Raw genomic sequence first — 72,089 nt, forward strand, 5'->3', positions numbered from 1 at the left:
CGACGACACCCGGGTACTTGCCCAGATGTCCGCCTCCTCTGCAAGCTTCCGGGGGTTGGTCAGCTTGCTGTCCACCAGGTGTTGACGCAGCTCAGGAAAACATTTCTCGAGTAGGTGCTCTTTGAGAAAAAGGTCACATAACCCCTCATAGTCTTTCACCTCGCTGCCTTGTATCCAGCCCTCTAGTGCCTACCTAGCATAGTCCAGGAAATCCACCCAGTTTTGGGTGCTTAATTTGTGGCTCCCCCTGAACTTTTGGCGATACTTCTCTGGGGTTAGCCCAAACTTTTTAATTAACGCTACCTTCATGGTGGGGTAGTGGGTTTGCTCCTCCTGTTTCAGGGCTAACAAGGTGTCCCGTCCAGTAGGTGGCATGTACTTGTATAACCCACCCCCCCCCAGTGTTTATCCTGGATCCCATGGGCTCTTAGAGAGACCTCATAGGCAGCCAGCCACTTGGCTATGTCATCCCCTTGGCTGTAGCTGGCAACTATGTCTTTAGGTAGGTAGGTAGGGTCTGGATTCCCTGGTTAATTCTTTGATTTCGCTGCCACCATTTGGAGTGATGTTAAGGGCCTGGAGGTTGAGTTCTCGTAGCTTGAACTCGTGTTCCATCCTCCTCCCCTCCCTCCTTTCTTCCATCTCCATTTTTGCAATTTCCCACCTTAAATGTCTTTCCTCTCTCCTGTCGGCTATCTCGGTCTCTGACAACCCTCTCGATGACACACTGCTGCCCTCCCGTGAGGTTACCTCAGGGCTGATTGACATTTCACCCAACCTCGGGAGACATTCCGCAGACCCATCAATGACAGTACCTCTGTCTGACTCCTCCTCCTCTACCGTTCCCTCCATGTGCGCTTCCACCCAGGCTCACAGACTAGTACGGAGCTCTTCTCTTTTGGCCCCTCACCTAACGAACACTCCCCTTTCCTGACAGAAATCCTTGAGCTGTGCCACAGTATAGGTCTCCAGCTCTTCCAAAGCAAATTCCATCTTGCCAATGAGAGTCCGGGACAGCCTCTTGGAAGGAATTGGTTTTAAAGGAAAACTGGAAGCTACCTCCAACCACCACCAGGAGTAAATTTGGAAAAACAAAAAGATATAATTGGGGAGTCCACCAGGAGAAAACTCCAGGTGTAGGTCTATGGATTACACTTAGTTACTAAAAGAGTGGACGCAAACACAGTCTCGATCCCACCGCTAGACACCAAACATGTTGGACCTGGGGTCACCAAGTCACCTAGGGTAGCTTGACACTAAGCAGTAAGGCTCATCTCAGGGCATTTGTGTGAAGTTTGCGTTCCACCCATTCAGTAACTCAGTGCACATCCATCCCAAAAATGACACTACACCTTAATTTTTATAAATGTAGAAAAAGCTTTATATTTTCTCTTGTTGTCAGTTACTTATTTCTTAGGCTCATTTGCTGTTTCAGTATCACATTTACAAAGCAAATTAGGGAATACACTTCTTAATCTTGTAAACTTTTTCTCTCCTCCTTATCTAACTTATTACTGTACTTTTGACTTTACATTAGACATTCTCTGCAGTTGATTGGTTACCCTCTTTACTTTACACTCTGCGAACATTTAGGTTTCATACACTTAGGTTGGCACCTTGGCACCCAAAGGGTGACACTCTCTCCCCTCGAGCAGGTGAATATTCCAGGATTTCCTAAGTCAGGAACAGTGCTTAAACTCAGCTTATGTACCACAGCCTAATGCACTTAAACAAGCAGGCCCAGAGCTTCTCTCCCCCCTCCCGCCTCTGAAAGAGAATGCAGGACTATAATACAATCCCCACACTTGTCAGCCTCACAGGGGTTCAAGTAAAATTTACTGGGCGGTTGCCCCCTTTAGTCTCACGGTTTCCTCTCTTTGTTGGTTCACTTAGCCCTCAGTCACAGTCTCCTCTCCTCGTGCCTCTCAATTACCCAAGTACTGGCAGGCTAAAAGGAACCACCCCTACTCTGTGGCACACGGGTGTTCCCCAGTCAAATGTCAGCCCCCTTTTCCACCTTACTTGGGCTGGATGTCATTGCCACTGCAACCGGAGCTTCCTTCAGGATTGGTGCCTCCCACATGGGCTGGGTCACTTGCCCAGCAACCCCGCAACACAGGAGGATTTCCTGCTGTCACTCGGAGACTCGGTGACACCATCCGCCTCCACTCTCGCCTCACGAGTGGTCACGCTTACACACAGGCGCGATCGGGCAGTGTCCCCGCTGGGCACCGCCTCAACCGCTGCCTCCGGCGCCGCCTACCACACTTCTTGGGCAGCCACGTTACCGCACATGTGCAAAGGAGCAATGTCTCCGCCGGGCGCCGTCTCTTGCGTATACTCCAGCGCCGCCTACCTCACTCCTTAGGCGGCCGCGCTGAGAACCAGGCGCGAAGGAGCAGTGTCTCCACTCGGCACCGCCTCCACACTCCTCACGATCACCGCGCCTCTGGGCATGCGCGAGGGAGCGGTGACTCCCGCTTGTAAATGTAGTTGAGCTTATATAGCGCACAGCTACCCGCAGTGGGTTTCCCGGCGCTTGCTTAGGGAACCCGTCCTGGTATTCCCCTGTGAGATAGCAGGGTATCCACAAGGTGAAAGTCAGGCATCCCGCCGCGAGGGGCCGTTGAAATCTGATGCCATTTGTTGTCTGGAGGTGCATGTTGCAGCATCTCTATGTGATTGTCACCATATTTGTGCCTGTGAGCTTCAGTCGGCGCTATTCTCCACACCACTCTGGAGGGTGATGCACCTCCTCAGACCCACCCAGGATCCCAGTGCCTCCTTCACTATTATGCCTCCCCAGTGCCCTTCGTGGATTCGCGCTTCGCTTCCCACGAGGCTGGTAAGTGAGTCTTTTGGCAGCCTTGAAAAAGGGGGGGGGGATGATCAGGAGGGACCCGAGGGGGGGCCAGCAGGTACTTAAAGGCCCACTTCCCTCAGGGGTCATGTACCACACCAGGGCTCAGTCAAAGGGGCTCAGGGGGGGACGTCTCCAAGAGAAAGTTGTCAGCCTTAAAGGAAACTAACCACTACTTGTGCGCCACCCTCCCCGGGCCACAGCCTCACTCCTCAGGTTCTATGGTCATTACAAAATGGCCGGCCTCTCACCAGCCTTTATATAGGCTGACCTCATAAGGTCCAGAAGAGACCGGAAGGTTCTAGAAGGTTCCTATTGTGCCCTATGGGCCCAGTCCCAGTGTTGGCAGTTGTGGCAGTTAATAGCCACCATTTTGTGTGTCATGTAAATCCAGACAGAAAGGCGCCTATGCCTCTGAAGACTATGAGGGCAAAGAGCACCTAACCCCTGTCAACACCTCAAAAAAGAGTCAGTGAACATGAAAAAATAAAGAAAGGTTTGAGGGGCAAAAAGGGGACAAAATAAATAATTAATTAGGAGGGACTACCCAAAGGCAGACAGGTCTAACATACAGGTAACAACTTTAACGTCTTCCATCCTTCTAAGGTCAGTCAATGGAACACCCTTGATTTACAGCACTAAGAAATAGCATAAATACAGCATTAAGCACCATTTAAAGAACAAATAATATTATTACTAATCCACAAACCAAGGTGTGATCTTTTTGTTGCGAATATTTACAATTTCTGAGCTACAGGAAGATAAAAACTGAACATGGAGCTTAAACCTAAACTGAAATTAATACTCCTCATGATCGAGAGAACTTTGATGTAAAATAAACTGAAAATTAAAAATTCAGGCCTCAGGAGATTACTCCTGTAGACCACGTGGCTCCTCGTGATCATGTCATGCCAGAACAGGCATAGCCAATGAAAAAAAAAAAAAGGAGGGGTTCATACACTTAAGCATAGAGAAATACTATATTCATGAATCTGAAATCTACTCTATTGTGGCAATCTTAAATGTATCATGACTTTCCCTTAGGATACAATAAAACATAGCAATTATTTTCTGATGCTCAACAAAATCCTCTATTTTACGATCCACTCCACAGTTGTTGACTAGTAGCCAATCAGAAAGGCTTGTAAAGGTCAATTAAAAAGCTCAGCTGTTATGTTTATACCTAATTAATATAGGTCTAGAGTAAAATAATGTGGCCACAGTTTTTGAAATACGTTGCTCAGTAGAATATTACTCAAAAATTCTTTTGTTAGGGGCTTTTGAGATTAATTTACAAATCTAACAACAAACAAAATAATTTAATTTGCTCGATTTGTGACAAAATTCTTGGCACATGAAATGATTACTCAAAAGTAGCCATTCATTTTACACCACAGCAACCACTAAAAATGTTTTCCCTCCACTAAAAATAATGGGGTAGATGCCTGGTTTAGAGTTTGGCGGACAGCTTATTCCGTCACAAATATCATGTATATCCTGCACACCTTATCACAAGTGCATTAAATCGTATGGCACTTGTAATAAGGCAGACGGAATAACGATCATGTTTGTGATGGAGCTACTCATCTGCCAAACTCTTAATTAGGCCCTAGGTCAGTTCCCAAGTCGGCAATATATTCAACACATGTCACAAAAATTACAATAAACAAGGTTAAACATTTTTTTACAAAAAGGAATAGTAGAGAGAAACTTTTGTCAGAAAGCACTTACCAAAGAGAGTTGACTCATTTCTAAAACTGCCCTCGTTTTGAAGGGGAAGAAGGTCAGACTTATATAGAAGTACTTTGCCAAAGAACACACAATCTGATCAATTAAGCAAACAGGGCAATAACACATTTATCAAAGTAGTTCTATAGCAAATCACTTTATTACTCAATGACACCCAAATTCAAAGGCAATACTGAAATCATTACACGAGAAAAACATGGTACTAACCTCAAAGTGATCAAATTGAAAAGGGCCATATAAAATAATTGAATTTTAAGAGGTATATACTCACAACTTTTTTTTAAATTTTCATTCGTATGTGGTGTTCTTTCTACTTTAGTTTGATTTTGTACAGCTTCATTTGAAAACAATTTACTATTCTTGCTTATATTCCTAGAGTGATGACGGTAAGTAATATCCTAATCTGGATTAGCCTAGAAAGAGAGAGAAATTTAGGAATTGTTCAGAAGCCAGGTTCTCCCATGTGCAAGTCGGCAGAAATACAATTGCACATTTTGTATTTAAAGTTAATGCCTTGCAGTGAGCGACATTATATAATACAGGTTAATATACACTGCTATACAAATAAAAGGCAGGTCATAAGTAAACAACATGGTAAAATGGTTCTTTATAATGTCTTCTCTAGTGGAAGACTATCAATACACCCTATACTAAGGAATGCTACTACAAAGATCTTAATTCTAATGGAATTAAATGTAAAGGCCATGTTGTATGAGATAAATTACATTTTCTTCACCAAATACCACACAAACAGTAGAAAAAGCTCTTGTGAAAAGTCACAGGACAAACTGGTGCAAGGTAGAGGAAGACCTAAAAAGATCAATGTAGAGTTATTGTTATTTACAAGTAATGCCAAAGAAAGTAAACTCAAAGTATGAGTCAATTTGTTTGCAAAAAAAGGCCAACAGCGAGATCAAAAGTTCACCAGTCCCACCACAAAGGAGCATTCATGTTTCAGGTTTATGTAAACAAATGAGAGTACCCCACAAACCGGCACACCTTGAATTGTGGTAGCAGGATGCATATATAGCAGAGGTAGTTCACTGATCCATTCAACAGGCTAGGGTTGACGTTAAGGGATGCATGTGCAGTACAAGTATTTCACTATTATCCAGCAGCCTTCGATGCCATATGATGCAACTTCACCAGCACATTTGCTGGAGTTGTTGCATAGCCTTGAATTGAGGTTACTGACTTTGCGGTGTGTCGAAGCATGGATATATCGAAACAAAGATATTTAATTGGATTTCACCTGCAACCCAGGATCCGTGTTAGCAGGTGTTAGCAGGTATATCTCCAGGAGAGGAAATGTCCAGCCTACAAGTAAGACAGAGAGAAGGCCTTGTCAAAGAAAGCACCCTTGCATCCTCCCACAGCCTAGCACTGGCTTCAGGGACGATGCCCAGAGGTTTGTAGATGGTGTATCTGTCCTTCAGTCATGCCAGACCTACCTATGCCACATTCAGCCACTATGAAAGGGTTGTCTCTTTCAACAGCACAAGGATTCCTAGGCCTCATCAAAAAAAGTTTACCCATCATGAGAGGCCACAGGGCTCTCCTTTATTACCATTCCGTTAAAAAACACTAAGGACTCTGAAGTAGGGATCCAATGTTTTGACTTCTTTCAGTTTCAGAATACCGCTCTTGTAGTTGAAACTTCAAATCTCTTAAAAAGTTGGAACTCTGGATTAAACTAGATTTCCACATCTTCAAAGTCGAGCTTATTACATTTGGGGTTACGTTATGTGGAAGCCTCTCAGCAATACCCATCCTAGATAATCAGTTACTTTATCCAGCAAGGTTTAGGACCAAGGTGTTATTTTGATGGTGACATATCCTTTAAACCATACACTGGATCGGTTACTGGTAGATGCTTTCACAAGTTGAGAAAGCTGAAACTGCTGTCCTACCTTTACTGTGGCAGCAGTATATTACAAATACTGCAACGTACCCTTCGCTGGCCACTACTTCCCAGATCCATTGTTTCCACAGAACACAGCACAGATGTTAGGCTGACTGCAAGAGAACTCACAAAACACAAGCATGGCACAAATTACTTTGATAGTAGATCAAAGACTAAATTCTCTTTAAACTTGATCAAATCAAGTTAAAGAGCATTAACGATCATCACCCCGTTATCCAGGGGGAAAGGTCTCCACACACCAGCGAGTGAGTGCGCTTAGAAGCCAGAACCAGTAAATTAAGGCTATTTCCTCGGTCAGGCCCAAAAGCAGAAAAGGGCAGCATTCTCTGTACTGGGCACCTTCCTTCTGAAGTCCTGCTGTACAATGTGAGGCAGTTTGGTATCCTGTCCTCTTATAAAGAAGGCTTTAAGACAACCCTATTGTAGACGCTTAGAAGACTCATGCCACGGGGCCTACTGTGGCAGTGTGTGCGCGATACAAGTGTTATAATTCATTCAAAACTTGGCTATATGTGTAGAGTATATAGTGCCTTAGGATGAAACCAGCAAACCCTACACAGACAACATGCTAGCAGTGGTCTACAACACTGGGCTGGCAATGTGTAAGGTTGTTTTTACATCATATACAGGGCCTTGAACATTCTTTCCCAAATACAGTACAGCAGAAAAAACATCAAAAGAGAGGAACCCACCCCAGCATAGGAGCAATGTTAGTAAAGGGCTCGTACTAAGACATGAGACCTGCAAACCATTCCAGAGCTAGGATCGATGTTGAGGTGTCAGTACAGTCAACCTTGATGAAGTAAGCAGGATGTACCACACAATGTCATTGCTCCATTTCCTTTTGTATTTCACATCACCATTAATATATAATTGTATGATTGTCTTAGTCTTCCAAAAGTGCATCGCCTCTCGATCAAGAGCTTTATTAAAAATATATTTACAGTTCATATGCACTGGTCTATTTCTTCAAAAAACTACCACTTCTTTGAAATTCACAAAAGGTTTACACAACTGCATCTTCAGACAGAATGCTTAGTTACAACTGAAGTACAGAGAGATATAAATTAATTTTACTATTAACAACTTGGTGTGAAGGTCAGTCACAAGAGCCATCCTTCCATCCGTCTCGCCACCGCTCGTCAACTTTGGAACAGTCAAACTCAGACTTTCCCAACTTCCTGTTGACGTCATTATGGAGGAAGCACAGCCATTGGGATAAGTTGTGTCTGGTGCTGGTGTCAGGTTGCTTTGTGGCGAGTCTAAAACAAACAAAAAACAGAATTGTTTTTATAATGTTGTTATGCTACTACCTTTAAAGTGCAGGCGCCATAATTCTCACAGCTTTTTCCCGACAATATATGTCAGACGAGGTGACCTAAGAGAAGACAAAAGTAGTAGTAGTACTACTCTGGACACACATGAATGACACCAGAATGCTTCCAATACGCCACAGAGCAATTCTACACTTGTCCAACTAAGCATGCTACCTGCCTGCTAATGAGCCTCGGTGTCTCATCAGGGGCAGGAAGCGATATATATATATATATATATATTATATATGCAACTGAAGGACATTTAAGTGAAACATAGTCCCAAAGTGATTTAAACTTACTAAGGGCCCGATTAGGACTCTGGCGGTCCGATAGACCGCTGCAGCCACAGTGGCGGTGCGGGCAACGGCGGTCCGACTGCCCTATTACAAATTGGGTGGTCAGACCACCATGGGACAACCGCAACACCCAGGGATCAGAGATCCCTGGCGGTGTTGTGGCGGTCTTGAGGCTGCAATGGCCCAAGTGGCGGTGTTGTGGCGGTCTTGAGGCTGCAATGGCACCGCCAAGCATATTACGAGATTCCTCTCTGCCACCGTTTTCATGGCAGTTGAGCCCGCCATGAAAACTGTGGTAGGGAGGAAATAAAGGGGGCCCTACATCGCACCCCGTTGCCTGTTGTGCCCCTGTGTGGATGCCCAGTTCCTGCATGGCATGGACTGCAGAGTTCATGCCGTACAGGAAATGCCTTTGATGCTCCCACTGCGTTGCTCTTTTACAGAAGCACTGCTGTGGAACCACCAAAGATACACCCGCCAGACACGAGAAAACGTGTAGTCCGGCTGGCGGTGTGGGAGAGTGGCGGTGTCGTGGCGCCCCCTCTCCCACACCGCCAAAGTCGTAATCGGGCCCCAAGTGTCGAAAACATCCAAAGATGAACAGCCAGGATAGATTTGTGTATATTCCGACTACAGAACTAACTTGTGAAAGAATATCCTGCTAAAGAAACTAAGATACAGGACTCAAGGATTACAACATTAAGTAGCAGAGGAGCACTTCAAATCATTTGGGACTCGTGAAGTGTAGTTAGCAGGCATGAAAGTCGAAAATACAAAACATTATTACCACTTCTATTGAGCAGTTTGAGGAATACACACAAATAAATTCACTTTGGCACATTGAAGAAATGACCCAGTGGTTTGTTCTTGCATTTTTAGTTACGAAGTCCTTGGAATGAGTTAAGACGCATAATACTGAGTTGCCCTGGAAGAGCATTAGGCTTATTAATCCGGGGTACACCCATATAATAGAAGGGTGTGTAGATGAGTCTTTTTTTAATACACATTGTGCAGGTGCACATTTTGTGTCCACTCAATATCAATTTGTCATCCACATGTTGCATGGGGGCATAGCAGAAAGCAAATGAGGCAACACCTCCAGCTACAAGTGCATGGGGAAATAGGTCCCTCGTGCTTCCCATAGAATGTCTGAATTTATAATCTCAGAGCTTCAGAAGTTCAGTTCTGTCAATATTCACCACATCCAAGAGGATAAAGGTATTAGAGAAACATCTTCAACTTTCAGTCAGTACTGCTGTCAAAGGAATGCAAACATCTACCTTTCCAGAGCTGGGCAGGTTTGCCCATTGATTTGTTCACTGAGGAATTTTGGTTTGCCTTCAGACAGGAAATACTGTGCACCACAACTTCGTTCATACAGAGGTGTCAGAGTTCCACCACCAGAATTAGAAACATAGTTTATCAATTGTGATCGGTCCATAAAAGAGTCAGTGAAAGGGCCACTAACTGTGGTAGAGAAAAGAAAGGGTTTACAGTCACAAAGGCATTGATTCAGCTTTCAAAACCATGTCCTTAACCAGCTGTCTGGTCAATCACTGAGCTTTCTCTTAGGATGGCCTTTCCCACCCCTTGTCCTCACATGTGCACTTATCATGATAGGTGGCACCTCTCAAAGTCAAGGGTCCTGGCACATAACATTCATGAATGTGAATGCTGAAAAGAGCAAAAAATATCAAAAACAAGATTCTCACACTGAACTTCAATCCTTAATCTACAGGAAATAACTACAAAGGAAAGTCAACATGGAGCTTTCTTCCAAATGTAGGATTCTCCAGGGCAAGACTTTGCCCTCAAATTTGCATTTCTCATCTGGATCACAGTGGATACACTTAGTCATCACCTAAGTAGTTGCCACATGTACCTTACTGACAATTAGCAGTTACAATATCAGAAAGGTGAATGTCCGATCAAATGGCGTGGACATCCCCTTCCTTGGATGACAACAAGGTATGCATCACAGGACTCAACCCACACGCCTTATGAGAACATGCACAGTCGTGCTGCACTCAGATTGGTACCCACCCAAATCGAAACGAAGCACAGAAGCACTTTCTTGAACCTCTGAACTGTATAAATCTCCCACTCGTGCAGCAGCAAAGCACCTATTGTCTACAGCACTGTGGAGATCATCGACCTCAGGTGAAATATTTCCGGGTTTCAAGGCTCACTGGACAAAGGCCACTACAGACAACCAATTCTGATGAGGATCAGCGATCCATGCGCACTGACGTCATTAAATGTGAACCTGAAGGCAAACGGGACACAAACCTCCAGCTGCTTTCAATTCCATCGGTGTTCAGGTAAACAGTTCAGCCCCATTGAGTACTGATTCAGACCAGAGAAGTACTGGTGGCAAGGAGAGCCTCTACACTTATCCCTTTCTACTTACAATTTGTGAGATTTTTTAAACTGTACCTATGGCATTATAGTGATACAGTATTTTTTGTTTGTTTTGAGCCTATTCTTAGCCCTCCCCATAATGCTCATCCAAGTATTGGGTTCTCATAAAATCAATCCCATCACATTTATGGGGCGGTGTTGAAGGCTGCATCATGACATTCTGAAGGGAAGTCAAACTTGGAATGCATTCACATACCACATGAAATTATCGAACATTTTCATTCTTTGTCGTTCAGAAATGAGTGAGAATTGAATAATCTATAGTGTGCTCCAAAGCAGGGGGTTGAATATTTCAATGTATACATTATTTGCTTCCCTCTGTACCGCAATGATTAAATTCACTATGTGGTTACAGTTGAATCGGTGTCAAAAACCTTTTATCCTCCATCATTTTCCTGCTCTGCCTTCTACGGCTGGGTCTTTGAAGACAGGAGGACAACACAGTTGCTAGTTTGGACACCGGAAGGATTCATTCCTGATATGGTTCACACCGTTCCTTGGAATGTTCAATAAACATGAGCACTCTCGTTGTTCCTCTTCAATGGTTATACATGTTGCCCAACCATGAAGTAGGCTTCTATTTGGCAAAGGCAACTAGATCAGGATTCAAGCTGGAACGGCGTTTCAACATTAAGGGCCTAATTTAGATCTCGGCAGATGGGTTACTCGGTCACAATGGTGACGGATAGCCCATCCGCCTAAACAGAAATCCCATAGGATATAATGGGAATTTAAACTGCGGAGGACGGGAGATCCTTCACTGTCGTGACAGAGTAACCCGTCCGCCAAGATCTAAATCAGGCCCAGAGTCACTGAATGACGGGTACAGATCCAAAACAAGACGCACCATAACTGGGTGAGTCCTACTACTCCACTGAGCCTCACAGCATTACATTTTAGATAGTTATGGCTCACGAAAGCAGATTTTTCATATGATGAGCAACCGTAATTCAGAGATTCTGTTGGGCGTCTGAGCTGTCGTTCAACTCTACCCAATTAGCATCTGCTCAATATAATGCATTACTTTTAGCAGAGACAATACCCTTACTAGATTCTTACCATGCATGTGGCTCGGAGTCAAGACACTGAGCACATTTAAAAGGGCCTAGAAAAACGTGGCTTGCACCACTTTTGGTCTCAAATGGGCTTGCTATATTACTACGGTCATCAAGTTCCTAGATTGGTTTCTGGAAAAGTCACGGTTTGAAATATTGTGTATTATAAAACACATCTCTTCTCTACGACAGGTCAGATTATCACACTCTTCCACATTAATGACAAATCGGTTGTACGCTCAGCTTGTTTACTGATGTTCCATCTTCTCCTCAGGGTAGCGTGGAACGAAGGAACTGGGGACATTAGTCAGAGTAGGATACGGTTGAGATACTAGAAACAATTAAGGTGCCTTAACCAAGAAAGATAACACACAGAATCCTGTATCTAAGAAAAGGGCCAGACCACTCTGCTAATGCAAAAGCTCCGGTGAAACAGTCATAAGTCAGCCACCCCCTCTGAGAAACATCCTACATGGACAACCAAGAAACATACCAAATTCATGCAAGTTTGGACACTAGTTTGACTTCTTCACATCCTCACAGACCCAAAGCTGAATGGTTAAAGCTATACACTCATTCCTCACCACACTTACTCTTTGTGCTAAGGCATATTCATGGTGGCAGCTCCACAGATCCCCGATTTGTGAGTAAACCCACAAATCACGGACAAGCTCTGCACAAAACCTTTAATAAAACAAGTGATTACAGAGCATTCACTAACAAAACCAGGTTACATCACAACATAACATAGCGGGTTCATCGAGACCTACAGATGTAGCACTTCTGAGATGATGCAAGGGGCAGAGAGCAATCTTATGTTTTTTTTCTTTAAAAAAAAATCAATAAAAAAAACAATACAAGTATGCACCTTTCTCTTAAATCTTCTGCGCATTCATCACATGGAAAAAACTTGGAAAATAAAGTAAAAAAACTTTTCATGTCCTCCTGCTGATGACTCGTTGGCTGGTCTGGATAATAAGCAGCCATTGTGTGTAGGAACGACCATGTGCTTCGGCCAAGTTCTTCTCGGTCTAAAGGACAATCTGTGGGGCGGTCTCGCTCCTCCTCAACACTGGTCTGCTGTAGAAAAGAGGAGAAAGTGAATGAACAAACATTAATGAATTATTGAAGGGAAAACTTTCATAAGATGTCAAAATTCTCTTTGTATGCATCTTCAGAGCCACAATGGGTAACAGGATAAACAGAAACCTGGTGGTGTACATTGATGAGACTCGTTCAAAAAACACTGTAGAATACAAAGAACTATTGCTTATTTGCTCACCATGCCCCCTCAGATTAGATCCAGATATATGAAAATCAGAGCAATAGGTATGCCAAGGTGTGACCCATGCTCACTGTGCCACTGGAACCAAGCGGCACCTAATAGAAGATGCCAATCCTGTTCTTGGATTGCTAGTGGTACAGTTCAGAGATGACCTGATATAGTACTTCGAGCTAGACTTTTTCTATTGGAGCAACACCAAGGCTGATTGGAGTGTGGCCTGTCTTGTTGTGGGTGCTAGGCTCACCCAGAAGAGAACATTTCTACACAAAAATGTGTTGAAATTCTGTGACTTTCCCCAAAGTTTGACATTTGCAGGAATTCTGAGTAAGGAACAAATAATGGGATTCACATAAGCCAAAACACTCTGGGCTTGTCAGAGTGCCTAGTTTTCAGAAATGTCAGGGGTTCATATATTTTCCTGGATCCCAGGTCAAAATTCCAAAGCAATATAATTCCAAGAGTCAATAAATTTCAAAGCAAAAATCTTGATGTTTCCATGGTATGCTTTTGGTTCTTTCCTAGCCCAGCTGACGGTCCTGGCCACATATGTGAGGTATAGTTATATTGGGGGGAGGTGCGAAAATGCTAGGTGGTAAGATTCTTAGAGATTCCACAATGTTTCCCTCGCAGAAATATGTGAAAAAACTGTGATTTTGACCAGTGTTTGCCATTTGCAAGACAATATGGGCAATTGAAAATAGTAGTATCCATATAAACCACACTTTCATGGAATTCCACAAATGTCTAGTTTCCATGTGTACCAGCTGTGCCTGGACCCTAATGCTGCAGCTACCTTCATCGTAAGATTCAATATAATTAATAAATCCTGAAGTTTCAATGGTGCGTTTTGTGGCCTTTGTTTATCTAGCAATATTCCCACACACATGTGGGGCACCACTTTATTTTTGTGAGAAGTATGGGTATACTGGGTTGTGGAACTTTTATAATTCCACACAGATTTCATAACTTTCCTATCCAGAAATATGACAAAATTCTAGGATTTCACCCAAATTTGACCTTTGCAGGACTTATGGGTAAAAAGACGAGGTGGATCAATGTAAGCTACACCACACTGTACTCCCCTGGGTTTCTAGTTTTAGGAAGTTATTTGGATTCAGGTTGATACATTTCTATTGGCAGCAGCCAACAACTGACTTAAATACAGCCGACAACCAATACAAGAAAGGTCTATTTTATTCACACTTCACGCCCTCTGTTCATACAGATTCGCTTAAGGGCCTTTCGTGCCCCATGTAATTGGTATCCCACATTAGTGATTTGGCCATTGTCAACAGGAGTGCCAGAATACCAGGATATTTATCATTCTCTACTGAATTGCACTCGATTTTTGGTTTCCAACTGTAAGTCAACGTGGAAACACTATAAAAAATTAAAAAAAAGTACATGATGGAAAGAACACCCCAAAAATCACCGGAAATCAGTAATCCCGGTCCCAAAACTCAGATGCCTGAGCACATATCAAAAATGCACAGCATTGATTACTGGTTGCCAGAAGATCCACATTCAAGCTGCTTTGTATCACCCACAAGACGATACATGGAACAGGACTGCTCTTCATCAGGAATAAAATCACCAAACACATTCTACAAAGGAACCTCCGCTCTAGAGCGGCACCTAGCCTCAAAATCCCAACGTTCAAGAAAAAAAACCATGGGTGGCACATCCTTCTCTGCTCAAGCAGCCAAACTATGGAACTCTTTACCTTCCAACATAAGATCCACAGATAACCACTTTATTTTCAGAAAACTACTCTAGAATTGGCTCTACCCCACAGAACCACCACACACAAACAGAAATATACAGCATATCCTTCTATATATAAGCATTTATTTGGACTATAGTTAAGTACCTTCACTATTAAATTACTAAAAATGAAAAGAACCAAATAAATTAAAAGTACAACTCTCGAAAGCCAGAGTTTATTAAATGCATCTTTAATCTACATATTCACCTTTCATGTACTTAAGTACACACACACACACAGATATATTTTTATTACTTTTCTTCTAATTCTGCATATCCAATGCACTACCCTATTTCTCACCCCATCCTCTACCTTCACTCTCCCATTCAGCCCAAACTCCATGCCACTAATATGATCCCCAAAATAACAGTTTCTAGACTCTTCCCTTCTCTACCGCTCCCTGCATCATCCCATATCTTTTACTATTCAGATATCCAAAACAAGCCTTTCTGAACCCCTACCTCTGATTCTCCCCTTCCTTTTACTCCTCCCAAACCCCCTCCTACTATGATGAACTATTCCTTTTCAAACCAAAAACACAGAACATGTCTACCATTCAAATTCATTTAATATTTCCCTTTAATAACTCCGCTCCATCTCCCTATTATTCACTCCAAAGCCCCTCCTATGCATAGAACACCCCCCCCAAAAAAAGGTAGACCCTTCCCTCTTTTATCCCCTCCACTATTCCTTTTCAATCCAAATTAAAGACTAACATCTCCACCACTCAAATGAATTGCATATTCCACAATACTAATTACCACTAATCCTGCTTGGGTTCCGGAGTAGCGGTATACTCATTGAAAAGTCCTTCAACACCTCATCAGGGGTAGCAGGCAATATATAAGTGAAAACCTTTTCCCTCTTCTATCCCTCTCAATTCAAATATTTGATTGACATACCCACCACTTAAAATTACTTTAATTATTTCACTATACTAATTCAACACTAACCCTTAATGGGTTCTGGAGTAGCATGCTACTCACAGAAAAAGCGCTTTGATGCCTCGTCAAGGGTAGTAAGCGCTATATAAATGCAATTACAATACAATAATTCTGTTCATATAAAAAGTAGGAAATTCCTGCCAGCAATGTTCAACACACTCCAAAAATATGCTGCTACCTCAGCTATTCACTAAAACAAAGCCCTGAAATGATGGTACTAAATTAAACGGCACTCCTACATTGGCATAAAACTCGTCTGAAATGGCAAAACAAGTATGGTAAATATTTCTGTCTTTGTTTCACTAAAGGTTCAGAAGAAACAAGAATCGTGAAAGAGAAGGAAACCATCAGATGGGCACCAAAATATTTACCATGGTGGGACAGAGTGGAAGCAACTAAAACTATTCTTACCCCTATCATCAATTATTTCATACAAATGCTTCCCCTTCAACTTTCAAATAAATTCATTTACTCTATAGACACAGCATTATCTCAAAATGTCTAGGGAACACAATAATAACCCAGGAATAAGCAGAATAAAAAAAATACAAATCAAAGGGGAGGAAGATTCCCAAACTTTAGATCATATCAAAAAGTGTTCATTGGGAAACAAGGTATACATTAGTTTAAAGAAGATCATATAAAAAAGAACCAAATACTCCAGGTGTCGGCTGAAGAGGAACTATCAAAACCAGATGTAAAATACTCAGTTATAAATAAATCAAAATAAACCGATTGGCATAAGCTTACAGATCTTTTTTATTGAAATCTGAATGGATGCCACTATGGAAGGATAAAAACAAAAAATAAAAGCATCTTTTGGACCTTATGAGAACATGCAGTATTGTTAATAGTTGCACAGATATTCAGGAATGGATACTCTGCCATTCTCCCAACTTCACTCTGAATATAAAATCCTTACCTCAGAGTTCTGCACCTTCCTTAAAATTATGTCCTCTATTAGGAAAAGAGGTCACTGATTGACCAACCAGACATCATCAAATTACTGACTGACGTAGGAGAAACTAAGATACCCAGCCCCAAGCTTATCTGGTCACATTTTATCTTACATCCAAAACAACAACAAAAGAGATACAAAAATGGGACGTCTCCCTTAGGATTTGAGGACTACCCACCATTCCTAATCAAAAATACACCAAGATATGGCTATCATAATTCCAATCAAATATTTTAGCCCTACTAGCACAAAGACAACGTAGGTTTCTCCAAATGGACCTCTAAGGGACCGAGAAAAATGCAAACATTTGGTTAGTACCAACTCCTATGTGCTGGCGCTGCAAATCCTCCTCTGGAGATCCTGTACATGAGGTTTATGACTAACCTACAAACCCTTCTAGACAGAGTTGTGGAGACACGAAGCTCAATTTATAACCTTCAGCTTGTCACTGATGCTTCTCTAAGATGCCTGGGCACCGAAGCAAATTCAAAAAAGACACCCCATGCAATGCTACAGATGAAAAGCCAGTCCTGAGGCTGGTCTCTATTTTGGTATTACAGTGCCGGAAAAGACAAAGCAAACACTGCCCATATTTAGACTCATTTGTTTCTTATATGGTCTGCTAGTGGTTGGTACATGTCTACACTGATTGGTGGTTGTATCTGGTGTTTCTATTGGATTAGGGTGAATGTCCTCATTGGTTGGGTATTTGAGGGTTCGGGTTGGTTTCTGGGTATGTGATTCAATCATTGTAGGGTTGGGGCTAGGGTTAGGATTTCTATTGGAAGTAGGGACTAGGGATTCCTACGTTATTGGTTGTTGGGAGTAGGGTGGGACTAGGGCTAGGGTTAGACCTCTAATTGGAAGTAGCGATTAGGGCTTCTGGTGTGATTGGTTGCTGGACTAGGTGTGGGACTTAGAGTAGGGTCAGGCTTTCTATTGGAAGTAGGGACTAGGGCTACTTGTGCCATTGGTTGCATGGACATGTTTTGGGACTACTGGTAGGGCTAGGGCCTTTATTGGACGTAGAGATCAGGGTTTTTGAACTGATTGGGTGCTTGGACTAGGGTTAAGAGTGGCTGTAAGGTCCTGGTCTCCTATTGGTTCTAGATTTTAGGGTTAGTGTTGTGATTGGATAGTGTTAGGGCTAGGGTCCCCATTGGCTGAAGGGGTCACCTGATTACTAGGGCTGTAAAAGGCCATGCTTGGGGTGTCCCAGCCCAGTTACCTGTTTGAGCCTGTTCGAGACTGGTCGGGGACTAGGGCCAGAAATGCTGCCCTTTTTCTCATTTAGCAATACCCAGGCCACACCATCCACATCCACAAACAGAGCAACACACTCACACCAAACGTACACCACGCACAACACTATGCACAGATTAATGTACCTGCATGCACTACAAACCCAACCAAACCACATCTACACACCCTACTATCCCAACTACCACACATATCCACCATCACCTACAAACAGTACAGAACTCTATCCTATACCACTAACCAATACACTCATCACTAACACAACGCCAAACACCATACATAACTACATCCCATTCAGACACACTCTCCTTGCTGTAATTACACCTAACAGACCACCTTTTATCACTAACAAAACATATAATCATCCTTCCATCAGTTGTCCAACAAACACCCTCCTCTCCCTTCTATCATAATAACACTAACGCACAACACACACACTGCACACCACCACACTTTGTAACTCTTGCAACAAACCAGTCTAAGATAAAACACTCTCACCTCTACTTCATTCCTTCCTACACACAACACTCTACTCATAAACACATCACCACCCCCTCCACGTCACAACCTCCTCTCACAAACAATACTTCACAACCAAATCCATTGCATGAAACATATACATCAGCTCCCTTTTTCACTACTCCTCAAAAGCAAAACATATCACAGACACCAGCACAACAAGATCTTCAAATCGCAACACCTCATAATACTTACCATCACAAAATACAAACATATACCCACCTTTCAAACCACACAAAGGAACAAACTTCAATGCCAAGCTTTCGCTCTTCCACCACAGATGTACGATGTTACAACGCAATCAAAATGATTGCGGTACATCACAACGCATCTTCTACAACGCAAGTCGTTACCACGACTTCCGCTATAGGGTGCTGGACTTAGGAATAGTAAGATTTACTATTCCAACTCCAGCCTACGTACAGTAGGGAAGGTGTTGGAATAGTAAATCTACTATTCCTTAGTCTAGAGCGCCCTCCAGCGCAAGTCGTGGTAACGACTTGCGTTGTATAAGACGAGTTGTAATGGCACTGCAGTGTTTTGACCGCGGCGTAAAGGTTGTAAACCTCCACCACACCCAACAGATACAGCACCTCTCTTCTAACCGCCTCTCATCCATTGGACAATTTAGAACATTACTACATGATCCACATGCTGCACCAAATCCCCTGACTCATACACCTTCCGCCTTAAACACACGCAAAAAATATAAGCAACTTCCACACCTCACAACTTTGCTTCCCCATGTCTACTTCACATCAATGTTACACCACAAAAGCAACACAGCACTCCAACTCACTCTCAAACACCATCTCCAACACATACACATGCAGACCCATCAAAATGCCTTCTTAGCATGCTGGATGAGGAACACGATACAGAACAGCTACACGATTGTTATCCTAATACAGCTAATACCAGCACTAAAAACACACCTGCTACAAACCCACACAATACTGATCACTCTTCTACCAAACAAGGTCCCACTATCACCAAGGGCCACTCACTAACTGTCTACTAATAAATGCTCGATCCCTCTCTAAAAAAAAGCATCACATCTACGACCTTCTCACCGATGCAAAACCAGACATACTATTCACAACCGAATCATGGTTGGGAGAAGATATGGCTTCAGTCCTGCATGAAGCCATTCCTCTAGGCTATCAAATAATCACCCAAAATCGTATAGCCAAAAAAGGAGGTGGTCTAGCTGTTGTATTCAGGCAAACAATACATATCACTAAAATTAACAACATCTCCATAAAGAATTGTGAGGCTCTTCTAACCGTCTTCCTTCTGTAACTTCCTGCTCCTTTACAGACCTCCACCTAGCAAGGCAACATTCCCAGACGCACTTCTAGACACAGTTAGTTTCAAATCTGATAACAATACACTCCAACCTATGCGTTCTGGGTGACCTTAACATTTGGTTTGATAAACCCAATAAGACCCATCCAAAAACTATAAATCACCAGCCTAGACGCATTGAACCTGCATCAGATTGTCCACAATCCGACACACACCGCTGGACATATCCTAGATGTCATTTTAGCGAATACTGAACTAGTTACCTTTCAAACTATAACTCCAGTCACATGGTCAGACTACCACTTGCTTGCCTTCCAACATAAAACAATGCTAAGCGACTTACATCCATCCACCTATCAGCCGTGGAACAAACTCAATTTGGAACACTTGGAAACACAACTAACATCCAGTACAAATCTGGAAACCATAAATTCTGTTCAAAATCTAGGAGTGGCTACAGGAAGCTTTTGACATCCTGATACCACTCAAAACCACACAACAGAACAAAAGAAAAAAAAAGCCTTGGAGAAACATAGAAATAAAAGACATAAAACAACAAATTAGAAAGCTGCAACGTACCTGGCTCAAAACAAACGGCAAACAAGACAAACTTCACCTACAGAAAATTAACAGATTATACAAGTCTGCTATCAAAAAAGCTAAGAAAATGAACTATTCAGACAGAATTCAAAACGTTAAATGTGCAAATAAAGAATTCTATAAAATACTCAATGAATTCAGAAAGCCAAATTGCCTAGAAGGAACTCATCCTGTTACTCAAGATTTCACAGACAAAGTGGCAAATCATTGCACGACAAAGCAGACACACTGGAATTGTACTTAAAACAGAAACAAAGCACCAGCACTAACCCTTGTACAAAACAGCAATCCAAGAATGCTCTAATCAAGCCTCTCTGTTCCTTCCAACACATCTCACACAATGAATTTATGGACCTGGTCAAAGCAAGCAGGCCTGCTGGAAGCCCTTCTGACCCCTGTCCGCCACAAACTTTAAAGACAATTCTTTTAACAACTTCTGCTGCCACTCCAGTAAGAAGAATCATCAATGATTCCTTAACTACCGGAATATTTCCAGAAGTACTCAAAAAGTCATACATACGCCCTTTACTGAAGAAAACAAACTTGGACCCGCTGAACAACAGACCCATTACAAATGGACCGTTCCTGGGCAAACTGATAGAAACAGCAGCGTTCGCCCAGATGTCACAATTCATTGAAGAGAATGACATACTTTCAGACTTCCAAACAGGATTCCGTCCGGGAAGAGGCACAATCTGCCCTCCTTGCCATCTGGGATGACCTAAAGAATACAGTTCACCGCAACGGGGTTGCTGCGCTACTCCTCTTGGACCGCTCAGCTGCCTTTGACACGGTTGACCATGACACTCTGAAACAAAGACTCTATGAAGTCGGCATAGAGGGAACTGCTCTAGACTGGATCGCATCCTACCTTCGAAACAGAACTAATGTCTTCCATACCCCACCTTGCTCATCCAAACCGTACTCCACAAAAGCAGGGGTCCCTCAAGGTTCTATCATCTTACCCATGCTTTTCCAACATCTACATGAAGTAATTACCAATACTGATCAATAAATGTCACCTTACGTGCTATAACTATGCAGATGACACGCAAATACTGGAATGCCCCAAAGACATTGGAAAATCACCAATTTTCAGCTGTCTCAGAGCTGTGGATCAGTGGATGACCTGGAGCCATCTCAAATTGAATGCTTCAAAAACTGAAATACTCACGTATGGCGATTGGAAACATTACAACCCGCTTGCCGCATGGACTGATGAACTGGGATCACTGCCTAAAGTATCGAAGGAATTAAAAAAACCTCGGAATGACCATGGACTCCAAGCTGTAGATGAATGCCCAAGTGGATAAACTAGCAAGATCAAGCTTTGCTACTATAAAAATGCTGCCGCGAATTTTCCCTCATTTGGGATTTCCACACAAGGTCCAAGCTACCGTCCCCCTTGTTCTGTCCAAACTTGATTACGTCAATAGCCTCTACCACGGATCACCTTTAACGACCATGAAAAGACTACAACGGATTCAGAACTCGGCTGCCAGACTACTCTTGCATATCAAACTGCGAGACCACATCACCCCTGCCTTGAAAGCCCTGCATTGGTTACCGGTTGCCAGAAGATCCAGGTTCAAGCTGCTTTGTATCACCCACAAAGCAATACATGGAATAGGACCACTCTTCATCAGGAATAAAATTACCAAACACATTCAACAAAGTAACATCCGCTCTAAAGGAGCATCTCGACTCAAAATCCCACCATACAAGAAAAAAAAATGGGTGACAGATCCTTCTCTGTTCAAGCAGCCAAACTATGGAACTCTTTACCCCCCAACATAAGGTCCACTGACAACCACCTTATCTTCAGAAAATTACTCAAGATTTAGCTCTTCCCCACATAAGCACCATAAGCAAACAGAAATTTACAGCATATCCCTCTGTATACAAGCATTTTTTTCCACTATAGATATGTACCTATATTTGTGTATTACTTTGAATAAACATGTAAAATAATAATGTTGTTGAGAGAAAAAAAGAATAATAAATAAAAATCTTTGGTCTACATGTACGTACTTCAATTGTGCATCTATGTACCTTCCGTATACTTTGATCTGTGTGTCTGTTACTTTTCTCCTGAAAAAGCATATCCAATGCACTACCCTATTTCTTATCCTGTGCCTCTATCAATATCTTTAATTTACATATACTTACCATCCTATACATCTATCAATATATCCTCTACATCCACTCTCTCATTTATCCCAAACCCCATACCACTACTATGATTGCCAAAATAACCGTTTCTAGACTTCTCCTACTCTACTCCTACTCTACCCCTCCTTGCATCACCTGACACCTCTTTTACTATACCGATCCCCTAAAACAAACCTTTCTAAACTCTTCCCTCTGAGTCCTCCCCTCCAAAACTCATTTTTACTCACCCAAAAGCCTCCTCCTACTGCTAAGACCTAAAAAAAAAAAATCCTTCACTCTTTTATCCCTCCACTATCCTTTTCAATTGAAATGAACAGCCTAACATGTTCACTTCTCAAATTCCATATTAAACTTTACTAATATACTACCCAAATAACTGAATAACATATCCACTACTCAAATTACTTCATATTTTTTTACTATACTAATTTTCAACAGTAATTCTTTATGGATTCCGGAGTGGCGTGCTACTCGCCAGAAAAGCACTTCAACACCCATCAGGGGTAACAAGTGCTAAATGAATGCAAATCTTTCTTCCCTTTTACCCCTCCGCTAACTTTCTCACTCCAAGTATCTGACTAATATCCACTACTGAAATAACTTCATATTCCACCATATTAATTCACCACTAATCCTTTGTAAGCTTCCTGAATAGCGTGCGTCAACAAGCGCTATATAAATACAAACCTTTGTCCTCCTCTATCCTTCTGCTAATATTCCAAATCCAATTAACTGACTAAAAATATACTTGCATGTTTCACTATACTAATTCAACACTAATCCTCGATGGGTCCCAGAGTAGCGTGCTACTCGCCGAAAAAGCGATTTGACGCCTCGTCAGGGGTAGTAAGCGCTATAAAAATGCAATTACAATACAATACATAGTTAAGAGGTGAAGAAGGCTCAGTGTACAGTGAGCACAAGACCTCTGGGTACTGAGCAGGAGCTGTTTTGACTGGGACAGAAGTCAGAAGGCCAGAATGGACTTGAGCTATCACAAGTACATCCACCCTCTGCAGCTTTTCATCAAGTTCACCCAGTGCTCATATCATCCACATCTGAAAGACCATCAGCACTTGCTATATACATTGTCCCTGCATCACCCACTCATGGTGTGATGGCTACAGCCCCGAAATAAGAAATACATTCATTCATCCCAACAGATATTTACACAAGCCAATAGTTGACGGTCACCGCCCCAGGCACAGAGTAGCTTCAGCAGAGCCAAATGGACTGCAAGGCTTTCCCTCCTCCACTCACAATGAACGTGCCTCCGCGGCGTAGCTGGGTTTTTCATAAACCAACCCGGCCAGTGTCTGCCACACTGCGTCCACGTTCACTTCTCTAAAACGTGCATGCACTGAAACTAAAATCCCAGCTATGTTAGGGCAAAACACTAAACCAACCCATGTGAATTGAAGAGGTTTCAATGCTTTGCTGCTGCCCGTTTGACTTACAACGTGCTTTCTCTTTCCACAAACTCGATGTTTGTGTTCCTTTATTTTGAGATGATTTTAGTATTACTGTAACACACACAACCACACGCACACATCCACACAAACACACAACCACACACACAAGCAAACACACAACCACACACAAGCAAACACAACCACAATCACACAACCACAAGCACAACCACATGCACAACCACATGCACAACCACATGCACACAACCACACCTTCAGTGCACACTTTCAGCAGACATAGACACCATCAGTCATCAGTGCATACTTTCACCGGGCACAAACACCACAGCAGTCAGTGCACGCTTCCACCGGGCACAAACACCACCAGCCGTCAGTGCACGCTTCCACCAGACGTCAATACACGCTTTCACCAGGCACACACACACCACCAGCCGTCAGTGCACGCTTTCACCAGGCGCACACACACACCACCAGCCGTCAGTGCATGCTTTCATCAGCCACACACACACACACCACCAGCCATCAGTGCACGCTTTCACCAGGCACACACACCACCAGCCGTCAGTGCACCCTTCCACCAGGCACACACGCCACCAGCCAGCAGTGCACACATCAATTGTTAACGCATCCACAATTAACTATTGTAGCAATCGCAGTATGGCACACTTTACTTTTAAACATATTCATCTAAAGCGCAGCATGCCACTATTGCTAAAAAAATAAACACATTTATGGCCCACAATTCATAGGCTTTTGTTGCAATTGGTGTTGCAATATTTAGCAATGCCAATAGCTCAAACATAATTAATGTGAGACCTATTGCATTACAAATGCTTGTATAAAATACTGTAAATTTACAAAGAAAAAAAAATCTGTCGTATGGCAAATTATAGCCAAATCCTTTCCATAAATTAGAGGAATCCACATTTTTCTACAGTACACAGCTAAATTATATACAAACTTGACAGTCAAAAACAGCCACAGAAACAAAATATGAGCGAAAGCTTTCCAATTGTTCAGCCCAAACATGCACTAAAGGTACACAGTGAGGATGAAGTACTTGAGATAGTACCCTGGAAACAATGGCAGAGGAACCAGATTCCCACTCACATTTCTCGAACCTAAAAATATTCTTTGCATTGGCCAAAGACTTAGCGTTTCCACATGAGCCCGACTCTGCTGGACAAAGTCTAGCCAACATAGTCAAGACTTGATACACTTGTAAGACTTGTTTCACCATGGGGTGACACTTAATACTCAAAACACTTGTTACAGATTGGACAAGGGAGCTGAACTACTTTACGTGTTGATGAAATAACATAATAGGTGTATTTGTAGAGCAGTTGCTTGAGCCTAAGGCATTTCATTGCACCACTGATTTGCTTGTTATCCAATTCAATTGTATTCATTTTATTGACCTTCATAGGATGAAAGGCTGAGGGGACCCACCAGGATTTAAACCTGTGAGCCTAGGGTCAAACACAGTTTACTCAGCCACAAAATCTATTAGATCCATACACCAACATCTTTCTATCCTACTTCGAGGAGGTGGCTAAGAAGGCTTCTTCTTTCCCATTGATGTTAAAATCCAGGTGGCCCTCTGGCCTAGATTCTGCTGCCCTCCTACAGGCCTCGGGAGATAGGGTAAATGTGTTGAACGCAGGCCTCCTCAAATGTGAAAAACACTGGCGGAATCCATCTTGCCCCCTTGGAGCAGGAAAGACTAAAAGCAAACTAAGCGCCCACTGTTCATGGTCTTGGTAATTACTCAATCTAGTGGAAGCCTCTCAGCAGGTGAGAATCTTCTCAGGCATGCTTGATTATTTCTGTGGGGACAGCAGGCATAGCCAGATCTTGTCCAGCTCAGTGTGGCTTCTTGCCACTTTTAGTTGGGAAGATTTTCTGGGTACAAGTTCCTCTGTGGAGGGGGGCAAGCAGTTCGATTCCATGGTTGAGACAATCTGAGATCCTTAGACTCCACTCTCACAGAACAGTGCAGGTCCTTCCTAGAGGTGGCAGTGGGATTCTTTGGCTCTCCCCACCTCAAGTTCTTCACGGCGCCTCTTCTGTTGAGCAGCATTTTCCATATTGAAGGATACATCCAATAACCCTCCCGAGTAGTTTATCAGCGCTCTCCCTCTAAGCAAGGTCCAATCATCCTCTCCTGGCAGCCTTGGGTCGAAGTCCTCAGAAGTGCCGAACCTGGCAGGAAGAGTTAGTAGTAGCTTTCACATATCTCGAGCTCAAGAACTGCGTGATCACCACTGGTGTGGGGACCCCAGATTCAAGAAAAGAAATCTTGGCAAACTGGATGTAAGTGGCCTAGAGTGGAGTGTTAGAGTGGAGTACAATACAGTGTCATGGACTGGAGTGTCAGAGTAGAGTGGCATAGAGTGTTGTAGATTGAAATGGCACACAGTGTTGTGGAGTGTCGTAGAGCAGAGTGGCATGGTGTCTTGGAGTAAAATGGAATAAAGTGTCTGAGTGGGGTTTCGGAGAGTGGAGTGTGCTAGAGTGTCGCAGAGTGGAGTGTCGCAGAGTGGAGTAGCGCTAAGTGGAGTGGAATGGCGCTAAGTGGAGTGCAGTGGCGTAAAGTTGAGTACAGTGGCGTAAAGTGGAATAGAATGTTGTAGAATAGCATAGAGTGGCATGACATAGCGTGGATGGCATGGCAGAGTGGAACAGAGTGGCATAGAGTGCACAGGAGTGGAGTGCACATGAGTAGAGTGCACATGAGTAGAGCGCACAGAGTAGAGCGCACAGAGTAGAGCGCACAGAGTAGAGCGCACAGAGTAGAGCGCACAGAGTAGAGCGCACAGAGTAGAGCGCACAGAGTAGAGCGCACAGAGTAGAGCGCACAGAGTAGAGCGCACAGAGTAGAGCGCACAGAGTAGAGCGCACAGAGTAGAGCGCACAGAGTAGAGTGGCACAGAGTAGAGTGGCACAGAGTAGAGTGGAGTATGCATGGTGTGGTAGCGCGCTGCCATTGTGGAAAACACATTTTCAATTGAAATGACCATTACATGTGCACGGACATAGTATTACTGATGACATTTTACAACACGCCAACGTGTGGAAATGGCATCACCTAGTGTATTGATTTGTTTTGACCGTATTAAAATATTTGTTTCTGCAAAACTTTAGAAGTAAAAAAAAAGAGAAAAAAAAAAAGTGCTTTGTGTGCACTTTCCTAATTATGATATATTTTGACATATTTGCAGTTAATTTACAGACATTTTAATTTTGTTGTGTGCTACAAAAACGCCTTTCCTCTCAAACCCCCGATTGTCACATAAACCCTCTCACTTTCATGTCAGAGAAAGAAAATTACACACTAATCTACCTTCGCAGACATAGCCGGACGTGTAGACCTCTCTTTGAATGCACAGCAAATGTAACAAGATAAGAACAAAACTTAAAGGCATGTTTAAAGGAAAGCAGAGGAGCGAGTCAAAGAGGTGGATACTAGGGAAGCAAGATGGCGGATCGTAGCTGCCACTGAGAGGTCGCACCCGTCCGAGCTCCGCACTCCGAGAGACACTGGCGGTTTCGTATGGATGAGAGATACGACTAGAGCGCTATGAGGCATAAAGACAGAAAGAACCTGAGATACTAGGGCGTACCAGGGCCCCCGGGATCAATGGTTGACGACTCACCGTTCTACCTGCTGCAACCTCCGGTGATGTGAAGAGACGTCGGGTTGGGCTGAGCCGAGCCGAGCGGTGCTGCTGCCGCGTTGCTGGCCGAGTTTCCAACCGAGTGTGCTGTATTCTGCTCCGCCCCGCTGTTCTCCCCTCCACAGCTATAGGCGGAGGCTGCGCAGGGGCTGTGCATCTCTTTCCTGCATTTCTTTCCTGCGCCTCTCTGTACACACACAGAGGAGGTGAAAACGTACAAGCACAGTAGCGGATTTTGCGGAGGATTCTGTGCTCGGCTTGTATTCGGCCACAGGTCTCAGCTTCAGCAAGGCTGCTCGTCAGGGTTTTCTCTTTGTGTATACCTCCCGTTTACTGGGAGCTGATTTTAGACTGCTGCAGTTAAAACGAATACACGCAACAGACAATCAAGCAGCTGAGCTGAGTAGCTGAGTGGAGTAGCTGTGGTGAGTTGCCGAGACTTACTAAACTTACTATAAACAAAGACTCACTGTGGAGGAGAGAGGTGGAGAGAGGTAAGGGGAGAGAGGAGAGAGGTTTAAAGGCACTGTATATTTGTACACTTGTTTGCGGAATAACGAAAAAGCAGCATAGATGACGCGGAAAAACCCAGTGCGACAGCACCGAGCTGGGAAAAGCGCTCCCTCAGGAGAGAGTGCGGAAGAAGGGCCCGCTCTGGCGTTCAAAATGCTTAAACCAATTTCACCTGCAGTAGTTGCGAGGACCCCCCGGCGTGCTGTAAATGCTCCTGAAGTTCCCGGGGAGGCTAATGCTGGTAAGCCACAACCTACTCCTCCGCACCCTCTTTTTCTCTCTGCACCTTCTAAGCATGGTATTCTCTCACCAGCTCCAAATGATAAGCATAAAAGCAAAAATAGAAACTTAATTGCCGGGATTGCTTTGACGAAAACTATGGGCTTAGAAGCCAAGAGGTGCCGTGCCACAGAAATAGAAACTGGGGTTGATAAACTTATGGAGGTGGCTGCCCCTAGTAAGAGCCTGGATTTGGAGACCGAGGGGTCCCCGAAGCATATGGAAATACCGGAGGGTACAGTGGAGCTAAAGGGGGTAAAGGAGGTAAATGAAATGTTGGTGATACAGGAGGATATACCTGAGGAGGAGCCTGAAATATCCCTTATATATGCTGCCCCTCTAACTCCAACCCCATCTCCAGCTTTATCTCCACAATTTTATTCACCCATCCACCCTATTCAATCTGACAAAGACACTAACGCAGGGTCAATTAAAGAACTTACTCCGGCAAGGGTAGAGATGGGGACTACGGTAGCAGTTGCAGCAACTGCCTCTGCTTCAGCTCTTGCTTCTATGGAAACAACACCTGAAAATACTAGCATCTCCTTGCCAGCCCCAGCACTAGCACCACCCTTGTCATTAGATCAGAGCCTAGGTGAGCAGAGAACAGATGGAAAAAGTGCTACGGCGCTAGAAAAGATGTTGGATGATGATAATGACTCTAACGATGATTTCGAGTATGAGGAGCTCCCCGATGACGAAGGAGGGCTCGAAAAACGAGACCATGCTATACTCGATGTCAAAGACAAAAAATCCTCAGGCTTCAAGAAGGGCAGGAAGATAAAATCTAAAGCAAAGAAAGGGGACAGAAAACTGAAACCTATAATGGTAGCTTCTACATTAGTACCAATAAATACAGCAGGGAAATTCATCGGAGACCAAACACCTTTGCTTAAGTGGATGCAACCTCGCAAGGCCATTAAGAATACTGTTCTAGGTGCTTCAGGAATTATTCCCACTACTCCCATAGAAGGGTGTACTTCAAAAAATTTACAAAACTCTCCCGTAAAAAATGGGGTTTTGATTAATCAAGAGCAAGATAAAAATTTAAATCCAGAGTTAGTGGTGGTAATTCCAAAGACAACCCCTGATAATATTATGCCAATTTTTGGTGATACTCAAACAAATTCTATGGATAAATCACCGGTTATTACTGCTTCAGGCGGCAAGGCCCTTCCTTTGCAACTGGTATCATCCTCTCATTCTCCTAATGCATCTTCTGATACTTCTTCTTTGGATTTAATTTTAAAAACGTTATTGATACATCGTCAAGAGTGTCAAAGAGGTGGTAAACAGGATATGCTCAACAGGTGGGACAAAGACATCGTGGACAGCCTAAAACAAATAAAGCCAGCAAACAGAAAGCAGTGGTAAGCAATGGGCGGAATACACTACTAAGCTTTCAGAATGGCCCCAAGAAATCTTTAGCAACCTGACAGATGCACCTTCCCATTACATTAGGATGTTTTCTCCACATCCAGCAGATGGCCAAAGACCAATTAACTTTCAATGGATCGCAAACGGAGGCAACCTTACGCCACCATTTACTCTTCTTAGTTTTTTCAATTGTTATCCCCTTACTATTTATTCGTGGGATTTCTTGTCACAAGTTCTTCCCTAATTTCTTACCGTTTTTCCTGGCTCTCCGGGGTTCTGTTTCCGCTGCTGCTTAATCCAACTCTTAAAATCCATGCAGGCTCGGCATGGCTTCTTTTTATCCCCGCTCCCTTCTGCAACTAACCCAGCCTGGAAGAACTGCGCTAGCGTCTGTGACGGATCAGACAAAACACGGTGACCCTGAGGGGTGGGTGCCGCAGAGGGTTCCTGCGCCGAGGCAACGGGAGACTGAGCGGCGGAGTCCGGACGTCTTTCACCGGGCGCCGCCATATTGAACTCGCACAGCATTCTGGGTACATCTCCAGCATTCACTCTAAATTTGCTTCACTTCTTATTTACTTCCTATTAGTAAAGCGCATGTGGCGTCCCTAGCGACCACGCATAACCACGTGCTAGCGCGAGCGTGTTTTCAACTACGTCTTTGCGGCCCAATGAGCGGTTGACTTCCTTTCTTGTGTCAATTTTGGTTGGTTGACTGTTGACAGCGGTGGGTTGTGCGGAAATACTGCAGTGAGCTTGGAAGGAAAGGGACAGAGCTCCGGTCTCTCTTCAACCGGGCATTGTCGAAAGCAGCTTTCGAACGAAGCTTCTGTCAGCGAACAGTGTGGTTGGTGGTAGGGCATAGGGAAAGGAGACCGGGTGGAGCTCTGCCGCGGCGAATGAGGATATAATGGGGGATGTTAGTTGAAATAAAACGCTGCTACAATTGCACAAGTGTTGGTGCTCATGAGAGAGGGTGGCCAGATTTTGATGAGAAAAAAACTGGGACAGACCAGACATAAATTTAGGACTAAATCCTTAAGCCCTGGACCCCCCAGGTTGGCCCCCAGCCCTGCCCCCATCCGAACCCACTAATCAATACTTGACAACCAGAGATGTGGGTAAAAGAGGCCATGTTTATTACAAACCATCACACAAACATGGCAATATATAATCCGTTTATACCCACACGCTTGAAGTTGCAAGTATTGATTGTGGGAATGCATGAGGGTGGGGCGGGGGACATCCTAGGGGGTCAGGGCTCTATGAAAAGCGCAAGATCTAAACGAGCGTGCCCTTAGGGCCTGGCCTCCTGGGACCCACGCCCCGCCTCCATAGTCTAGCTGGGTTGCCCGATTGGCTACTGGCCCCACAAACACTTCCGGGTCACCAGTGATGCGTTTCCGTCTGGGATTTGGCGCGTGGAGGGGTGGAGCTGGGGGGGGGGGGGGCTATTTATGACCGGGGGACACAACGATCATCCTCTTTCTTCCCGCGCCAGGCCCCCAGGAAAGCACAGAGACAGGTCCTACGCACACCACACCTTTTAAAAAACAAAATCCACAATTAATTGCAACAGCTGCATTTTACAATATCTAATGGGGTTAGGTACCTGCTGCAGAGATCTTTGCATGCCCTGTAAATCTCAGAGAATAGCAATAATGGTAGGATAACTCTTGTGGTTAATGCACTTGCAGGAGAGATCTGCGTTTTGTCTAGTCAATGCTGTGACTCTAACTAGCATACAGGATTAACGTGTCTCCTACAAAGTACATTGTTTAACATGCAGATAACAGATTTTTATTTTATGTAGCTTGGTAAGCGAGTTATCTCTTTTCACGCAGAGATCCTTATATTACTCGCAGTTTAGTCATTGTAATCCTTCTAATATAACATATTGAGCCATGAATCAGCGTTCCGGATCTGCAGGCAAGCTCCAAGACATGTGCTTAGAACCTACTGCTTTTTTCTCAATCAGTTATTATAAGGCTGCTAAAAAAGGTTTCTTTGTTAGTAATTAAGTCTTATTAGTACATACAACCCCAAGCACTACTTTGTTTTTTAAGATTGACTTTGTGTTTCTCCCAGGCATGCACTCTTAAAGACAATGTATGACTCTTACACATGACACCATCATTGTCTTTTGAACCATTCTAAACATTGATTTCCACACTTGTCTGATTTATTGTCAATGTGTGTGTGTCATGTAAAGTGCTCAGACACCATAAATGGGAATAAATAGCACTATAAAAGAATTTTATGTAAAAAAATGTGTTATTTAAACTGTTATCCATGTAAATACCTCTACAAGTAGATACATCTGAAATTCTTACAGTTATTAAATACAGGGATCGAACAAAGTCTAAAGCTTGTCCCAAATCGTAGTTTATCTGGTGAACTGGTGAAGGGATAATAATCTAAGTGTCTTTGTTTCCTTCCATTGTATTGAAATCTTTAGCATTGCCAAATTTCCAAGGTTCATGCGTTATGAGCTGCTCCAGTCCAGGTTTTCCATTTGAATTCTGGGACTTGTAGTTTTGTTTATTCAACTGAGAAACAGTACCACAAGCCCCAGAATTCAAAGGCACAAACCTGGACTAGATCAGCACATCATGTATGGATCTGGAATCCTTGGTAGTTATATGGTCTTAAGTATTATGATCAAGATAGTTCTCAGACAGGATTATACTTGAACAAAAGGAGAGCTGATGGCCCTTTGCATTCGACCTTTGTTTAGAGCCCGGCTGGAATTTTAAATAAGAAAACCTCTTCGCGGCATGCACGTTGCTGCTCTGAACAGAAAGCAGACAACGGTGCAAATGGAGCTTAATGTGACCAGGTTTCAGCAAATTACACTGGGATAAAATCAGCACATATAGTTGGGGCCTGGGGTATCACAGAACCGGGATGCAGCTGGATCTCTCTTCATTTCAGCACTGGTCATATTTATGGGTAATTGCTTCCCTAAGGTGCGTAACCCAACACACTCTTGATAGCATGATCAAGCGCACCCTTGAGGCACGTGATCTTCAAATCCCCTGAGACGCATCACCTAGTGCAACCCTCTGGCTCATGATCCATTTCTCTCCTGTGGCTCACGACCCAGCGCACCGCTGAGGCACATGACGCACAGAAAGCAATACTTGATTAATCAGGGTAATTAGTTTTAAATCGAACTCATAATTGCAATAATGCAATGTGCCTTTAAGAAATTAAACAAGCACAGCACAATGGGCAATCAATTATTTTCATAGCAGTAAACAGGCCTAAATACAGAATGGACCACATGCATCTAGCAAGAGGCAGGAAAATCTGAAAACTTAAAACGAAGAAGAGTGGACCCCCCCCGCAAAAAAAGAATTCTATAATGTTCTGGACAAAGAAAACACACAAATTCATAGCATGATTTTACTTAAATGAGTAGCAATTAAAATGTAACTTGCACAGCAAACTAAGTATCTATTAAATTCAAACAACATGTACTTGCACACAATTGTCATTGGCTGTCAATTATAGTATTGTTTGCACAGAATAATTACGGGGACTTGGGGGAAGTATACGGAGTCATGGTCACTACCTGTTGTCTACCGAACAGGTATGATTGTAGCCATTTCACAATTAAAATGGTATTTAAAACAGCATGTTCAACTACAAAGTCCCGCAAAATTTCCCAATGTTAATTTTAGTTCCCTGTACCTTGTGGCAACAAAAGTACTTTTAGCAGCAGTAATTCGGAAAACAAATAAAAGTAAGGTAGAGCTCATGCGAGCACCACCAGCACACAGCGCTCTCGCCGAGACTATGTTTTTTTCAAGATGGACGCGCGCCAGCACTGCCCCCCCCCCTAAATAGGTAGCCAGTTGCAGGCAAGCCAACCACTAGAGCGCTAACAAAGATGGCGCAGGGATAAATAGTATTCCCCGATTCCCGCTAAAGCAGCGGAGTGCTTTGAAAGTAAATTTTTATGGTGCGAGTGAGAGGACGTGAATTCTCCAACAATTAAAAAGGTATTTAAAACAGCAAGTTCAACTACAAAGTCCTGCAAAATTTACCGATGTTAATTTTAGTTCCCTGTACCTTGTGGCAACAAAAGTACTTTTAGCAGCAGTAATTCGGATAACAAATAAAAGTAAGGTAGAGCTCATGCGAGCACCACCAGCACACAGCGCTCTCGCCGAGACTATTTTTTTTTTCAAGATGGACGCGCGCCAGCACTGCCCCCCCAAATAGGTAGCCAGTTGCAGGCAAGCCAACCACTAGAGCGCTAACAAAGATGGCGCAGGGGTAAATAGTATTCCCCGATTAACGCTAAAGCAGCGGAGTGCTCTGAAAGTTAATTTTTATGGTGCGAGTGAGAGGACGTGAATTCTCCAACAACTAAAAAGGTATTTAAAACAGCAAGTTCAACTACAAAGTCCTGCAAAATTTACCGATGTTAATTTTAGTTCCCTGTACCTTGTGGCAACAAAAGTACTTTTAGCAGCAGTGTTAAACCTGTCTGCATCTGGGGGTGTTCTAACCATCATGATTTATTTTTGTCCCCCTTAGCCTCCCAGTGTTTCTATTTTTATTTTTTATGTCCACCAGGATTTTTCAGTGCTGTCAGGGGGCTAGGTGTTCCTTGACTATGACGCCATTTTCCCTTCATACACTGTGAGGCCTAGTCTAGCTCCTGGAAAATCTAGGGACACTCATGAACCTAAAATGGTGTCCACCAACTGCCATAACGGACATTCCAGGAGGACAGACCCATAGACTAACATGAGGAAGGTTCCAGAAACATCTAGTGGCTTCCAGAGGTCTCAGGCCACTCTATAAAAGGCCAGTGACCAGCAGCCATTTTGTGCAGTCTCAGGAGTGACCACTGAGGAGAGAGGCGACTTGTGGAGGAGGATTGCGCACCAGTGGTGACCAGATCGACCTGTGGGCCGGCTGTCGCGTTATTGGGAAGTGCCCCCTTTCAGGCTGACCAAACCCCACTGTCACGTCATCCATTAATTGTGACCAGAGACATTGTGACCAGATTTCAAATCACCGGGTCATGTGTTGAAAAGACCCTCGCAAACTGCTGTAAAGCGACCCTTGTGGGTGACCTGAACACCTGCCCTGAAGGCTGTGGGCGGAGCAGGTGGACGTCGATCCAGAGCTGTATTGTCTGGCTGAGGAGTGAGGACAGCCACATTCACCCCACTCGAGACCAGCTCTCACACTGTGGAGAAAGGCGGTGAGATCGGCTGAGGCTCCTACCTGTGTGTAGCGCCGTCATCAAGCCTGACCCACACGCGAGTGAAATGCCCAGCTGTCCCGTGTGTTGACGGGAGGAGTCGTCGTTGGAGGTGAGGCGGAGTCCGGAGCCAGGAGGAAGGACCCGGCGCGTCAGAGGAGGTGCGCCCAAGGCGGAGTCCGGAGCCAGGAGGAAGGACCCGGCGCGTCAGAGGAGGTGCGCCCGAGGCGGAGCTTCGGCCTGAGGTAGCGCGGAAGGAGGCAGAAGCGCCGCCACGGAACCGCCAGAGGAGCGTCCCCGGCTAGAGTAAGCCCTTCCCGTTTTCCCCGCCCCGACGCCGACTTCCTCAGAGGCCCCGCCGTCAGCGCTAGGAGAGAACAACCGAGCGCGAGGACATCTCAAGCCGGATTGCCTTCAGATAAAGTAAGCGGGGGAGAAACGAGGGGAAGCGGGAGGCGGCAGAGCCGGCTGACACAGAGCATTGAAGTGGCAGTGTTGGGAAAAACAACTGAAAAACTAATGAACCGTCAGGAATAGAAACGTGAGGAACTTGGCCATCAACCCTCTCAGTATATTAGTATCCGTTAAGACCAAGCTAATAACAGGGGGAGCAGTGACAAAGGGAAACGAAGCTTGAGGTTCTTGTGCCTTGCGTAGGAGTGGTGCAAGTTGGGCCATAGGGTGCCGGTAACGAACAGAGCTCAGTCACAACAACTTCCCAGGCAGTTAATCACTCGGAGTCAGTTCTATTACAGGAGAGGAGTAGCCGTAGAATAGTCCCAAGAAAGCCTAATTAATGTACCTTGTCTCCTCTTTAACTATATAGTTGGCTGTGGGCTTTGTGAACAACGCTGCTGGGGGTAGAAGTCTGACAAGCTTGACCTGGGCCCTGAGTGCAGATGGGTAATGTACATGCCAAGATTGTGTAAAGCGAGTTTTCCCTTCTGTAACAACTAAGTGAAGAAGCATTCTGTGAAACTGATAGTAATTTACCTCAAATGTGATGTACCTTTGATTGATCTGCACTGAATTGAGAAAAGTATTGAAGTTGATGTGATATATATGAAATCTGTACTGAACTAAAAGTGTACTGCTTTTGCCTAAGAAAAGAACAAAAGAGAATTTTTATAAAAGGTACTGGTATTTTTCTAAATGGTGTAGCGTCTTTTATTTTTAGTGGTCAGTCATTGAGTTACTGTGAGTGGGTCCTGTAAGCACTTAACCAACGCCTTGGAGTTTAGCTGTTTCCCCTACTGTGCCAGGCTACCCTATGTAGTCTAGGATACCCTAGGTCTAACATAATTGGTGTTTCAGTGGTGGGATTGCGGATTTGTGCTTACACTCACTTAGTAGTAACGCAGTGCTTACCACGGGACTACACCTGGAGTTTTCTCCTTGCGGCCCTCCTAATCTGAATTTTGTTTTTCTAAATTTACTCCTGGTGGTGGGTGGAGGTGACCCTCAGAGTTTCCTATCCTTGTAACTTACTTCGGGGTGGTTGTCCACACTTTTCACTGACAATATGGAATTCGAAATGTCAGAGCTGGAGACCTATACTGTGGCACAGCTCAAGGATTTCTGTCAGGAAAGGGGAGTGTTCGTTAGGCGAGGGGCCAAAAGAGAAGAGCTCCGTACTAGTCTGCGAGCCTGGGTGGAAGCGCACACGGAGGGAACGGTAGAGGAGGAGGAATCGGACAGAGGTACTGTCATTGATAGGACTGCGGAATGTCCCCCGGGGGTGGGTGAGATGTCAATCAGCCCCAAGGCAACCTCAAGGGAGGGCAGCAGTGTGTCATCGAGAGGGTTGTCAGAAACCGAGTTAGCTGACAGGAGAGAGGAAAGACTGTTAAGGTGGGAAATAGCAAAAATGGAGTTGGAAGAAAGGAGGGAGGGAAGGAGGTTGGAACATGAGTCCAAGCTGGAGATGGAAAGGAAGAGGTTGGAACACGAGTTCAAGCTACGAGAACTCGAATTCCAGGCCCCTAACATCACTCCAAATGGTGGCAGCGAAACCAAGGTGAACACCAGAGAACCCAGACCCTATTTACCCAAAGATGTCATGGCTAGCTACGTACCAAGTGATGATATTGCAAAATGGCTAGCCGCCTATGAGGTCTCATTGAGGGCCCATGGGATCTTGGAAGCCCACTGGGGGGGTGGGTTGTATAAATACATGCCGCCTGCTGGCAGGGATACCTTGTTGGCCCTGGAGCAGCGTGAGCAAACCCACTACCCTGCTATGAAGGTGGCGCTGATAAGGAAGTTTGGGCTAACCCCTGAGAATTATAGGCAGAAGTTCCGGGGTAGCCACAAACTAGGCACGCAGAATTGGGTGGACTTTTTGGATTACGCCAGGAAGGCATTGGAGGGTTGGGTGAAAGGCAGCGAGGTAGGGGACTATGAAGGTTTATATGACCTCATACTCAAGGAACACCTACTCGAGAAATGTTTTCCCGAGCTGCGCCAGCATCTGGTGGACAGCAAGCTGACCAGCCCCCGAAGCTTGCTGAGGAGGCGGACATCTGGGCTAGTACCCGGGTGTCATCTAAGGGGACTGGAGGGGATTCCCAGAAGTCTGGACAGGGCGCCCCCCAGAAGAAAGAGGGCGGGGATAATAAGAGGGAGTTCTCAAAAGGTCCACAAAATACTTCACAAGGAAGGGGCAGAGGATTCATCCCTAAGAGTAACCCCCCTCGCAACCCTAATCCTGGCCAAAGCCAGCAGCCAAGGGTTGTTCATTGTTTCGAGTGTGGTGGTGTGGGACACTATAAAGGAGATGTGAGATGCCCAAAAAGACCACCCCCTCCCACTGGAGGAAAAGCCCCGGGAATAACTAGTGTAGTGCTCGGGGAGGAGATGCCTTTGGGTAACGGAGGGGAGCGGGCGGGTGTCACTTTAGTGTCCCTGGGTGATAAGGAGATGGTGCCAACGACCCAACTGCCCTCTAATACTACCAAGTATGAGCAGTGGGTCACCATCAACGGCCGTAGAGGGGAGGCTCTGAGAGACACAGGAGCCAGTATGACTATGGTAAGGAGTCAACTGGTGTCTCCAGAGCAGGTCATCCCAGATGTACTCCATCCCGCCGTGATGGCTGACGGCAGATTGGGCCACTATCCTGTGGCCGAGGTTCCCTTTGAGTGGGGAGGGGTTGCAGGCCCACTTCGAGTTGCCGTAAGCCCTGCCGTGCCTGTTGACTGCCTGTTAGGAAATGATATGGAGCACAATGCTTGGAGGAGGGTGGAGTACCAGACTCATTCTGAGATGTTGGGACCCCCTGACTGGGCCTGTGTCAGCACAAGGTCCGTGACTACCCGAAGGGGGAGTTCACTTACGCTGGAGCCTGGAACAATGGCCTAGCCGGCTGCCAGAGAAGAGAAGGACAGGAGGCCGGAGGACCCTGCCTCGGCATCTCCATCTCGTGAGACAGACAGGCCACCTGCGGAGGTGGATCTGGAGTCCACAGGGGAGAATGTTGCTTCCTTGGAGAACCTACCCATCCCTACTGAATGGCATGTGGAGGGAGGTCCTTCCCGGGAAGAGTTCTGCAAAGCTCAGAAGGAGTGTCCTACTCTTGAGGGGCTGCGGCAACAGGCCAAAGCCCAGGCAGCAGGGAACATTGTAGGGAGCTACCAGATTTACTGGGAGGATGGACTCCTCTACAGTGAGCCCAAGGCACCTGGACATGGTTCATCCAGGGCCTTGGTGGTCCCTCAATGCTTTAGAGCCTTTCTTTTGGAACTGGCTCATGAGATACCATTGGCAGGACACCTAGGACAGGACAAGACCTTTGCCCGGCTTGTCCCCCACTTTTACTGGCCTCGGATGAGAGTGGCGTCTGATACATATTGTCGGACGTGTGTGTCTTGCCAAGCCAGTGGGAAAACAGGGGTGAAGCTAAAAGCTCCCCTGGAACCACTACCTGTCGTTAGCACCCCCTTTGAGAGGGTGGGCATCGACATTGTAGGGCCATTGGATCCACCAACTTCAGCTGGTCACTGGTTCATCCTGGTTTTAGTGGATCATGCCACACGGTACCCAGAGGCAATACCTCTGAGGACCATCACTGCACCCGCAGTGGCAAGGGCCCTGATGGGGATCTTCACCCGAGTGGGTTTCCCCAAGGAGGTTGTGTCCGACAGGGGGACTAACTTCCTTTCAGCATATATGCGGGCTATGTGGAAGGAGTGCGGTGTTACCTATCGGTTTACCACCCCTTACCACCCACAAACCAATGGTCTTGTGGAAAGGTTTAATAAAACCTTGAAAGGCATGATAAGAAGTCTGCCTGAGAGCCTGCGGAGGAAATGGGACGTCCTCCTACCCTGTCTCTTGTTTTCCTACAGGGAAGTGCCACAGAAGGGAGTGGGCTTCAGCCCCTTCGAACTTTTGTACGGGCACCCTGTACGGGGTCCTCTCAGCCTGGTGAAGGATGGATGGGAAAAGACTCCCAGGAAGCTTCCCCAGGACGTGGTGAGCTACATGCTGGCCTTCCGGAGCCAAATGGCCAAGTTGTGGAAGCAAGCTTCTGACAACTTGGAAGCCAGCCAAGCAGTTATGAAGGAGTGGTATGACCACAATGCTCACCCAGTGGAACTGGAGCCTGGACAAAAAGTGTGGGTGATGGAACCTGGAGAGCTAAATGCCCTCCAGGATCGTTGGACAGGCCCCTTTGAGGTATTGGAGAAAAAGGGTAAAGCCACTTACTTGGTGGATCTTAAGACCCTGAGACAGCCCCACCGGGTACTGCACGCCAATCGCCTCAAGCCACACCATGAGAGGCCCGAGGTTGTCTTAATGATGGTGACCGATGGAGCAGAGGAAGAGGAAAGTGAACCTCTCCCTGATCTTCTCTCGTCTCAAGAAAAGGATGGGTCAGTGGAGGGAGTGATTCTCTCACCATCCCTGACTCCTGAACAGCAGAGAGATTGCCGTCAGATCCTGGAGCAATTTTCTTCTCTGTTCTCCCTTGTCCCGGGTAGGACCCACCTGTGTACCCATGACGTGGACACAGGAGACAGCCCACCTGTGAAGTCTTAAGATCTACCGGCTGTCGGACAAGGTGAAGGCCAGCATCAAAAGTGAAGTCGCTAAGATGCTGGAGCTAGGAGTGATTGAACCTTCTAGTAGCCCTTGGTCTAGTCCGTCGGTTTTGGTACCGAAAGCTGCCCCGCCGGGCACCACACCTGAATTGAGATTCTGTGTGGACTACCGAGGACTAAATTCAGTAACCAAGACAGATGCTCATCCCATCCCTAGGGCGGATGAACTTATTGACCGGCTGGGAGCTGCCCAATACTTAAGTACCTTTGACCTAACTTCAGGGTACTGGCAGATTTCCCTTACTGAGGGGGCGAAGGAAAGGTCAGCCTTCTCTACACCTCAGGGACACTACCAGTTCTGTGTGATGCCCTTCGGGCTCAAGAACGCCCCTGCCACTTTTCAGCGGCTGGTGAACAAGGTCCTTTCTGGTATGGAAGCTTTTTCTGCTGCTTACCTGGATGACATTGCTGTCTTCAGTAGCAGCTGGGAGGATCATTTGCAACACTTGCAAGCTGTTCTTCATGCCCTGCAAAAGGCTGGCTTGACAATCAAGGCCAGCAAGTGTCAGATCGGGCAGGGGTCGGTGGTGTACCTAGGCCACTTGGTGGGCAGAGGGACGGTGCAGCCCCTCCAGGCAAAGATTGAGGCTATCATAGCCTGGGAGCCCCCCAAGACTCAAACTGAGGTCCGAGCCTTCCTGGGCCTCACTGGATACTACCGTCGCTTTGTGAAGGGGTATGGCACCATTGTGGCACCCCTCACTGAACTTACTTCCAAGAAACAACCCCGACGGGTAGTCTGGACGGAGGCTTGCCAGCGAGCCTTCATGACCTTGAAGCAAGCATTGTGTACTGCTCCAATACTCAAGGCCCCTGATTTTGCTAGAGAATTCATTGTCCAAACAGATGCGTCAGAACATGGCATTGGGGCAGTGTTATCGCAGCTAAATGATGAGGGCTTGGATCAACCCGTGGTTTTCCTGTCTAGGAGACTACTCCCCAGGGAACGGAGGTGGAGTACCATTGAGCGAGAAGCCTTTGCGGTGGTCTGGGCTCTGAAGAAGTTGCGGCCATACTTGTTTGGTTCGCACTTCCTGGTTCAGACTGACCACCGGCCCCTTCGTTGGCTGATGCAAATGAAGGGGGAGAACCCCAAGTTGTTAAGGTGGTCCATCTCCCTACAGGGAATGGACTTTCGGGTGGAACATCGGCCTGGATTGGACCATGCCAACGCAGACGGTCTATCCAGGTATTTCCGCCTTAGTGATGAGAACTCCCAAGGGATTGGGTAGCTCTCCCCACTTTCAGCTGGGGGGGACGCTGTCTGCATCTGGGGGTGTTCTAACCATCATGATTTATTTTTGTCCCCCTTAGCCTCCCAGTGTTTCTATTTTTATTTTTTATGTCCACCAGGATTTTTCAGTGCTGTCAGGGGGCTAGGTGTTCCTTGACTATGACGCCATTTTCCCTTCATACACTGTGAGGCCTAGTCTAGCTCCTGGAAAATCTAGGGACACTCATGAACCTAAAATGGTGTCCACCAACTGCCATAACGGACATTCCAGGAGGACAGACCCATAGACTAACATGAGGAAGGTTCCAGAAACATCTAGTGGCTTCCAGAGGTCTCAGGCCACTCTATAAAAGGCCAGTGACCAGCAGCCATTTTGTGCAGTCTCAGGAGTGACCAGTGAGGAGAGAGGCGACTTGTGGAGGAGGATTGCGCACCAGTGGTGACCAGATCGACCTGTGGGCCGGCTGTCGCGTTATTGGGAAGTGCCCCCTTTCAGGCTGACCAAACCCCACTGTCACGTCATCCATTAATTGTGACCAGAGACATTGTGACCAGATTTCAAATCACCGGGTCATGTGTTGAAAAGACCCTCGCAAACTGCTGTAAAGCGACCCTTGTGGGTGACCTGAACACCTGCCCTGAAGGCTGTGGGCGGAGCAGGGGGACGTCGATCCAGAGCTGTATTGTCTGGCTGAGGAGTGAGGACAGCCACATTCACCCCACTCGAGACCAGCTCTCACACTGTGGAGAAAGGCGGTGAGATCGGCTGAGGCTCCTACCTGTGTGTAGCGCCGTCATCAAGCCTGACCCACACGCGAGTGAAATGCCCAGCTGTCCCGTGTGTTGACGGGAGGAGTCGTCGTTGGAGGTGAGGCGGAGTCCGGAGCCAGGAGGAAGGACCCGGCGCGTCAGAGGAGGTGCGCCCGAGGCGGAGTCTGGAGCCAGGAGGAAGGACCCGGCGCGTCAGAGGAGGTGCGCCCGAGGCGGAGCTTCGGCCTGAGGTAACGCGGAAGGAGGCAGAAGCGCCGCCACGGAACCGCCAGAGGAGCGTCCCCGGCTAGAGTAAGCCCTTCCCGTTTTCCCCGCCCCGACGCCGACTTCCTCAGAGGCCCCGCCGTCAGCGCTAGGAGAGAACAACCGAGCGCGAGGACATCTCAAGCCGGATTGCCTTCAGATAAAGTAAGCGGGGGAGAAACGAGGGGAAGCGGGAGGCGGCAGAGCCGGCTGACACAGAGCATTGAAGCGGCAGTGTTGGGAAAAACAACTGAAAAACTAATGAACCGTCAGGAATAGAAACGTGAGGAACTTGGCCATCAACCCTCTCAGTATATTAGTATCCGTTAAGACCAAGCTAATAACAGGGGGAGCAGTGACAAAGGGAAACGAAGCTTGAGGTTCTTGTGCCTTGCGTAGGAGTGGTGCAAGTTGGGCCATAGGGTGCCGGTAACGAACAGAGCTCAGTCACAACAACTTCCCAGGCAGTTAATCACTCGGAGTCAGTTCTATTACAGGAGAGGAGTAGCCGTAGAATAGTCCCAAGGAAGCCTAATTAATGTACCTTGTCTCCTCTTTAACTATATAGTTGGCTGTGGGCTTTGTGAACAACGGTGCTGGGGGTAGAAGTCTGACAAGCTTGACCTGGGCCCTGAGTGCAGATGGGTAATGTACATGCCAAGATTGTGTAAAGCGAGTTTTCCCTTCTGTAACAACTAAGTGAAGAAGCATTCTGTGAAACTGATAGTAATTTACCTCAAATGTGATGTACCTTTGATTGATCTGCACTGAATTGAGAAAAGTATTGAAGTTGATGTGATATATATGAAATCTGTACTGAACTAAAAGTGTACTGCTTTTGCCTAAGAAAAGAACAAAAGAGAATTTTTATAAAAGGTACTGGTATTTTTCTAAACTGGTGTAGCGTCTTTTATTTTTAGTGGTCAGTCATTGAGTTACTGTGAGTGGGTCCTGTAAGCACTTAACCAACGCCTTGGAGTTTAGCTGTTTCCCCTACTGTGCCAGGCTACCCTATGTAGTCTAGGATACCCTAGGTCTAACAAGCAGTAATTGGGAAAAAGAATAAAAGTAAGGTAGAGCTCATGCAAGCACCACCAGCACACAGCGCTCTCGCCGAGACTATGTTTGCCTGTGTTTGATGGTCTGTATGCATGAATGCCTGTAAGTTTGTTGAACATTTGGAGAAAAGGGTACAGGTGTTTACGGTGGTATGTTTCCATGCACTTTGTGTCTCTATGCACCAGTATTTTATGTGCCTGTGCATGTGTGCACACCTTGCAAAAGCCAAATGTGTTTCTTTTGTTAATATTTGTGTGCTTTGTGATGCATCCCTCATTGTGTATTAATTGTCTTATGTTTGTATACAGTAGAAACTCACAATTCCATGGACTACAATGACAGCAGAAACAAATCACGGGTCACTAACATAATTTAAAATTAGAATGCTCCCATTTTTAGGTCTGACTAGGAGGCGGATTTTTGTTATTCTTAATAATTGTGGTCCAGGTTTTAGTAGTCTTCAGAACTGAGTACTGGAACCCTTATCTCCTTGCTGCCCGTTTTGGAGACTGTCCGCAGGAAGGGAAAGCCTGCATCACTAGAGGATTCCTGAGGATTTCTGAGCCTTTTCGTCATCACCCTTGACCTCGCGGAACCCGCTTCGCGGGTCCCGCAGCGCCTCGCACACAGGAGGCTGCAGACTTTGGAACAGCTGAGGACAGGAGGCGCGGGCAGGTGAGCAAGCCGGCGGGGCTGCGTGCACGCAGGCAGGGACTCCAATGACCAGGAGCCCCTGCGCGCCCATCTAACACACCTGGGCTGCTCTCCCCGCTGGCCACGCCCCCCGCCCTCAGTCCTGAAAAAGCGGCGGTTTGTTAAACAGAACGGAACCCTTATCTCCTTGCTGCCCGTTTTGGAGACTGTCCGCAGGAAGGGAAAGCCTGCATCACTAGAGGATTCCTGAGGATTTCTGAGCCTTTTCGTCGTCACCCTTGACCTCGCGGAACCCGCTTCGCGGGTCCCGCAGCGCCTCGCACACAGGAGGCTGCAGACTTTGGAACAGCTGAGGACAGGAGGCGCGGGCAGGTGAGCAAGCCGGCGGGGCTGCGTGCACGCAGGCAGGGACTCCAATGACCAGGAGCCCCTGCGTGCCCATCTAACACACCTGGGCTGCTCTCCCCGCTGGCCACACCCCCCTGTACGCCAACCAATAAGCAAGAGCCTATAGAGTATACATTGGACCATTGTCCCCGCTCAGCGGGAGCGAGCGGGAGCGCGCCGGGAGAAGCCCGGGACAAGGGCGGGACCGTCTGCGGCCGTCCGCGGTCGGACAAGGTTGGGTTGGGCCCAGAGTCCTGGCCAAAAATATATCTTTGTTTCATACAATTTTGTTATGTGTGGTATTTAGCCATATTGTATTTAATAGAGAGGGGCCTTACTGGTATTTTTTAGGTGGCATAGTGGTTGTATTAATATTTATATTATATTTTATTTTTATATATTATCCCACTCAGCTCCTAAACATGGCATTAAGATCTGGGAAACAACGTCTAGTTCATATACAAACCTCCAAGGGTGTTGTTTCTGGTCCCCTCGATGCTTTTATCACTAGAGCGACGGGAATCCTGGAAAAGGAAATTGAAATGGTAGAACATAGATTGTCTCTGGATCTAGTTACCGGGAAGCGTTCATCAATTGGTGCCCTAGCCCATGTTAAAAGCCCTGTAACCAACGCAGCTTTTAATTGTATTTCTACTACAGAGACAGAGGCGATAGTTCATGTAGACGGAGATGGAGTTATTGTATCCCCACCCTATGATAACAGGGAACAGAACCCAAATACTAATCAGACAAGCTATGAGGATGATAGCCAGTATATTGAGGATGACGAATGCAGCCCGTCTGATGCATCACAATCTTATGTCCCCACACCCCCCAGTGTGTCCAATTTGCCACAAAATAGCACAAACCCAACATCCCGTAAAAGAAAATATGTTTCGAGTCCACACGGGGAAAAGGTCCAAAAACAACCCAAAATCGATTTTACTAATAGTGTGAGCTTATCTCTTTCCCAGCCCCACCAAGGTCTCCCAATGGCATATTGCCCCTCATTAGCTCCTTCTGGGTCATCAAATCCTTGCCCAACCTGTCTTAGCAGCGATGATATTTTATTGGCTAAGATGGAAGCAATGTTAAAAACCATATTGCTCCCGGTCTTAGAGAGAACAAGGTTGATGACCGCTAAAATAGATGTATTGGAATCAGCTGTCAATACCAACTTGGGTCTTTTGCAAAAACTAACAACACCCGTTACTGGGATGGGGTCCTGTAATTCAACTTGGGGCACAAACCAACGAGCGGGAAAACCTACTGTGAACCCTGCAGGGATTTCTGCTGTTAATAATAACAAACCCCTACCAGGGGTAAAACCTGCTGCCACTTTGACCACTGTCAGTAGAGCTCCCGCAAAGGATATTCCAAGGGATAAACGCCCACTAACTGCTAATAATGCCCCAGTGAAACATCCCTTGCCGAACGGCATGTTAAATCAAGTAAATAAAATGGTTAAAGACCAAAATAATTCTCAACAATCTAGGTCCCAGAGGACGGATAACCGAAAAATACGACCAACACTTAGAGTTAACTTACCACCAGAAGCGTCCCAATACACCATTGTTTTAACCGGGGTGGCCCCTTTAAAAGATGGCACTAAAGAGACCCAAGGGGACTTGCGGAATAAGGTTATATTCTGGTTAAACAAACATCGTCCTCTCCCACCCTCATCCCCCACCGAAATCCTCTATGTAAGGAGAGTTGATTGGGTGGGTAAGGGTTCAAAAGATTTAGAAGGGGACTGTATTCTGATTTCTTTTAAAGACCCCTGGGTGGTGGACAGAATTCGAAGGAAAGCAAGATTTGCCCGTCTAGGTGATGTTCAGACCCTGGACCTTGGCTACTTCTACCCACACACTCACATTAACTATCCCACGGGCCCCAACCAGTGGAAAACGAGAGGGGGGAGGTCTCGAGCGCCGATGACACCTTACCCCCAACAGTACCCCCCGCTCTTTAACCATTTTGAGGTGCTGTCAGACTTAGAATGGATAGATTGACTGTGTGCATCCAGCCTGTCATCTAACCTGTTCATTGAGAACGGGGAAGTAGTGCAATATCCACCCATCTCTGTTTTGGAATTAAATATGGAATTAAATATGGACTACCAGCCTACGTCCCATAAGAAAACTAGAATACCGGCTGCACTAGTTGGGGAAAGGGCGCCGATTGTTAAAATAGAAGAGAATAGTGCCAGTAATAGGCCAACAAGTGTCAGTTTACTTAACTCCCATTCCCCTGGCAATGTCAGTAATAACCCTGTAGAATCCGATACATTGATATCTAACATTGTGTCCTGGAATGTAGCTGGAGTAAAGACCCGTCTGGACTCCGAGGATTGGTTGGAGTTCATTGATAAATACGAGGTCGTGTTACTACAAGAAACCTGGGCTACAGCACCCATATATAAAGCCGGGTTCATAAACTTTTTTAAACCCGCAATAAAGAGTAATAAAGGGCGTGCATCAGGGGGACTGACAACGTGGGTAAAACAGGCTTGGGGTTATTCAGTCTCTGAATTGTATGTGGATAATCCTGATATTTTGGCAATTAGGTTGCGCAAGGCAGGGGGCCAGGATTTGCTTATTATTCATATTTATTCTCGAGGCCTTCCTGGCGGCCGATGCCCCCAGCTGATAGGTGTCCTAGACAACCTTTTAACTGGCTGGAATAAAGGAACATTTATCATGTTAGCTGGTGATATAAACTGCACTATCGAGCCACTCTATCTGCCTGAGGACAACTGGGGGTTTGTAGAGGACGCAACATGGAAAATCCCGGAACTAACGAATCAAACACCTTTTAAAGCAACGGAAGCCGCCCTGAGCTGGACTGCTTTCTGTCTCACCTGGGGATTAAGGGCCGTAAATGGTCGTACTAAATCGGACATTGGCGCCAACTTCACATTTGATAATGGTGTGAGGAAAAGTCGTATTGACTATATTTTTTTAAAAATGGAACTTTGGAGCATAATTGTTGATATGAAAATTGTTATGCGTCCGGAAAGTGATCATAATCCCCTGTCCATGAAACTTAAAATGTATAATCTGATAAGACTGGCTGAACCAGATCCTAAGGGGCAAGGGGTTTTAACTTTATCAAACGATCGGAGGAGATTGAAATGGTCCACCATATCAAGTGATGTAACTATACAGGCTAGTATAGAAAATGTGGTGAAGCTTGCATTAAATAATATGAGGAGTGATGTTGTTGGGAGGGGTCAGACCGAACTAGATAGGATTATGGGCATGCATGATAAATGTTTTATCGAGCTTAAACAACTTCTCTCGAAACCCTGTAAGAAAGGTACTGGGCATTTGCAAGCCCCAAGAGCAAAATGGTACAACAGAGAGTGTAGGGAGGCCCATAGCTCTTTAATTGAGAAAGTCAAATCCAGAAACATGAGTGCAGTAAAGGTGGCTAGGCAATGGTACAAAAGAGTACAATGGGAAGCAAAGAGGGCGTGGGAAGATGATTATTGGGTGGATCTTTTGGATGCCAGTAAGTCTAATAATCAGATTAAATTCTGGGACATTGTCAAATGTGGTAAGGATGGTGACTTTCGTATCCCATCCAATCATGTATCCCCTGAAGCCTGGATAAATTATTATTCTTCCCAATTTTGTTCAGAGGTTGTTGATCCTTCGCCCACACTGAACCTGTTACGTGTAATGCCCCCTTGTGATGTGATCATGACCTTCACTGAAACAGAAACGGAAATAGCTTTAGGCTTGACAAAGCGGGGGAAAGCCCCTGGATTGGATCAAATCCCTGCTGATCTGTTTAAGGCCAACACAGCCCTTTGGGTACCTTATTTAACAAATATAGCTAACGTTATAGCGAGAGGCGCCTGTATCCCCAAAACATGGAAGGGGGCTGAGATTCTCCGTATACATAAAAAGGGAGATAGATCAAACCCAGGCAACTATCGCCCGATTAGCTTAATTGATTGTTTTCAAAAAGTCTTCGCTCGCATGATCCTGGCGAGAGTGCAGGGGTGGATGGATCTTGAAAACATACTGTCCCCAATGCAGGCGGGCTTCAGATCTGGTATAAGTACCATTGATCAGGTGCTGCGCTTCTGTATGATTTTCTGGAAGGTTGTTACGCTTGGCGGTGGTACTATCTTCGCTGCTTTTATAGATCTGAAGTCAGCCTTCGATTTGGTACCGAGGGGAAAATTATGGCAGGTTCTGAGGGACCTGGGTATGCCGGGTGAACTAGTTGAGATGATTATTAGACTACACGACGAGAACTTTGCCAGGGTAAGGTGGGGAGCACAAGGTCAATTTACGGACTCGTTTCCAGTAACACGAGGAGTTCGTCAGGGGTGCGTTCTCGCTCCCACTCTTTTCTTACTCTTTATTGACCAAGTAGTTAAATTTTTCATGTCCACCCATACCGATGCTCCATCCTTGGCGGGGACTAAATTTCCTATGTTGATCTTTGCCGACGACACCCTACTCCTCTCAAAGACCCGGGGAGGCTTACAGCGGGCCTTAAACCGTTTTGAGGAGTTTTGTAAAAAAAAATGATCTCCAGATAAATGTGGGTAAAACCAAGTTTATGGTTTTATCCAGGAAAAATCTAATACGTAGCAGCGTACAAATGAGTGGGGTCAACTTGGAACAAGTTGAAACCATGACGTATCTGGGGGTCACTCTGGACCGTCGTCTGTCTTGGAAAGACCAAATAGCGACCCAGCAGTTAAAACTCGCCCAACTGACTGGATGTCTTCTGCGTGAGCAGAAGAAATCCATCACAAAACGGGTTATCCCTGCCCTGAGAATATATGACACCAAAATAAATACAGCCACACTTTATGGGGCAGAGTTATGGGGGTTTATGGATCTTTCGAGTCTATATAGAATTCAGTGTAGATTCCTTCGTAACCTGGTAGGGTTACCCCAATCGACTCCATTGACCCCTCTCTGCCATGATATGGGTTGTCCTCCAATTACGGACATGGCAAGATATAGAGTAGTGTCTACTTGGAGGCGCCTATGGACCTCTGAGGATCTTGTACTTTTTGCTAAAGAGCTAGCAGAAGTGAAGGCCATGGGGGGTTCTGAGCGAATCCCATGGCTCCGCTCGGTGAAAAAGAGTCTGTGCGACATGGGCTTAACTCATCTGTGGGTGTCTCCAGGTACCAATATTTTTCCCTCGAAAAAGGAATTTAAGGATTTATTTTGGGCCTCAACCCGCCTTTCCCTGGTACATGCTTCTAGTTCTAAGGGTCTAACGGGGCGTTTTCTAAGCTTTAAGCTGGATCCTGCCCGCGAGACCTATTGGGATTCCATTACCAGGCCATTGGATAAAAAATTGTATCATCAATTCCGGGTGGGCTCATTACCCCTGAATTCCTTTATTTCATCTTGGGGCAAAACCTCTTCAAGCTTCTGTAGCTGTTGCCCTGATCGTAAAGAAACCGAGGGTCATTTACTGTTTGCTTGTCCCCAATATACAGAACCCCGTTCCAAGTGGTTAAAACCCCTTTTTAAACGATTACCCTGTAGAAAATCCTCGGATGCAATATGGGCCCTAAAAACAAACACCTCCGAAATCATTGTGATATGCCTGGCCAAATTTTTGGGCTGGGCTTGCTTGGGCAATTAGAGCCAGAAGGAACTCAACCCATTCTTAATTATATCCTGTAATGTTTTTCTTGTGTGCTTATTATATTTCTAGATACAGGCTTATTTAATGTCTTGTGGAACTTATAAATGTTTAATAACTTTTTAGTTGTGGTTTTAGCCTAAGTGTAAATTTGATAATATGTTTAAGTTCGGCTTTACATAACCGCTTGTATGCTGTGGTGGTTTTTGATTTGTTCATGAATGTTTTATTTTGTCTTTTATGATTTTATTATCGAAATAAAGACATTAAAACCTGAAAACCTGGAGTACTGAAATGCTCTACTCTTGGTTACCACAGATTCATCACTCACTCCATTTTCAGTTGGCTGCCAGGTAGAAAGGTGTAAGAAAATATTTGGGGTGGTCGATAAATTCCACTCTGTCAGCGGAGTTTTTGGAGTTCTGGCCACTTGGCATTATGTATGGAATGCAGAGTTCTGGCCAAATTCAGCCAACTGCCATGCAGCAGAGTTTTTTCTCGCACATGCCTTGCCAACGGTAAGTTTGCGAGCGTGATTTGGCATCCCATAGCACAATTTTTGGTTGCTGGGAGGGCACCCAGTGAAATTTTCCCAATGAAGGTGGCCGTGACCGTTCTCAGTCAGAGAGCTTCCCCTTGAGTAGAAAATATACTCGAGTGGCAGCCCAATGCCTTTCACACTGATTTTTCAGCATGGAATGAGTTCCCTGTGCTAAAAATCTGCACCAGCATTGCGACTTGCCTATTTGCGCCTGTTTTGCAGAACTCCACAGAATCTCATGGAGTTTTCATGTAACTCAGTGGCATTCCACAGAGTGATTCCTCTAGAAGTTTCTCCAACTTCAAAGAAGGCAGCAGGTACAAATATTGGACATCAGACAATAAATCTTCTGTACACTTCTGGACCTGTTGATACTACAGATGAAGGACTGCTGTGCTGCTCTTCTGCCAGAAGGACTGCCATTCAGCTGCCCTGCTTCTATACCGCTCTGCTAGCTGAGAAGGAAAATAATACCTGCACCTTACATCCCATTAAGAAGTGGCTCCAAGGGTCAGCCAGCTGACCTACTGTTCTGAGCTGCAGGGACATAAGCTCCAGAGGCTCCCTGCAGCTCCCCAGCTGACTTGCTGACTGGCCCTGCAACTGGACCTGTCTTGAGCCCTGATATCCTCTGCTGAAGGGAGTTCCTGAAACAAAAGAGGTGCCCCTCAGGTCCGCAGAAGTGTTTGGCTCTTTGCAAATGGACCAGTTGGTGTCAAAACCTTGCCTCCCACGCTGACCACAAATGTGAAGTTCCGGCGAACCACCTGTTCGCGCTACAGCATTGCACACTCGCAGGGACCACCAATGCGAAGCGCCAGCAAGGACTGCCTGAGACGCCGACAGGAGCTTTGCTCTATAGCGACAACCGCTGCGACGCCTAGCCTGCTCTTTGCACTTCTTCAACAGCTCTCCATGACACACCCCGCTCCTCGCGACCCTTCCACCGTGAACGGAACTCATTGCACTGGACTTGGAGGTAACTCTTTCAGCAGGACTAACCTGCTCGTTGAATCTGGCCTGCACTCCATCACAGTCAGCCTAAGCTTGTGACTTTCACCTGGTCTCCACAACCAGATAGCTATGGTTGGCGCTTTGCCCTTTTTGGCTCTATTTTCGTTTACTTTTTTTCAAAATTGCATATCTCCTACTAATTCGACTTTTGTTGTTTTGGTCTCAGATTATTTATTCAATTGTACTCTATTTTTCTAGATTGGTGTGGGTTTTTTCTTGGGTTTTGACTTTATTACTATTTGAAGTGTTACATAAATACTTTACAGCTTGCCTCTAAGTCAAGCCTGACTGCTGTGTGCCAAGCTAGCAGAGGGTTGAGCACAGGCTAATTTGGTGTTTGCTTGTGACTTCACCCTGACAAGGATTGTGGTTGCTGCATGAGCAGTGGTTAATTTGCAAAATAAAAAGTGCAGAGGCTCTCCTGAGAAGGCAGCGCTAACAGGAGAAGGATGTATGACATTACAACGCATGCTTTTACATGGCATGCCTTTACAACGCGGTTTTTACAACGCATGCCTTTACAACGCATAGTGCTTTGGGTGCTGGATAGTGAATTGTTTAATTTACTATTCCAACTCCAGTCCACGTGGATAGTAGGGAAGGTGTTGGATAGTAAATTAAACCTATTCCCTATCCTAGAGCGCCCCCCAGCGCAATGCGTTGTAATGGTTTGCGTTGTAAAAGTTGCGTCGTAAAGGCACTGCGTGGTAAAAGTTGCGTTGTAAAGGATGTTTACCACAGGAGAAATGTGCTGTGGCAAACAGCCTCCAGACTAGAGCCCCGGCACTTATTATTCTGGAGAGGACTTGGCCTAATGGCTACAGCTGCTGATTTTGGAGCGGGGGAACCAGATTCCAGTCTTGGCGTGGCTCAACATCCTGTGATTCTGTGTATTGCTACTTAAGTAATTATCTGTCTGGGAATTGAGTGAGGTTGATTGCATAGAGGTTTCTTGTTGATGGCACGTTTTAGTTCTTCTGCTGGTCTAAAATAGTGTGATGATCAAAAAAGTAGAATCAACATGTTATTTCTTTCACATTATTTTGTAGCAAATACGATACCAGCTGATCCATTTGTTTTTTCGCTTTTGAAGATTATATGGGGCAAGGGATTGAATCCAGAAGCAGACTAGAAAAATACAGAGGGATATCCCTGTTACTCTGCCCAACTTTTGTAAAACATACCCAATCCACCTGCTATCAGAACAAGCGATATTTGAAAAGTATTTGCCACCAAGGACTATCCTCTCACTTGACCTTTTGATCCAAATGTACCCTTTTCTCCTTTTTAGGATGGATTGGGATCTCAAGCGATTTTGGAGTCTGGACTGCAAATACAACCCGGAAGCATGTTGGAGATTGCCTTAGCCTCTACTAACCTTTGCAAAAGTCCCAGGGCTAAACCCTCTTTTTATGGATGGCGTTTTGAGTAGGGAAGCAAAAACAGAGACATAAATAATTTATTTGATGACATATTCTCGGAAAGTCGGATCCTTCACTGAAGGACCTGCCTCTGAAGAGCCATGTCACCCAGTTTGTATTTATTTTTTGGATGCAGAGCCTTTTTGGCATCCCTTTGAAAGCGCACTGGTCTTTGTACCCAGTTCCACAAAGTGCCTTGGTTAACCAGATACAAACTAGCTTGCTCAGTCATATCTTGCATCTCAGGTTTTAGGAAATATAATGTCAAAAAGCTTAACCTGTCATTAATGTAGACATGATCAATGCTGATTTTGGAACCATGTCTATTCCAGGAGAAAGAAAGTTATCATGTTCCCACAAATTACAGGAGCAGCCACTACTTTATCAGTAGCAGTGGGATGAGCACATACTAATTTTATTTTATACTGCTTTGTGTAATTGAAATCTTACCTTGATGTGGCTATAGCTCCCTAAGGGGCCCATGCATCATTGTTTTTTGTGGTCGCAAAGGGGTTTGCGACCGCAATTTTTGCATTTGGGATGCATCATCACAAGAAGACTGAACCAGTCTTCTGTTGGATTCTTGCAACACTTTTTTTATCCAAAGTGCACGCTCACACGAAAAAAGCCACGAATTATACTGGCATACCACATTTCACTATACCCCGCAATTGTCAGAAATTTTAATGGCATTTTGCTAAATTTCAAGGGAAAAAATTACGCATTCCACCTCCCCTTCGTGTTGAGATGGGTCCCCGCCGGTTCTCTGCTGAGTCTGCTGAGGTCCTCATTATTAGAATGTCTCAAAGTTAAACTGTTTCTCTAAAGATGTGTCGTGCAGGACACCTGTGATGCAGCTTCTCCCTCCCAATTACCTTGCAAAGAAACACTGGCATCTCACAGGCACCTCCACACTGCTTGTGTTCACAGTGTGTGAAGCTGCAAGTGGGACATAAAGATGCCACAGTGTCCATGCTTGGACGTCATACGGTGTAGACGTCAGGGTGGGGATGGCGCTGAAGGGGGAGGTGGAAGACGAGGATAATAAAGTGCTTGGATACCCTCACGGGTGACAAATAGCTCTCAACAAATCTACTGGTAGATTGATTGATCTGCCAAAGTGAAGGACCAAGGGGAGGAGGCGAGCCCAAAAAATGTATATTCGCCCAGGAGGACAAGGAAGTGCAGAAGGAAAATCGATATAAGAAGGACCATAACCCAAGATCTCGAGAAGCAGGAAGACGAAGAGGAAAAGATGATAAATACAAGAACCAGGAGGAGAAGAGCCAGGAACGGGGGGGGGTGGAGTGGGGGACCCAGAAGGAGTGGACGGGTTCATCTGAAGACTTAGGAATACACTGACCACCAGGACGACTAGGAACAGAAGGACGTGAACCAGTCAGACCAGGAGTGGAACCAGGAAGGCTGGGAGAAGAGGGAAGAGGGTTTACTGGGACCAGGAAAAGGACCAGGATGATAAAAATAGAGGGATCGAGAATAGCTGTAGACGGAAGGTAGACAACAAGATGAGGATGAGGAAGACAAAGAGGAGCCAGAGTACAGAAGACCAGGAGGGCCAGGATAAGGGTAAGGATGAGAGGGAGGACCACTGGGAGAATTAGGAGGAGGAGGGCCAGCCAACATCAACCAAGAGTACTAGAAGTTATTGTAGGCAACACATTTTATAACACACTATTAGTTGTGTAGGGCACACCTCTCATAAATGCTTCTTAGGTCCTGCCTACTTTAGAGACCTCCACCCTTTGCCACTTAACTCAGTGCTTGCATGTTTTAGTCCAGGGTAACATTATTATTCTGCTTGCTAGTGTCATAATATTGGAGATCATGACGGCTCTGATACGATTTCTAGACAGAGAAGAAGACACAATTGATGTCGTTTCTCTTGAACGTAGTTGTTAGAAAGTACTACACTTTGATGCATGCTTATTTTAAGAACTGTATCAATTTTGTAGACTGCAAAAAAAGAAAATATTTTATTTTAAAATAAACACACAGAGCCTGCCACTAGAGGTCACTGTTGTACTATTTGTACAGCACCGCGGTGAAAACAAAGGCCTAGATGCCAAGTGATAAGTAAAACGGGTTTTCTTTAAGCGTTCCCTATTTATCATGTTATTCTACGGAATATTCTGGTGCGATAATAAGAACTTTGTTTTGTAGGTTGTGCAACTTGAGCAACTGGATCGTCTCTGTTTACTTTGGGGGAAATAGTCTGTGGCTTTCATGTTCGTGAAAGGTGTCTTCTTAAGTGCACTCATGTTGAGACGGCACCTTTGTGCATTTGAGAAGCTTGCAGAGTGTGTCCGTGCTGTGCTCTGTCGGTGCACGGCTGTTGTCAAGTCTGCAGTCCATCCCACTGAAGGGACTCACACTTGATACAATCACCGAGCTGGTCCTGATCCGTTCAGAAATTTGGAGAGAAAATGTGCAACGAATGAAGCCAAGGTTGTGCTTTTTGTGTTCTGTTAAATAGGCTGTGTTGCGAAATTCCTTATTTTTAGAGGAATGCGTGTTGCGCATGCGCAGCACAGGGAGCGTCCCTCTCGGGTAATGGCCCCTGTATTTTTTAGGGCTCGCAAGAGACCCCTCTTGAAGGATGTTAAAAAATAGGCCTGTAAATTCCACACGCTCATGCGTGTGATTTTCTTTTTGTGGCCTGCTATTGGCCATTCACTGCTTGCTGTTTTGTAAGGTAGACACCAATAGGCCAGAGGCGGGGGCATAGCTCCGCCCCTGGCCTATTGGTGTCTATTACGCCATTTCCTGACATATGCTTTCAATTAATTGAAAGCATATGGCAGGAAAGGCGCGCGCGCGGCACCACTCACAAGCTTCTTGCATTTCTTTCAGTGTTATTATGATATGCTATGCTCTGTGTGTGTGCTTCATCCATATGAGCTTCCGATCACTGCTTAATTACAATCATTTGGTTACATAGATTCTGTGTATTCCACTTGCAGTTAATTGTTCATTTTTTTCTTTTTCTGTAGACTTATATAGGGTGAACTCGACCCAAAGGTATTGGAGCGCTTTACATGAGCACATGTTACGTTACACAAGGACACGTTCATTTTTGGGAGGCACAGGGAGATTAAGTGTTTTGCCCAGAATCACAGGATGCTGAGCCGAGGCCGAGACTTGAACCTGGTTCCCCAGCTCAGAAGGCAGAAGCTCTGGCCGTAAGGCTACATCCTCTCCCCTGTATGTCAAAGGGGAATTTCTATGAGTCCTTATGGCCATTGGATTGAGTTATTAAAGGTGGTCTAGGCTTGGTCCTGGTCTTGGGGGAGGAGAGGGGAGGCGGAAGAGGACAGCCCACGCCCTGGAACTAACCTGCCAGCTCCTCTTACCAAGGCTTGATGATTGGCATGGTCATGCAAGTCCCTATGTCACTGCCGGCCCGAAGGTCCTCACCATGGCGGAGTGAGGGAGCACAGTCTGCATCCAGCAGAGAATGAATAGGTGTCTGCTTGTGCTGCTGCCGCAGTGAAATATTCACCGCAAGTTAGGGGGACCAGCTGGCATGGGTGCAAATTCAGGATTGTCAGTGCAAAAAGTCAGGACAAAGGGCCAAAATTCAGGACAAAAATTCAGGACACAAGGTCAAAGTTCAGGACAAAACTTTGGGAGGGGAAAAAGGTACATTTTACAGACACATCAGAGGAAGTTGTGCTGTAGTATAAGTACATAAAGGGGCCTTTGGTGAACCAGCATCATTCTTTGGCCTGTTAAATTGTAAATTGTTAAATTTGCACTTTGCTTCAGAGGTGGATCAGCAGGGTCCTCAGAAACTATTAGCTCCACAGAAGAAGCCGTCCTCAAAGTGTTCCAGGCATTTTATCTGTGTTACAATGTATTCCTATAGAGTGGTCCTGATGCAAGGGAAGAAGAATAGTGAAGGTGCTTGAAGGATGCTGTGGTCACGACTCAGTCGACGGAGTCTTCCTGCGTGGACTGCATGAAGATGGTGCGGGGGTCCTCGTTGCAGGATCGACATCCCATGAGGTCATATCCGATCTGGCGGAAGTCCAGTTGCCACTGTGTGCCCATATCCTGGTGTCACGGTCACAGGCCAATCCTTCCTGCGTTGATAACTTGCCTTCTGAGGGTCTCAGCAGCTCTGTGACAGCACTCCCGGGCTCATTTGGGCACAATTCCGTATATCGGGTCTTAGTCCCTAGTGCTGCACGGCAGAGGTGGTAGCGGCTTGAAGACTTTGGGCTACCAACTTGCCCCAGCAGCATTCTTCAGCTGTGGTGTTCCTGTACTGCAAACGGGAGGCCAGTCATCTGGCCCTTGGAATCTCTTGGCTCGACTGGGCTCTGGAGACAGCTGCTCCTTGAGCAGGACACAACAGGCACAGTCCCTCTCTTTCCTAGCCACCAGGTGCAGCAGGTGCAGTCTTCAACAGTGCAGCCTCTCTTTGCTGTTCCTCAATGCAGCAGGGCTGTTCTTCTTTGATCCTTCTTCAAGGCCAGTTGAGATCTGAGGTCTAGTTGGCAGGGGTGCTCCTTTTATGCTCGGAAAATTCCCTCATGGCAGGATGCAGTTGGTAGCCAATGATCTATCAGGCCCCCTCCCACCTGGTGAACACTTCCTGTGGAGTGTGATGTGTGAAATCTGGCTACACCAGGATGCACCATTCTTCCCACTCCCAAGTTGACGAGACCCTTCTCTCGGTGTTCAGACCTCACTACCTCACTAGCCCACCCAAAGTAACTACCTCAGGGCTACACGACCATGGGAAAACCAGTTTGGAAACTGGTTTCCCCGCTCTGCTTCCTGTATCAGCCTGTCTGCCTAAACAATGGGGTAGCCTCTCTAAACAGTGTGACACACCTACCCTTCAAAGGCGTTTTCTCCTTTAACACCTGCATTTTGGGGCTAACACCAAAGTGGCTTCCTCCTGGAGCTGTCCTGTGGAACAGGCTCCATGTGTGCCTAGGAAGGCACAATCGTTTTAAAGGCAACAAAGTAGCAGCTTTGTTAAATCTGCCCACTGCAACAAGTACGGCTTAAGTAACAAGCTGATACATTGGAGTCCCCACTCCGGTCGCACTGTTCGGAAGTTAGCACTGTGGAGGGTCAACGTGTAAACTATGGGTGTGTGTTACACTCGGGTCAGCCGGTGGAGTTTACGGAGTATCAATCAATCAATCAATCAATCAGGTCATTTATAGAGCGCACTACTCACCCGTAGGGTCTCAAGGCGCTGGGGGGGGGGGGGCGGGGGGGGGGGGGCCGCTACTGCTCGAACAGCCAGGTCTTGAGCTTCTTCCTGAAGGAGAGGTGGTCTTGGGTCAGGCGCAGGTCGGTTGGGAGTGAGTTCCAGGTCTTGGCGGCCAGGTAGGAGAAGGACCTTCCTCCTGTTGTCGCTCTTCGGATGCGGGGGACGGCGCGAGGGCGTGGCTGGTTGATCTGAGGAGGCGCTTGGGAGTGTAGAAGTTGATCCGGTTGTTGAGGTAGCTCGGGCCTTGGTCGTGTAGGGCTTTGTGCGCGTAGGTGAGGAGACGGAAGGTGATTCTCTTGTTGACCGGGAGCCAATGCAGGTCTCTTAGGTGTCCGGAGATGTGGCTGCGTCGGGGGATGTCGAGGATGAGTCTGGCCGAGGCGTTCTGGATCCGCTGGAGTCTCTTCTGGAGCTTGGCGGTGGTTCCGGCGTAGAGGGCGTTGCCGTAGTCCAGTCGGCTGGTGACGAGGGCCTGGGTGACCGTCTTCCTCGTCTCGGTGGGGATCCACCGGAAGATCTTACGTAGCATGCGCAGGATGTTGAAGCAAGACGAGGAGACGGCGTTTACTTGTCTGGTCATGGAGAGGGAGGAGTCCAGGATGAAGCCCAGGTTGCGTGCGTGGTCCGTTGGTTTAGGTGCGGTGCCCAGGGCGGGGGGCCACCAGGAGTCGTCCTAGGCGGAGGGCGAGGAGCCCAGGATGAGGACCTCCGTCTTGTCCGAGTTCAGTTTCAGGCGGCTGGTCGTCATCCATTCGGCTACCTCTCTCATCCCTTCGTGCAGGTTGGCTCTGGCGGTGGCGGGGTCGTTGGTCAGGGAGAGGATCAGCTGGGTGTCGTCGGCGTAGGAGATTATGTTGAGGTTGTGTTGGCGTGCGATGGCCGCGATGGGGCTCATGTAGACGTTGAAGAGGGTGGGGCTCAGTGAGGATCCTTGAGGGACCCCGCAGATGACTTTGGTGGCTTCTGACTTGTACGGTGGTAGGCGGACTCTCTGTGTTCTTCCGTCGAGGAAGGAGGTGATCCATTCCAGTGCCTTGTCCTGGATTCCGATGTTGCCGAGGCGCTGTACTAGGGTGCGGTGGCAGACAGTGTCGAAAGCCGCGGAGAGGTCCAGGAGGATGAGGGCCGCTGTTTCTCCGTTGTCCATCAGAGTTCGTAAGTCATCGGTGGCAGCGATGAGGGCGGTCTCGGTGCTGTGGTTCGCTCGGAAGCCCGACTGTGAGGGGTCGAGGGATCCATTCGTCTCGAGGAAGGCGGCCAGCTGTTTGTTGACGGTCTTCTCGATGACTTTGGCCGGGAACGGGAGGAGCGAGATGGGACGGTAGTTCTTGAGGTCGGTGGGGTCTGCTGTGGGTTTCTTGAGAAGAGCGCTGAGTTCGGCGTGCTTCCAGCTTTCAGGGAAGGTGGCGGTGTCGAAGGAGGTGTTGATGATGTCCCGCAGGTGGGGTGCGATGACAGCGTCGGCCTTGTTGAAGACGTGGTGAGGGCAGGGGTCAGTCGGAGATCCGGAATGGATGGAGTTCATTGTGCGGATGGTGTCTTCGGTGCTGATCGGGGTCCAGGTGCGGAGGGTGGTGGTGGGAGGCGTTGTTGCGGTTGTGGCTTGCGTTGGTTGGTTGCTGAAGCTGTTGTGTATGTCCGCGATCTTGTTGTGGAAGTAGGAAGCGAGGGAGTTGCAGAGGTCTTGCGACGGGGTGATGTCACTGTTTCCGGCGTTGGGGTTGGAGAGCTCTTTCACGATGTTGAAGAGTTCCTTGCAGTTGTGTGCGTTGTTGTCCAGCCGGTCTTTGTATGTATTTTTCTTGGTGGCGCGGATCAGTTGGTGGTGTTTCCGGGTGGCGAGCTTGAGGGCGGTCATGTTGTCCGTGGTTGGTTCCCTTCTCCAGACTTTCTCGAGGGCTCGACAGTTCTTCTTGGAGCTCTTTAGTTCGTCGGTGAACCATGGTGTTTTTCTGCTGCAGGGTCTGCTGGGCGGGGTTCTCAGAGGGGCGAGTTCGTCCGCGCCGTTGTTGATCCACTTCGTGAGGTTGACGGCGGCCTGGCTGGGGTTCGCTGAGCTGGCGGGGAGGTGCTGGCTCAGGGAAGCGGTGAGCTGGTCGGCTGTGATCTTGTTCCAGCTTCTTCGGGCAACCTGTTGCTGGTGGTGGTGGATCGTTGTTCTTTTGAAGCTGAAGTGGACGCAGCTGTGGTCCGTCCAGTGGAGTCCTGTTGCGTGGCTGAAGGTGAAGTCTTTGCTGGATGAGAAGACGGCGTCGAGTGTGTGTCCGGCGAGGTGGGTGGGGGTGGACACCAGTTGCTTGAGTCCGAGGTTGGCGAGGTTGTCGAGCAGGCTGATGGAGTTGCGGTCGCTGATGTTCTCCAGGTGGAAGTTGAGGTCCCCCAGCAGGATGTAGTCGGCGGAGGGGAGGGCATGTGGGCTGACGAAGTCGGCGATGTCCTCGCAGAATCGTGTGCGTGGTCCCGGGGGTCGGTAGATCAGGGTGCCTCTGAGGGTGGTCTTCGGGTTGGTGTGGATCTGGAAGTGCAGGTGTTCAGCGGTGGTTAGGGTGTCGTCGGTGTTGGTTGTGATGCGGATGGTGTCTCTGTGGATGATGGCGATGCCTCCTCCCGTCAGGTTGGCGGTGCGGTCCCTCCGGATGATCTTGTAGCCCTCCGGGATGGCGATGGTGATGTCTGGGGCTGAGGAGGCGTTCATCCAGGTCTCGGTGAGGAAGGCAACGTCGGGGGCGGTGGTGTCGAGGAGGTTCCAGAGTTCTACGGCGTGTCTGTGGACGGAGCGGGTGTTGAGCAGGATGCACTTCAGGTGGTTGCTGCTGATGTTCGGCTTGGCGCGTGCTGGTGCAGGATGAGTCCGGGTGCAGGTGAACTTGCAGGCGTAGCAGCTGAAGGGTCCGTGGGTGTGCTTCGGGGCGGCTCGATGACATCCAGGGATGCGGCCGGTGTTGAGTGCGATGAGATCGGCGGCGTTGTAGGTTCGTCGGGTCGGCTTCCGTCGGTGGGGGCCAGGGGTCCTGGCGCTGGTCGCGATCCGGTCGCGGACGGGCGCAGACGGGCTTACCTTTGGCGCGCCTTCGGCGCACAATCGGCGCGCCCGCTGCGCGTCAACGCTGCGCGTTTGCACGGTCGCCATTTAAGGCGAAGTGCGCGGGTGGGCGGAGCAGCTGGGAGGCGGGAGCGGGGAGGGAACAGAAGAAAAAAGGGGCGGGGTCGGCGGTGGTGGCGGGAAGCGGGGGGCGTCGAGGAAGGCGGGAAGCACGAAGGGGGACGGGCAGACTACGAAACAAGCACAAATGCTGGAAAAAGATACTTAACACGGGCAGAGTCACGAGGGAAACACAGTACAATACAAGCACAAATGAAGGTAAAAAGATCCCTAACACGGGCAAAAACCACGAAGAAAAGAAACAAGCACAACTGATTGGAAAACAGAACAGAGCCGTGAAATCAGGGTCAGCCGCCGGCGCAGCAGGCAGCGAGGCAGAGGGCACAGCAGGGGGGCACACGCAGCAGCTGGTGGCCGTGCGGCGCGGGGGTGTCCCACAAGTATGGCTACTCAGCGCTCCATGAAGCGCAGAGTTTATCAAAAAACTCTGCCCCCACCGGTGGAGGGGAGTTTACCGGGGACATGCTCTCTCTGTAAATAATTGTTTACAACTATGTTTCCACATTGCATGCCATTAAAACGCGGTCATTACAACATTGGTGTTGTTACATCGCATGCCATTACAACGCAAGCCGTTTCAACGACTTGCTGTAGGGGGCAGGAGGTGTTGGATTTTAAATCCAACACCTTCCCTACTGATGCACAGACTTGAGTTGGAATAGTAAATTATGCTATTCCAACATCCAGCGCCCCCCCCCCGCTAGAGCAAGTTGATGTAATGACTTGCGTAGTAATGGTCTGCTATGTAACAACGCGGTCATTGTAATGACCGCGTTGTAATGGCATGCGTTCTAAACGCATGCATTGTAAAGTGGCCTATTTGCTCTCTCATTTGAATGGCCTAACATTGTCGTTTATGTTTTTGACTCAACGGACTGACATCTGAAACGCATGATGAAAAGTCAAGAGTGCTTTGTGTGAGAGCTCTCGCGCCTAGTGTTGTGCGTACTCTTAAGTACGATTGCACAGCTGTTGCTTGCTTGCCCACCGCATGTCAGACTCCACCTCATGCATTTATTCACCCTGTCGGTGTTCCTTCTAACGACCTTGTATCGTCAGAGACGGGCAAACTCATGCAGTTGAAGGAACTTCATAGGGAAACTGGCTGACCATGCTCCCCCCAGAGCTATGTAAGACCAAATCAGAGCTGCTGCCACACGAAACACATTTTGTTTACGTATGAACAGCACACATAGGACGGGCACACTTTTAAATCGCATTTTTTCAGCATTCGAAAAAAAAGAACACTCCGTGCCAGTGAAAACCGTGACTCTTCCACTCACATCCTATTCATTTCCACAAACAACAAGCATTTACAATGCAATGGTCTCGGCATTGTTAAAGTTAGAGCTATTGGCATTGCTCATGACATTTTTAGGTCTCGCCTGTCGATGCGCATGCGCATCGAGCAAGCGAGACTATAGGGGCTCATCGACTCTTTATCTAACTTGCAAGGAATCGTGGCGATTCCTTGCAGTGCCCGTGACTTTTAAGCTCAATGCGCATGTGCATTGAGCTTAAAAGCGCGTGCACAGCCGCCCGCATTCCTCCGACACCTTTGAAGTGAAGCTTAGCTTCACTTCAAAGGCCCGGCTTCTTCACACCTACATGCCGCTCTGCCCCGCTCCGCCCCCTCCCCTGAGTCATCCTGCCTGCCCTCGACGTTCCCCCCGCCCCCTCCCGCCACGCAATGCCGAGAGCTTGATGGCGGCTTTGCTCTTCAGTGAACTTCTCCCTCCCGCTTTGGCTTTCCACCAGCATTTGCATGTCTTTGCTTACTTTCATCAGAGCGGTATACGGGTGCCTGTTCCCTGCTCTTTCCCCTCCCATTTGAGCAACATTTGCACTCCTTTGTTTTAAATGCTCCACAACGTGATCACCGTCATCCTGCCTGCCCTCGACGTTCCCCCCGCCCCCTCCCGCCACGCAATGCCGAGAGCTTGATGGCGGCTTTCCTCTTCAGTGAACTTCTCCCTCCCGCTTTGGCTTTCCACCAGCATTTGCATGTCTTTGCTTACTTTCATCAGAGCGGTATACGGGTGCCTGTTCCCTGCTCTTTCCCCTCCCATTTGAGCAACATTTGCACTCCTTTGTTTTAAATGCTCCACAACGTGATCACCCGATCCTGGATGGTTTAAAGGCATTCCCTACATCGTGTGTAATTGTGCATCACGATAATAGATCCGTACTCCGGGGATGATTAATATTCCTTTTTTTCACACTATGCATTTATAAGCTCTGTGAATAACGCTTGCCTTTATTTACAAAATACGCGCCTCACCCTCCATTGCATAATTTTTATTAGCCTTGCGTCTCCCGTGCAATTCCCCCTTCCGCTACGGCTTTCCACCAGCATTTGTTTGTTTACTTTCATCAAAGCGGTACAAGGGCATCTGTTCAGTGCACTTCCCTCTCCCGCTTCGGATTTAAGATGCATTTGTATTTTTAATGCTCCACGTTTGTTCACCCGATCCTGAGTGGTTTACACGCGTTCCCTACATAACGTGTAATTGTGTGTCCCGAGCATGGGTCCATACTCTGGGGGTGAGTACTACTCCTTTTTTTATTTATACACATATTGCTCTCAATTTCCACATGCATACAATATTCAGGTAAGTCACCCATATATGCTCTTCCGATTGTCTCATGTTATCACACCACTGCAACAAAAAAAAAGTATTGTACAATGCAATGGGTCTCGAATTAATAATTGGCAAAGCAAAATATGTCGACAAGTGAACTGATTAAAATATCTAAAATGTAAATTACAGTGTTATTTACATTTTGCGCTAGTTTTGTTGGCCTGCCTCTGCTTTTAAGTGTTCTGTTTACTTCCTGCAAGGGGGTTTGCCCTTCAGTGCCATGCTGTGTGCTTCAGGTTTGCTGCTACTTAATCCCCCAGCCACTCCCACCTCACAACAGTTTTTTTAATTTTTTGGCAGTATTATATAGCGTGAACTCAACCCTGAAGGTATCAGGGCGCTTTACATTAACACCAGTTGCATTACAGATGGACACATTCAATTTTCAGGCGGTGGAGACTGAAACCTGGTTGCCCAGCGTCAAGGTCAGCCTCAATGGCCCTTAACCACATTCAACCAATGCTCCATCCTCTCCTCCTTCTTTTATGGCCCCTCCACGTCCCCGTTTCATTTTTTTTAAGGCACATTTTTACCGAGACGGAGACTTGAGTCCGGTTCCCCAGTCCCATAGTCAGCAGCTCTGGAGGTTATGCAACAGCCTCTCACCTGATAGGCATAGGCATCAGTGAGTTTGGCTGCAAGTGTCGTCTTTTATTTTTTTCCCCGCTTGATTTTTTCGCGGAAATAACTTTAGAATAGCGTCATTCCAACTCAAAATAAACATAGCTCACCATAAAAGCAACTCATAAATAAAGGCCTATTGGACAAAACGTTTTTGTAGAAATTTTCTCAGCGGGTCTTGTAGCGTGGATCATCATAGGTGAGTTGCTGTCACTTTCATGCATTTCTCTATCATTGCAGGACATGCGACACCCAGTGGCCATGGCTAACAGTGCTTCAAATTACGGAAAGCCAGTGTCTATTAAACACGGCGCCTTGATAATATTTTTTTTAAAACGATTCGTCCGCAGTCATGTTGATCATGGCATTTAAATATTGTTGTAAAGGAATATTGAAGACCTGGTTTGTGAATGGGCCTCATTATCTATGCAGGTTCCCCTCGCTCCATTCAAGCCTCTCTCCCTCCTCTGCTCTTTTCTACAGACCCCGTGGGGAGGAGGAAGTGCTCTCTTCATGACCACAAACTTTAACGCCCTCGCAATCTCCTACTTTGGCACCATTGGTGCACCGATTTTATATAATTGTCTGTGCGCGTATATGCCTTTGTTTTTAAAATAAATTAAACACTGCTCTTAGTCCCAAATCAGACACTCTATCACTGACGCTTTGGGATCTTACGGGATTATTGCCCCAGCTACCATGTCAGGGAGGGAACGAGAGAAGCACCGGGAAGCCAGCAGCTAGCCCCCTCCTCTTCTCTGTGATGGATGCAGCTAATTGCACTCAGCTCCTTCTCAGCAGAGGCTGCGAGCATCTCCCCTCCCCCTCTCCGTGCATTTTTTGTGAATGGGCCTCATTATCTATGCAGGTTCCCCTCGCTCCATTCAAGCCTCTCTCCCTCCTCTGCTCTTTTCTACAGACCCCGTGGGGAGGAGGAAGTGCTCTCTTCATGACCACAAACTTTAACGCCCTCGCAATCTCCTACTTTGGCACCATTGGTGCACCGATTTGATATAATTGTCTGTGCGCGTATATGCCTTTGTTTTTAAAATAAATTAAACACTGCTCTTAGTCCCAAATCAGACACTCTATCACTGACGCTTTGGGAGCTTACGGGATTATTGCCCCAGCTACCATGTCAGGGAGGGAACGAGAGAAGCACCGGGAAGCCAGCAGCTCCCAGTGCATGATATGGGCTGCCACGGTATACAAAAAGAGAATGATAGTAGGAGACTTACGAGTCTCCTACTATCATTCTCTTTTTGTATACCGTGGCAGCCCATGCTACCCCCCAAATACCGATTTGAACCCTCACTCACCCTCACTCACCCTCACTCACCCTCACTCACCCTCACTCACCCTCACTCACCCTCACTCACCCTCACCCACCCTCACCCTCACTCACCCTCACCCTCACTCACCCTCACTAACCCTCACCCTCACTCACCCTCACCCTCACTCACCCTCACCCTCACTCACCCTCAACCCCTCACCCTCACTCACCCTCAACCCCTCACTCACCCTCACTCCCTCACCCTCACTCACCCTCACACTCACTCACCCTCAACCCCTCACCCTCACTCACCCTCAACCCCTCACCCTCAACCCCTCACCCTCACTCACCCTCAACCCCTCACCCTCAACCCCTCACCCTCAACCCCTCACCCTCACTCACCCTCACCCTCAACCCCTCACCCTCAACCCCTCACCCTCACTCACCCTCAACCCCTCACCCTCACTCTCACTCACCCTCAACCCCTCACCCTCACGCACCCTCACCCTCAACCCCTCACCCTCAACCCCTCACCCTCACTCACCCTCAACCCCTCACCCTCACTCTCACTCACCCTCACTCACTCACCCTCACTCACCCTCACTCACTCACCCTCACTCACCCTCACTCACCCTCACTCACCCTCACTCACCCTCACTCACCCTCACTCACCCCCTCACCCTCAACCCCTCACTCACCCTCACTCTCACTCATCCTCACTCACCCTCAACCCCCCACCCTCACCCTCACTCACCCTCAACCCCTCACCCTAACTCACCCTCACCCTCACTCACCCTCAACCCCTCACTCACCCTCACTCACCCTCAACCCCTCAACATCAACCCCTCACCCTCACTCACCCTCACTCACCCTCACTCACCCTCACTCACCCTCACCCTCACTCACCCTCACCCTCACTCACCCTCACTCACCCTCACTCACCCTCACTCACCCTCACCCTCACTCACCCTCACCCTCACTCACCCTCACCCTCACTCACCCTCACTCACCCTCACTCACCCTCACCCACCCTCACCCACTCTCACCCTCACTCACCCTCACTCTCACTCACCCTCACTCACCCTCACTCACCCTCACTCACCCTCACTCTCACTCACCCTCAACCCCTCACTCACCCTCACTCACCCTCAACCCCTCAACATCAACCCCTCACCCTCACTCACCCTCACCCTCACTCACCCTCACCCTCACTCACCCTCATCCTCACTCACCCTCACCCTCACTCACTCACTCACCCTCACTCACCCTCACCCTCACTCACCCTCACCCTCACTCACCCTCACCCTCACTCACCCTCACTCACCCTCACTCACCCTCACCCTCACTCACCCTCACCCTCACTCACCCTCACCCACTCTCACCCTCACCCACTCTCACCCTCACCCACTCTCACCCTCACCCACTCTCACTCACCCTCACTCTCACTCACCCTCACTCACCCTCACTCTCACTCACCCTCAACCCCTCACTCACCCTCACTCACCCTCACCCACCCTCACCCACCCTCACTCACCCTCAACCCCTCACCCTCACACAGTGCAATAGGTCTCGGAGCATTTGAGTTAGAGCTTTTAGAAATGTTTATGGCTTTTTTTTTTTAATTCTTTAGCATTGGCTACAGGAAACAAAAATGCTAAAGATTTACAAAAAAACCCATAAACAATTCTAAAAGCACTAACTCTAATGCTGCGAGACCTATTGCATTTCCAATGCTTGTTTTAATTTATGTTTTTGTTTTTAAAACATAAATAAATGGCATTGTCATTCACAATGCCAATAGCTTAATCTCTCGCAAATGCGAGACCTATTGCATTTGCACCCACATTTGCATGTGGTGGTGGATGTGGTGGTGGTGAATGTGGTGGATGTGTTGGTGGGTGTGGTGGTGGTGGATGTGGTGGTGAATGTGATGGTGGTGGTGGATGTGGTGAATGTGGTGGTGGTGGATGTGGTTGTGGTGGTGAATGTGGTGGTGGGTGTGGTAGATGTGGTGGTGGATGTGGTGTTGGTGGATGTGGTGGTGTTGATGAGGGGCAGGATTAAGCCCCACTGTGGAAGTCATTAAATCTTCGGCTTCGCTGAGGGACGATAGCCTCGACCTAAAAAAGAGATATTGTACATTGTAAATGCAAGGGGGTTTCATGAATAAATTCGTATTTTTGAAACCAATACAAATTATTACATAACATAAAATCAAAACAAAGAAATCTACAGTTTATAAAGATGCAGAATTTACGAGCAAAATAACACAAGAAAATGATAGAATGAGCCACTTCCGTTTATTGAGAGGCTGACATTGTAGGAGAAATTGCACTTTCAGATTGTTGTGTTTTTGTGATGGCGAAACGCCCTCTTCCTTATTAAACCGATCAATGTATAGAAAATACGGTTGTTTACACATAGACATCCCAATGAAATCCGCACAGCGCGCTCTATCAAATGACAACTTCAATATTCGATCAACTAAACTGACCAGCGTCTACCAGGCGCTATTTAACGACAGGTTTCCTAGGCACTAGTAACAAAGGCGTCGAACAGACCCACGCGTGGTTCGGATGCAATGCTCGCATCTGGGATGTAACTATATTTTAAATATGTTATAATATATACGGCTCTTATGTACACAAGGCTCGAGCACAGACACAAGGGCTGGGGGTCTAACGCGTCGGAAGGGGGTTTAGTTCAGATTGAAATATTGAACAATAAAAGTAAACCATCCTCCACTAGGCGCTATTATAACATGTTTTTGTCCCTTTTAAAACAAAGCTGGGACTTACATAGGGGGCAGAGGTCCGAACCTGCAGTTCTGGTTTGAACGTACATTTTAAATATTGAATAACATTAGAAAACCAACCTCCTTCGGGGATTCAACTATAACTTAAATATTCAATAATGTACGCACACCAGCGTCTGTAAGGCGCTATAAAAAATATTCAGGGCTCTTGTAAACACAGGCTTCGGACGGACATACAAGCTCAGGTTCTGGGGTTCAACGATAATTTAAATATTCAATAATATAAGCACAGCATCGTCTATAAAGCGCTATACTAATATGTTAGGCTCTTGTAGACAGAATCGTCGGACATACACACGGGGCGACGGGTCTAGCGCTCAAAGGCTGGAATTTAATTACAATTTAAATATTCTGTAACATGTGCAGGCCAGCCTCGACCAGGCGCTATTAAATACAGTTTTTGTGCCTAATAAACGCAGGCCTCGACACACATACGGAGCTGGAGTCTCGCGCTGCAGTCCTGCTGTGACATTTTTATGTATATATTTTCAGTAATATAACCACACCAATCGCCGTGTGGTACTAGGAAAAAAACGTAAACAGAAGCCTAGAACGCAAACACAAAAGGCCGGGATCTAACCTTTCTGTTATGGGAAGTAATTATCATTTAAATAATGTAAGGACACCGACCGAAGGCGCAAGCAAAGTACATGTTTTGGGGGCTCTTGATAACTCAAGGTGCACAGAGACATACACACAGAGCTGGGGGCCAACGCACTAGTTCTGATATTAAACTACAATAAAATATTAAGTAATCTAAGCACATCAGCCTCCTTAAGGCGCTATTAAAAACATGTTTTTGTACTCTTGCATAGATCAGTTTCAAACATATACACAGGGAGAGTCCCCAGCGCTTCGGTTTTGAAATTAATTATAACTTACATATGCAATAATAGAAGCGCTCCAACCCTCACGGGGCGCTACAAAAACACAACACTCGGATACATACAGTAATATAAGCACACACACATATACAAGCCGCTATGAAAAACATTCATATTTAATTTCTGGCTTCTTGTGCACATAGGAGTTGAACATAGAGAGCTGGGGTCCAACGCGCCGGTTCAGGGGTGAAATTATAATGTAAACATTCAGTAATATAAGGACACCCCCAATCATAAAGCGCTATAAAAACATGTTTCTTCGCTCTGGTAACACAAGCATTGGACGGACAAAACGGGTTCAGGGGTCCAACTTTTCGTTTCTTAGATGAATTTACAATTTAAATATCCAGTAATAAAGCACATCGATTTCCCTAAAGCGCTATAAAACCAGGTTTTTCTAGGCTCTGGTAACCCAAGCATCGGACGGATACACGGGCCCAGGGGTCCAACGCTCCGGTTCTGGGATCAAATCAGAGGCCAGAGGGTGCGGGGATGGAAGAATGCTCGGCTGGAGGAAGGCGGATGAGTGAATGGATGAATGAATGATGTGGTGGGTTAAAGTAAGAGCATTAAGATGGGGTCATTAGTGAAATATGTGCGTGTTCATGCCAATTTTTAATGACAGAACAGACAGCCCAATGAGATTAGAAATGATGAAATTGTAGGTGACAAGTTTGAGAGAAGCAGCGGTTCTCAGCCATGAAATGAGGAGCGGCCAATATTCGGAAATACAGATAACAACAGACAAAGGGCAGACACAGGATTCATCGATTTTTTATTATGATTATTTTAGGGTGTCTGAAAGTTGTGTTTACAGCAGCCCAAAACCATGGCTTTTAATAGCGCCTTACACATTTCTTACATTTTAAAATATTTAGGTTATAAATACACACGAGAACCGGAGCCTTGGACGACGAGCACGTGTCTGTCCGGTGCCTTTTTTTTACCAGCGCCTAGAAAACCCGTCGCTTAATAGCGCCCTGTACAAGTTGGTCCGTTTATTTGATGGAATATTGAAATTTCAAGTTCGTAAAGTGTGATGTGCGCTCTTTCATTGGAATATATTGATCTAAATCCGGTCTTTTCTACACGATACACTGCGGGCAGCACAACCTTTCTCCAGCGGCGTTCGGGGAAATGGCAAAACAAAAGCGCCGGCAAAATAAAAAAAGAAGTAAACGCCCATCTCCGAATGACGACGAAAAAGGGGCGGGACTTAAAAAAAGAGACAGAAACGCCCACGGATCGCACCAAGGCGGGGAAAATAGTAATTGACACACATCTCTTCCAATGGCTAGCCTCGATTTACGAAGCTAGCCAATGAAAGAGAGGGGCAGAATTAAGCCCCACTGTTGAAGTCATTAAATCTTCGGCTCCGCCCCCCAGCTTCGCTGAGGGACGATAGCCTCGACCTAAAAATGGATGTTTCTTTGAAAGCTATGCGCGAGTGTCCCATACCCAGTAATGTTGGCTCTGAGCTCCACAAAGCGCTCCGCCAAGATAAAATTCCCAGTCCACAACAACCAATCAGCTCAGCTCGGCTCAATACACTTATCAGTAGCAGGCACTTGCACAACTTCACCACCAATCACAATAGCGTACCACAACAGTGGCTACAGCAGGTTGTGACAGCTCCTCTATTGGTTAACGTTGTTTAATGTTTGTCATGATAACTCGAACTGTGAATAGGCAATATGTCTGCCTAACAAACCTTCAATGAGAGGGCAGGCCGATTTCCGCAAAGTAAAAATAAACATCCGGCGGTATCCCCTGCGGATGTTGCGCAGTGAGATGCGGGGGGCATGGAGGCTATGGACACCGAGCTCTGAGAGAGCCTGATCCTGTGGGTGAGTAATAGGATGGGCATGGAGCACTGTGTTGAGGTCAAGTGGGTTGTGTAGTCAGATGGGTAAAAGCAGCAGGAGTGTTTACCAGTGGTTGCCGCGCCCTTCATCACACGTCCAGTATGGTGTGCTCAGCCTCAGTCAAATGCAGTACTATTTCCAAATACGTTTTGAAGGTTTTAAGATGCTGCATATCATATATGACGCCTTAGGGGTGGCTGAATAGCAATACTCTGCCGGTGGAGGAACTCAGTGGAATTTGTCCCACAGGCCTAGTGTAAACCTTTACCTGATAATTGGGTGACTGAGTCTTTCCCACAGTAAAATCAGTGGTTTTGCATGTTTACTGTCAGGTCATTTAAAATACATGTCCTACCTGTGTCATATGTTGCATCATGCCTTAGGACTCAGAAGGCCTGCCGGAGGGGTGCGTTACACAGATGTGACATAAATAGTGACTTTGCCATTGCTTTCAATGGCAAAGTCAGCCGAACAGCGTGCCATAGTGAAGTGTAGATAGGAAATATTGGCAAGGATTAAAGCTGCCAGTGAGATGTTTGTTGTGATCCTATGTTGGAAGCATTTTGATGTCCTGAGTGACCAACCAGAC

General features: G+C 46.6%; 1 protein-coding gene across 3 annotated transcripts; it reads right to left on the reverse strand.

Annotated features, from left to right (window-relative positions):
- Window positions 1–4,729: 4,729 nt before the first annotated feature.
- GFER (growth factor, augmenter of liver regeneration) lies at window positions 4,730–30,263 on the reverse strand. Of its 3 annotated transcripts, XM_078664859.1 has the most exons (4): window positions 29,961–30,248; window positions 12,490–12,701; window positions 7,611–7,795; window positions 4,730–5,022 (listed from the first exon to the last, which is right to left on the reverse strand). In XM_078664859.1, exons 1-3 carry the CDS (start codon window positions 30,234–30,236, stop codon window positions 7,633–7,635), a joined length of 651 nt encoding a protein of 216 aa, XP_078520985.1. In that variant the 5' UTR covers window positions 30,237–30,248; the 3' UTR covers window positions 4,730–5,022; window positions 7,611–7,632. The 3 variants fall into 3 exon arrangements, with proteins under 3 accessions (XP_078520985.1, XP_078520986.1, XP_078520984.1); XM_078664860.1 differs by having other exon boundaries at window positions 4,730–7,795; window positions 12,490–12,698; window positions 29,961–30,263; XM_078664858.1 differs by having other exon boundaries at window positions 4,730–7,795.
- Between the last annotated feature and the right edge of the window lie 41,826 nt (window positions 30,264–72,089).

This window comes from Lissotriton helveticus, chromosome 10 (genome assembly GCF_964261635.1).
Source record: "Lissotriton helveticus chromosome 10, aLisHel1.1, whole genome shotgun sequence".
In the NCBI taxonomy this organism is placed as follows: Eukaryota; Metazoa; Chordata; class Amphibia; order Caudata; family Salamandridae; genus Lissotriton; species Lissotriton helveticus.

Coding starts and splice junctions, on each gene's coding strand:
- GFER (XM_078664859.1), bottom strand. CDS start 30,236: ATGCTGTGCGAGTTCAATATGGCGGCGCCCGGTGAAAGACGTCCGGAC. Junction 12,702..29,960: donor CCGGAGAGCCAGGAAAAACG/GTAAGAAATTAG, acceptor TCTTTTCTACAG/CAGACCAGTGTTGAGGAGGA. Junction 7,796..12,489: donor GCAGAAGATTTAAGAGAAAG/GTGCATACTTGT, acceptor TGTTTGTTTTAG/ACTCGCCACAAAGCAACCTG.